General features: G+C 35.9%; 2 protein-coding genes and 1 long non-coding RNA gene across 5 annotated transcripts; 1 reads left to right on the top strand and 2 right to left on the bottom strand.

Annotated features, from left to right (window-relative positions):
- Window positions 1-2,124: 2,124 nt before the first annotated feature.
- On the bottom strand, window positions 2,125-28,604 carry LOC128240146 (interferon-induced protein 44-like). Of its 2 annotated transcripts, XM_052956667.1 has the most exons (8): window positions 28,514-28,604; window positions 26,624-27,173; window positions 25,690-25,775; window positions 24,017-24,205; window positions 23,757-23,900; window positions 17,010-17,102; window positions 3,914-4,085; window positions 2,125-3,543 (listed from the first exon to the last, which is right to left on the bottom strand). In XM_052956667.1, exons 2-8 carry the CDS (start codon window positions 27,156-27,158, stop codon window positions 3,218-3,220), a joined length of 1,545 nt encoding a protein of 514 aa, XP_052812627.1. In that variant the 5' UTR covers window positions 27,159-27,173; window positions 28,514-28,604; the 3' UTR covers window positions 2,125-3,217. The 2 variants fall into 2 exon arrangements, with proteins under 2 accessions (XP_052812627.1, XP_052812628.1); XM_052956668.1 differs by lacking the exon at window positions 17,010-17,102.
- Window positions 5,129-19,688, top strand: LOC128240150 (uncharacterized). Of its 2 annotated transcripts, XR_008262056.1 has the most exons (4): window positions 5,129-5,143; window positions 5,430-5,524; window positions 12,216-12,615; window positions 19,436-19,688. It is a non-coding gene; the product is annotated as an uncharacterized LOC128240150 (long non-coding RNA). The 2 variants fall into 2 exon arrangements; XR_008262055.1 differs by lacking the exon at window positions 5,129-5,143 and having other exon boundaries at window positions 5,367-5,524.
- On the bottom strand, window positions 13,608-14,744 carry LOC128240149 (uncharacterized). The gene has a single exon (XM_052956669.1). The coding sequence runs from the start codon at window positions 14,623-14,625 to the stop codon at window positions 13,897-13,899; it is 729 nt and encodes a 242-aa protein (XP_052812629.1). The 5' UTR covers window positions 14,626-14,744; the 3' UTR covers window positions 13,608-13,896.
- Window positions 28,605-60,948: the final 32,344 nt, after the last annotated feature.

Here is a 60,948-nt window from a genome sequence, read left to right as displayed (position 1 = left end):
AGTAATTTTTTTTTCTGAGAAATATTGACAAAACAAATAACCTTTAAGTTTACTTGCGGGCCAACTGGGGGGGGGACACAGGCCCTACAGCCCCCCCCCCCACTGTACGACCCGCCCATGGTCCACTTGCAAATAAAATACTAGTAAATGGACAATTTTTGCTTGCTTGGGTATATAAGTAAAAAAACAACTGACAGTGGCAGTATAAATCTGGGTCCGTGAGCCCAGCTCAGATACACCCAACTGCAATTGACTAAATAATATGGTGATTTATAACCCATTTAGGAACATTGATCGTCAAAATAAAATAAAAGATGAAGTTAATTTTAGTTTTTATTGTGAAATAAAGAGAGAGTACTCGGACTTACAACCGGAAATTTACAGGCGGTAGGCGAAGATGTTATCTCCCTTGCTTGATTCGACGGAAATAAACGAAAGAAAATCTGATTCGTTAGCTCCGCCCATTCACCTTCGTTTCTTCCGGTGACATTTACCATATAAGGTATAGGCGAAATCGTCTATCTTTGTAATTCTGAACTTGTCAATTGACTTTTGTAACCTGGGCTTGTTGGACTGCAAATGTTCATTTCACGAATGCGAGTGTCGACTGTAGGATTGCAGTTTTACATATGCATGATTCGGCTTTCTAAATTACATCATGATATTGTTAAAGGCAAGTTATACGATCTATGTTTTAGTGAGTTTATACAGGGTCGATCTAACAAATATACATTTTGACTACTATAATGACAAATCAATACGGAAAAACTGACGAATAGAAACAACAAATAGCACGTCTACATTGACAAATGTAAGAGATATTTAGTACGATTAAGAAGCACATTGTGGGGGAATTACACGTCTGGACTTTTGGCAACGAATAGCATCCCTAGGTGAAGGGGGTACGCCATGGGTAAACTAGTCAATGCAGGGAAATTTGTCACTGGAGTCAGAGATGATTAAAGCATCACTTTAAACTTTTGCCTAGGCTATTTAGCGGCAACCCTGTCGGAACCCCCAGTTGTACAAGTTTATTTTATTTATTTATTAAACTATGTACGCCTCTAACATTTACTTCTATATCGCATCTTGTGTTCATGCATTACATTTTATTAACAGATATGAAAACTTGCAGTCTCAAAATAATAACGATCTTAACAAACTGTTTACCTTATTTATCATTGTAAAACAATGAATATCATATATTATGTTTTGTGCTCGTGATTGTATTTATTTACTGTATAAATGCTATGTTTAAGTAGTGTCTTGTTTGCTTATTGAATCGTTCAATTTCAGACCATCACATCTCAAACCTGTTCATGTTGCAAATACAATATCAGAGTATTGACCTAACTCTAAATTGTACCTCTATCTAAGTTAGCGCTGCACTTTTCTAACTGAGGTGCTGGTCTCAACATAGAGGGGTCTAAATATAGAGGTGCACATGCAGTTATATAAATGAAATAAATGTGCGCCTCTAATATAGTGGCGGATCGTTGGTCTTGTGGTAACACTTTAAAGCCATGGGTCGCAGGTTCGATACCCTACTGCGCCACTAACACAAATACTCCTCGTCCGGGAGGGACGTTAAATGGGGGTCCTGTGTGACAGTGCTATACACTGATGCACGTAAAAGAACCAGGGTTACATTCTGTCTTTGCACCATGCTCAAAACAAAACTAAATTGACTAACAATCTCATCGGAGCACTCGCCGAATGGGACTTGCCCGAGTGCAAATATAAATAAGCTTTCACACCCTTGTGACACTAGAGTAGGATTAAGGTGACCGTTGGTCCAAATTGTACGTCATTATAGACATACGTTTGTGTTCTTGGTTGTCAGACACATCTTACACATCTAATACAAATAACCGTTTTAAAGCGTTGTTTCTAGACATCCAATTTTAACTTTATAAAGCGATTGAATATATAAGAGATAAAGTACACAATCAAAACATATGGTTCCAACTCTATGGCAATGTATTCAAGTTGTCGTTTTTCAATAAAATAATAATTTCTGGGGTTTTAAAACGGCAAAACTTCAGTTCCTCCTTACGAGGACATGTTACAAATTACGTGGACACACACTTTGAAACATATTATGTAGATACTCATTATATTTATTTGTATCATAAAATCATTAGAATTCTTACACGTACACATTAGAAACACAGTGTTACATGCGTCCGTTATTGAAAATTATAAACATATAACGCAAAGATTGAACAAACTTATAACCATTGTTAATGTCTTTTTCTGATCGTTTTTTTTTTGGTTTTGTAACAAGAAATATACAATTTAAAAAAAACTTATATATGTAATACAATAAATGAACTGTCAGCTGACAACTAAAACACTGAAACAAACTAGTATTAAGGCAAAGCCATACTTATAAAGTACAAGACAATACAAATTAAAACTAACATAAGCTGTCACAGTAACGTGACAAATACCCCTAATTGGGCCTTATCGGACAGAAGGCTATTATTTGAGCACAGAAGATGTTTGTAAAACATGTAAGCATCCATCAGGGCAGGCAATTAGTCATTCGCATTATATGTATGTTGGGCAATTTAAGGTTATGACCAACATCCTTACACGTTTAAGTATAGTAGTAATAGTAATTCACCAGTTAATTAATTCAATGGATAATATAAAGTTCAGAATATGGGCCAAACCATTTATAGAGTTATACAGATAGTTGCTTAAACGTTAATTTAAGTGGTTAAACATATTTTTCCAGTATGACTTTTGACCTAATGAGTACAAAATCAGAAGGGTACAGGTCACCGCCACCGCGACCATGTCATTTGACCTAATTTTCAATCGGGATCATCTGCTTGTCATGATCAAAATCCCTATCAAGATTGAAAACCGTAGGCCCGAACAGACACTAAGTATTATTCAGATAAAGTCTTTTGTGTTCAAGGTCACCGCGACACTGACGTTTGAAATTCAGACGGTAAATTCAATAGGGTTTATTTGCAAGTCATTATGCCCCTTCTAAGCTTGACGCCCGAGCACACTCTAGCTATCAATCGGACACCCTTTTTGTGCTAAAGGTCACCAAGACAATAAAGTGTCATACAAATGTATTCATTAAACTTTAACCATGAATTAGCAAAATGATAATAAAGAATCCGAATTAGTTCTAACACGTGAATACCCTGCAAGATTAACTCCATCTCACATTACTTAATAAAAACTGCTTTGTAATTTAAGCGGTATCTGACCCCACCGCTTCCGCGCTCTCCGCAACATCATTTCCGCCGTCTCGCAACTTCACGTTTTCCATGTGATCCATCGAAAGGTGTATGATTTGCCGCAACGCCAACAGTGACAGCACATTCAAATCTTCGTCGACCTCTACTTCTATCTCGTAATTCTTCACTGGATGCACGTTGTTTCTACTGATACCAATGACGGTCGCTGCTTTTTCCACGCACTCCTTGACCTTTGGATCTTTAAAGGTCGTCTTCCAGTTGTCCTCCAGTTCAGGAGCAATCTTGTCGATTTTGGTCAGCAGGGCAACACAAGGGATCCCTGAAAAAAGGAATCGGATACAATGCAATCCAAACTGATGTAAACCGAAGTAGGTATATCTTTATATTTTATATTCACGTTAAATTTAATTAACAAATCAAATAAACGTCATCGCTATAGTCATAGATTAGTGTTGTATGGTGGACGTGTACAACCGATACTCTTACCATATAGAAAATTCGTATAGAAACAATTACAATCAATTCTCTATGGCTCGATATCGCTTGGCTCGATATCCTCGATGGCTCGAATTTGACTAAAAGGACCAATTTTCTTTTCTAAGTTATACTAGTTTGTCTCGATTACGTTTAAACTATACATGCGCGTCAAGCAGTATTTCAGACCTAAATTTGAATTTATAATGACTTACCTTTTTCGTCCATCAAAGATTTTAGTGCTTTCAGTTTAGACGTGTTTTCATCTGTGAAAGCATCAACCGTCGTAGCACCAATGACGATCGCTCCACAATGAATACGATGGCTCATTGTTGGTTTCTGAACAAACTTCTCTGACTTCCATGTGATGTGGGTTGATGGGTGAAACTGAGTAAAATAGATTTGCTTATTTTTAATTATGTAAAGGTGGTTATTTGTAGGGTTTGGTCAGATTTTCTTCAATAGAACTGTACTTCTTTGCAGCAGATGACATAATTAAAACAGTATGTGTACAAGAAAAATGAAATAAAACAAATACATGTGCTTGCAAAGCGCATATTGTAGGGCATTTACGACGTACATACAATATGCTATATAGCCCTTATAGCGACCCCCTCGGGATTTTTTTCGTTATTGTTTTGCCAAAAACTAACTATATTTTTGTATTTTAATCAAAACGTTATTTTCGTGAAAATAACTATTATTTTGTATTTTAATCAAAATCGACCTCCAATTTGTGTTTGCAAATCCTAGATTTCGCAAACTCAAGTACCCTTTAAATACGGTGTAATCGAATACTGGCCTATACTTTAGTTAGAAGGCTTCATTAAGGTATGATTTTGGTGTATTTTGTTTGCGAAATGTTTTTGGAAGTTTGTCTAATTGACCCGCCAACTTCGGGCCCCAGCGGGGTTTTCGCAGAAAAACACGGGGTTTTTCACTATCACGCGGGATTTTTCTCCCGTTTTTCAAAAGCTGGGGAAAAATCCCGCGGGGTTTCAATAATACACGATTCAAGTTATTTTAGCTCAAAACAACATTTTCTATCAAAAGGAGCAATATGCTTCGACACCGGAAGTGAAATAACGCGAAACAAAAAAAACCCGCTTTTCAGTACGGGGTTTTTCTCCTGCGGGATAAAACTCCAAGATTTTACCGATAATGCAAAATCCGTAAAAACCCCACTTCTAAGCTAGTATATTATTGTTATGATGTTAATTATCACTTGTTTAAGGATTTTGAAATACTTGCTTTTTATTTAAAGAACAATAGAAATTTTATGAATGTTTTTTACGGGAGAAAAACCCAGCAAAACCTGGTTTGACTATTTATGATTTAAACGCGATTATTGCACTTTATTTAAAGCAAAAACAAATGTTACTACATATGTATCTTATATGTTTAATATAACAACCATGTTAGTTATGTAAATGATATTATTAAAGGTAATTTAACTAATTTCGAAACTTATGAAATAGTGTAATGTAACCTTTTTAAAAAAAAATCTTCCTTTTTTAACCGTCTTTAAAAATAATGCAGGAATGAAAATTATACGTGACGTTAAAGAGTTGTAACGTTAAAAAGATGATATTGCTTAAAATTGTTTAATTATTGGTACTTGAATCTGACTTTAAACCGGTTTAACACAAACATACAATTACAATAATCAATACCAGGGTATCATGCTGGAAAATTACGAATGTGTCAGACGAATTATTTTGTTTTTCATAGAAGATAAACAAAATCATCGAGCTTTGCAGAACGATGAATCAGAATGACTGAATGACACTAAGTTTTGCAAAATGGATATATCCCTAACTTCCATGGTAAGTCATATATATTTTATTCTATTGCATTTTTGTGTGGCTTGTTGAATATGTATCAGCTAAGAACACAGGTAGATCTACTTGACACAAACAATTTTAATAAGAATATCTTAATACACTTATCCCATATATAAGGCGATTATTGATTATGTGACTTGCACCTGTGGCTAAGAAGTAGGACAACTCTTGGTTATGCACCAGTCAGTTGTAACCGCACCCCCCCCCCCCCCCCCAGTCCAGGGAATGGCAGGGACTTTGACTTTCGGTCCAGCTAAGCCCGGGCAAAGGCCCATTTTCCCAGCTATCCCCGGTATACACCCAGTCTCGGGTAATCACGGCCTCCCCAGTTCCGGAGAATAGAGGGGACTTTGACTTTCTGTCCAGCCAAGCCCGGGTAAAATCCTTGTCCTACAGGGACGAATTGCTGGTAAAATCCCTGCCAAATGATCCCGTACCCCAAGGACCCTAGGTAAGGCCTCCGGTAATCACAGCCTTCCCAGGTCCGGAGAAAAGCGGGGACTTTGGCTTTCTGTCAAGCCAAGCCCAGGTTAAATCCTTGTCCTGCGGGGACAAACTGCCGATAAAATCCCTGCCAAATGATCCCGTACCCCAAGTAGTCCAAATAATTGTACGTTGACAGATTTTTTTATGATTTTTGATATGGCAAATCCTTAAAGTACAAATTGTTTTGTACCAAAAGTGGGTAGTTGTTCCGGGTTAAAGCATATTGCGTCCATTAAATATCATAAAAACAAGTAATATTACCAGATTATGTTATTTTATATTAGTTCCGTACACAAAAAATAAGTACCCAACGAATAATTATGAGTTTGACGGTCTATCTCGAAGCTTGTCGGATGTGGCCTACTTATTACGATTGTGTCGAGTTGTTCCGTTTGGCATAATTGTTGTCTGTGTCAGTCAACTTTCATTTTATTGGAAAGGTAAATGTGTTTTAATGCATTTAATGCTTGTTTTGTGCAAAATAACTTCTTTTACATGTATGGTAAATTATGAATATAAACCTTTATGATCAATTTCAACCATAAAATACTGCACTTAATACAATTTCAATATTTTTCAAACACCTCTGGTTTTTACACAAACCCGTTTAGACATTAGGGATTGGAAGAAACCCGTATAACACGTCTATTATTTTAGACTTGTACCCCAAGGACCCTAGGTAAGGCCTCTGGTATTCATGGTCTCCCCACTCTCCTAAAAAAACGGTGAGAAAAAACAACATTATTATTAAAAGTATTTATTCTTTTCATGAAAGTCTTTTGCCTGTAATTGCGCATTCAACATCCTAATGCAATATAAACTGTCATGATCTGCCCCCAGATTTCAGATTTAGTAAGCTTCTTATGACACAGACAAAAGTTTTGCCTATATATATGATCTGCAGGTTGGCGCATGATTATTATATATTTATGGCATATTTAGCTGACTGCAGTGGTCAAAATTGACACCAGCCCAAATTTTATTTAGCAGGGCTTGATAAAAAAATTAATGCCAAGCATTAGTGTTAGAAGTCGGGCTTGTACCTTCAAAAGTCTAATTGGATGACTGACTCAGTATGTGCATGTTTTGACATATTTTTGTTACTGTTTGGACTTTCTGGTAGCATAGTTGTGCTTGTTAGATGTAAATTCTTCCCTCAGAAAAAATGTATCCATGGTGTGTGTTTTTCCATGTAAATGTCATTATAACTATAACTATAGTATATGTCACTGTTATATTGGTCTAAATAACTGTTTAAAGATGTGATTACTTTTAATGTACCTGTCCTCAGAATTATTAATTTGTAAGTTGTATACATGAATGTAATGTCTGTTCGTGAATAGCTATTCCCATGGGGTGTATCTCTTCATTGTACTAAATGTCCTTATAACTCTTACTATAGTATATATATGTCAGTGTAATGTTCGTCCTTGAATAACTGACCCCATGGCACGTGTCTTTGTAATGTACCATACATTTTAGAATGACTATTATGATTATTACTATATATTGAAAGTCAAATGTAATGTCCGTCCCTGAATAAATGTCACTATAGTGTCATTTTTTGTTATAAAGTACATTTTAGAATAACTATTTATACTATATTGTATGTAATTGTAATGCTTGTCCCTGAATAACTGTCCCCATGGTGAGATTCTTTGTAGGTACATTTGAGAATACCAATTTCTGGAGTGTGTGTCAATGTTATGTCCGTCCCTGAATAACTGTCACCATTGGGTGTGTCATTACAATGTACATGTCAGAATTACTATTACTATAGTATAATGTCATTTAGTCAATGTATGTTTGTCCCTGAATAACTGTCCCAATGGTTCAATTCTATGTAAAGTAAATGTCAGGATAATTATTAGTATATGGTTATTGTCAAGTGTGATGTCTGTCCATAAATAAGTCTCCTCATGGTGTGTGTCTTTGCAATGTTCATGTAAGAATAACTATAACTATAGTGTATGTCAATTAAGTCTAGTCAATGTAACATCCGTCCCTGAATAACTCAGTCCTCATGGCGCTTGTCTTAAAATGTTAATATGTCAAAATAACTAGTACTTATAAAAGTGTATACATCAATGTAATGTCCGTCCCTGAATAACTGTCCCCATGGCATTTGTTATAACAATGATAATGGCAGAATAACTATTCCTATAATGTATGTCAATGAAATGTCTATCCCTGAAATCCCTGTCCCCATGGTGTGTTTCTTTACAATTTTCATATCAGAATAACTATTTTTATAGTGTATGTCAATGTAATGTCCGTCCCTTATTAACTGTCCCCATGGGGTATGTCTTTGCAATGTTCATAAATTTCAGAATAACTATTTCTATATAGTGTATGCCAATTTAGTGTGACAGGCCCTGATTAACTTTCCCCATAGTGTGTGTCTTTGCAATGTTCATTTCAGAATTACTATTTCTATAGTGGTGTTAATGTAATGTCCGTCCCTGATTAACTGTCTCCATGTAGGGATTCTATGTAAAGTACACATCAGGATAATTAATTACTGTATTGTATATCAGTGTTATGTCTGTCCCTAATTAAGTCACCCTAAGGGTGTCTGGTGTGTGTCTTTGCAATGTTCATGTCTGAAATACTATTAGTATAGTGTTTGTAAATGTAATGTCCGTCCCAGAGTAACTGTCACCATGTAGCGAATCTGTGTAAAGTACATGTCAGGATAACTAATTACTATATAATTGTATGCCAATGTTATATCCCTAAATAAGTCTCCCCATGGATGCACCAGTCAATTGTATCCACGCTCCCCCCCCCCACCCAGGTCTGGGGGTATACCGGGGATAGCCGGAGAAAAGGGCGGTGTTTTTACTTTCCAGGTGGCCCCGCAGGGCCGGGTGACCGCGGTGGTTTTGTCAAAGGGCCAAATTAAGCCAAGATTGGGCCTTATATAGAGTCTCTGGGGTGCGGGGGCGTTTGGCCGGGGTTTAACCATCAGTTCGTCCCCGCAGGGAGGGGATTTTACCCGGGGTCGGCTGGACCGAAAGTCAAAGTCCCGGCTATTCCCCGGACCTGGGGGGGCTGTGGTTACAATTGACTGGTGAATTATAATGTCAGTCCCTAAATAAGTCTTCCCATTGGCGTGACTGTCATGGTAATGTACATGTACCGGTAATTATTACTTTAGTATATTATTTTAAAACTAACAGTAGGATGTCAAAATGACTTAATTAATTACACCATGATAAATGATAATATATCATGAGTGGATGGTACTCTGAAATTGCAGAGCTTAATATTATTTTTTTTAGTTGAAAGATTTTACTATTGTTAAAGTGACTAGTCAATAAACAGAATTTATGATGAAATGGGTTTCATTTTCCTACATGCCTTGGCGAAACAAAATAATCCGCTGAGTTCTCTCCATTCCTTGAAGCTGTCAAATAAGTTCACATTTTGATTATATATATCTTAAATATATATGTCTAATGTCTACACTCATGCACAATATTTTGCTAAGAATTGGGCGCAAGTCCGCTAACGCGTTCACAGGGGGTACTTTGAATGACTGGGGAATAGCACAGTAGCGCCCCTAGTGTGCCTCCTTGTTTTCAGTTCCTACTGAAAGATTACTGTTGGTCAGCCTTAGAGTATTTGAGGTTGGCTGATGTAGTTTTTTCAACAGTCAGAGACTTCTGTTAAGGATTTCCACTCCTTTATTCTAAGAATAGTGTTCCTTTTAAATCAGCGATAACAAATATTGCAATTGCAAATCCAGTATGATTTAAGTCTATTTCATGTATAGTTATATGAATTTTTTATATGTGGCAGGTCTATTTTAGAAGTATTTTGTTTATAATTGTCTCTATGGCTGCATTTATGCCACTCTGATCCTGTTGTTGTTGAGATAATGAAGATAAAATTCTCTATTAACAAAAAGTCCACAATTAGAAAATAGTAGGAGAGAACATAATTAAACTTTTCCAAAAAAAAAAATCTTAATCAAGATATGGAAAGGGCCCTTATAATAACCTAATTAAACTTAAAATTAAAAACAAAAAGTAAGACTTTTTAATTACTCTAAAATCTAGGTGTAAGATGACATTAAAGCTGCACTCTCACAGATATATATACCATTTTGACAACTTTTTTTTTGTTTGTCTTGGAAAGAGCAAATTTCTGCCTAGATATCTGCAAATAAATTTATGATTGCTGACAAAATCAGATCGTATATTTTCACATTTTTCTGTTTGAAAAATTGATGTTTTTTAAGGAAAATGCATATTATATCATTTTTGGATTTTTTGTTAGTAGTTTTATTTATATAACTGGTTCCATGGATTTTTGCAAAAATTGGCTGGTTCCAAGGCAAACAATAAAAAGTTGTCAAAACGTTCAATCTGTGAGAGTGCAGCTTTAAGTGCACTGTACAAAGAAAGCTGGTAAAAATAATGAATAGACACTTAAAGCAAAATTATGTTAACTGGGACCAATAATATGTTATCTTACTCTCAGGTTTAAACAATTGCATATAATAACAATAATTATAGTTTTGTCTGGCTTTTCTTACACAAATAGAAACTAATTTTTTAATCAAACAAAAGACATTAAAACTGCATATCCAGAATATCCTTGAAATAATATCAAAATGCCAAAATAAAATGTACCAAAAAAAAACAAAAAACATCTGAATTAAATAACAATTAGCCACTTTAGCAAAATGGAGAATTATACATTTAAGATATTCACATAAAATTCACCTCAATTTTTCCTTTCCATATGATTATATATATTTCTTATTTTTTTCCCTCTTTGCTATTAGCCTATAAATCAACATGACCATAAGCAATTATTTTAATCAATTCTGTGAAATGCTATGAAATTGAAGTTCAATTCTAAATTGACAGTCATGTATCTCTTCCAATATTATAAGGATTTATATTTTAAGCATAATTAAGGAACATGTATTTTGATCAATTAAAGTGCATAACTGCAGATTATGTTTATTATCTTAAATAAATTATAAGCCTATTCATAATCATATTATATAGCACCATTTTCAGAATAATGATTGTCACATTAACCAGGCTTTCCCTGTATAAAACTGTCATTCATAAAGAACATTAAAAGGCAATTTTAACTCAGCCAATCAGATGTCAAAAACAGTGAAAGGGGCAATGTCAAGTCCAGTGAAAGGGGCGGAGCTAAGATAAATACTGACATGAAATGTAGATGGATCTTACCAACTGAGGAACTATTTTGATTTTCCTCATTTGCTTGTAATAAAAATTAAACTTTTACATTGATACAAATTTATCAATATATTATTAAATATAAAAGTGAATTATAAAAGCAAAATAATGACACCAAACATGACACATCTTGCATAAAGATTAGCATTTTGATAAACTTCCTAGAATTGTTATAATCAAAATACCTTGCACCAATATATCAAATCCTACTCCCACACAATGCAATGTAATAAAGTAAAAATATATACAGTAAGCAGCAAAACTGTCTTCAAATTAAATCCTTGATTAGGCGAAACAAATATTCTTAGTTTCTACTAACATCCCCCCAAAAAAGGGTAGATAGGTAGGCATTACTTTTTTTTGGACGACCATAATTCTTTAGCAAACTGACCTGTATCAGGGTATTATTTTAGGTCTCTGAAAAAATGCATTTTGATCAAAACGCCAAAAAAAAAATAGGAAGAAAAAAATAAATTCAGATCGGTGTAAACAAAGATTTGTATAGGCATTATTATGTCCATGTTATCATATCAGTGATCAAAATAATCACAAGCCCACAAGCCCTGCAAATGTAAAGTTCTTTCTTGGCTGTCAGGGGCCCAGGGCCCACTTCAACTCTTGATTTATGGTAGGTTCTGTTGAAAGTGTTTGAAGCAAAATACTAGTTTAAAAATATTGGCTTTGAAGGTCTCCATAGTAACACTTCTAAACCTAACAAATGGAGTGAATTAGGGGGTTAATTGGGGGTAATAAAACACATCTTGATAGTGACAATTTAAGTTTTAATCTTTCAAGTGGTGGTTCAACTAAGGAGGGATATATATATATATATATTCTGTAACATTCTAAACTTTAGCATAAAATGTTAACTTAAATTTAATAAGAAAAAATATAATTAAAATGTGAAACTTTTTTGTCATTTAAAAAACCTTGTCACAGCTTCACATTTTCTTATTTTTAAGGCCTTCGACATATTTGAGTGGGAATCTGAAACAACCTCTGACACAACAACTTAATTTACAAGAACAACCCTGCGTATAAGAACTACAATACTTCTGACAAAAACAAACAAAAGCAACTCCAGATTTATGAACAACTCTGATTACTAGAACATGAACACCAACCCCATCTTCAAGAACAACAACTTCAACCCCAGAACATCAACACTTCCTGCAGGGACAACTACAAAAACATCGGCTTCAAGAACAAATTCATCCTAAACACAAACATCAGCAACAACAGCTACCCGAATAAAACTACTCGAACTACAAGAACACCAGCAACACACTCTTTAAGAACACCAGCATCATCATCTTCTTCTAGACTTGCAAATGCAACAAACACCAAAGACAAAGTTGAATGGTATGTATATATGAATGCAAAGTTTTGACATACACATGTATAAGATATAGTTATTTGTCTTATTCCATAAATATGACCTACTCATTAGAACGTCATTGATTAAATTATGTAATTGAATAAAACTAAACAATCAATTTGCTATCATGGATTCTTTAAGTCAATGAGCATATGACTTTTTTTATTGTCTTTTTATTTTGTTAATGTCTCAAAAAACATTATTGAAGTATTCAACAATATATTTTGAATAGGTTTTTTTTATTAAAGATTATGTTCATGCAACATAACCTACTTTATTTGTGTGCAATGTAGCCATAAACTTAAAGGGACTAGACACCAGGTTGGCAAGTACAGTATTTCTTCAAAATAAGCCTAGAACTGTCGATGTGATCATTTAGAAGGCTGATAATACAAAAGGGTTATTAGTACTGTGTTTTGATCCGGGAGGTTGTATTTAACTTGAGTGGATTTTTGCAGATTCGGATTTCACAAGGCACAAGCCTCCCGGATCAAAACGCCATACTAATAACCCTTTTATTATATATACATTACTAATTTACTTGTTACATCACTTAAAAGCCACATGTTTTCATAATAAATGTCATTTTAAAGGGTCTGTCTCACAGATGATGAAATAGCGAAAAAACAAATTGTCGAAAAAGGACATAAACTTGGCATCGATGTGTACAATGCATTGAAACGTACTAATTGAAGTACCACATAGTTTACAATTTATTTAAGTTATTAGCAGTTACTTAGTATTTTTCCATTAAAAAAGATTACTGGGTATGTGTTCAAGGTAGAATTCATTCAATCATGCGTGATTGGCTAGAAGGTGCAGGGTTGTCATTAATATTCATTGTAGAAGGCTGAAATATTATTTGAGGCGGCTGAACGTCCGAGCGTCGAAGACGCGAGTTTGCTAGGGGGGTCCGGGGGCATGCCCCCCCGAAAATTTTTCAAAAAAACGGTGCCAAATCGTGGCATTTGAGCAGTTGTGGGCCCATTAATCGTCCGAATTTGGTCTCTAAATTTTACTACTTTTTACTTAGTTTTCTGGGTTTGTTATACTGAAGAAAAAAACCCAAGATGTCATGACTTTGCAGGGAGAAGCATGCCATCTCTTGGAAAATTTTGAAAATAATGATATGCACTTCTGGCACTAGAGCGATTTCGGGTACAAGTAACAACACTTAATAACTACTGTACCTGTGAACTTTACTTTAAAACTCAGTTTTTGATTATTATTTGTTTAAGAACTTGAAGTATTACCAAACTGCACAGTCACAAATTTTTGGAACAACAATCTTCGTCATCTGACCAGTCTGAATCTGAGTCGCCAGCATCATACTCGTCAAGGCTAAGCTTTTTTAAAGCAATGTCAACTGCTGTCCTGATGACATCTTCACTAACATCCATATATGGATCTGTCTGGACTCCAGCATCCTCAACATCTATGACACTTGTAGCACTAGCAGCTGTGACTGTTGCTGATCCAGACTGTTTTGGAAGTTTACGCCTGTTTCTGTTCTCTAACCATGCATTTACAGCTGCCTTCACTAGCTGCTGACCTTCCAGGGATGATGGCTTAGGAGCATTTATGCAAATGTGAAGCAAAGACTCTAACATGGATGTACTCAGTCTGTTACGCAGCCTTGTTTTCAAAGCCTTCAGTGTACTAGCACCTCTCTCAGGCCATGCATTAGAAACTGGGAGTGAGGCTATCACTTCTGCAATGTAGATTACATTGGGATACAGTTGCCTCACTGCAATATTCTTTAGCAGTTGTAGAAGACACCATTCAGTAGTAGTTTCTGTTTGTTCTTTGCCTGATTTAACAGAATCAGGCATGCTAGGTTTGATGACATCTCTCAAATGATATTTCATTCCTTCCCACTCTGCTTTCAGTCTGTCTGATTTATCAGGATTTTCCTTGAAGTAATGATTAGACAGCACTTCAATTTGACCGTGACCATAACTCCTCATCTCAACACCAGAATCAGGCACCAGCATTGGATCAAAAACATTGAATGCTTCCAAGACTGGTGAGCTATCTGTAAACCTGTTGTCAATGTTCTCAACCAAAGCACTGACATATTTTTCAAATAGAGTATGCAGTTCCTTTGCGTCATTTTGATTTCAGCACACATGTCAGTGAATGATTCAATGTCCCGACTAAGACTTTCCATTGGTTTGGCATCAGCAACGAGATTATGTAGCCTATCTTTTGTCATATTTATAGCGGGTACAATGGCTGCAAAACTCAAATATCCCTTTTGGAATCGACGGGACAGATCACCAAGGATGGGAAGAATGTCTCTAAGAATGTAGATGACGCCAATAAATTTGAGCTTTTTCATCTTCGTCAGCAAACCTGAGGCTATTGCATCACTCTCTTGGAAATGCGCAAGCGTTTGGAGAACTGCCTCGTAGTCTTCATGAACAGCTTTTACCGAAGCTTCAAAACTCAACCATCGTGTGTGGCATGCTTTTTTCAGGCGTTTGGTTACACCCTTTACAGCTTTGCCCTCAAGCCGTACAGATTTCAGCTGGGTTTGAATTTTCAAATATGCTGCCATTCTTTTTGGCGAGTTCTGAAAGTACTGCCATAACTGCCTAAGCAATAACTCTACATTGCTGATGTATTTCAAGGTATGATTGGTATCTGTGCATGCAAGGGCAAGACGGTGGCAAACACAATGTACATTTAACAGTAGAGGATTGACCTGTTTCAGTCTTGCAGCAACACCAGAGCGTTTGCCAACCATCACGGAAGCACCATCAGAGGTTAGCCCAGTAAAAGAAGACAAGTCCAACCCTCCACGCTCCTCAAGTTCTTCAAGAATCAGAGTAGTAATTGCATTTGAATCTGCAGACTCAAAAGATTCAAGAATGTTCTGGCAAGCCAAGAACTGAGTTTCAACATGACCAGTCTCTTTGCAAAAGTACTGTATGAAAGTTACAAGATTTTCAGCTACTGATACATCTGATACTTCATCAGTAAGTATACCAAATGCTGATGCTGCTCTCACCTTACGCAGTACTTCATTCTTCATAGTCTGACCTAGAGTTTCAAAGATTTCCTGTTGGGCTCCCCTGGATCTATGCCCAAAGTATTTCAAACTGTCTACATCATATACCTTTTCTATATGATTCAGCAATGGAACAAACTGTCTGTTTGCTATGAATGTACTCATCATAAAATAAGCACTACTGAATGCCTGTTCTAGAATTACATTTTGTGTGTCCGACCGTTTGTTTATTTCCGTTTGGAAGTAAGATGCCCTTTGAAGCATTTCACTTTCAAGTGCTGCTGCATGAAGAATGCTCTTGCTGTGGGATTTAATGGCATCTCCTTTCAAACGGACACTTGGGGCAGCTGCAAAAACCTCCTTAAGATTCTGTGGGTGTTTCATATCATGTTTACGACAAGCAAGGCAGAACATTCCTTCGCCTTCAATGTAGCAAAGCCACCAGTGTTCTTTATTCAGCCAACTGTGCTGAAATTTCTTTGGCTTAAGTCTCTGCTGCTCATGTAAATTTACACTAGTGCAGTCTATCTTACTGCACAGGAATACATTGTGTATTGTTTTGGAGGAGTCAAAAAGGTTTTCTATGGCTTCTCTACATTCATCACCAGTCCAATGTCCACATGAGGGTTTACAAGCTGGTTTGGCATCATTCTCTCTGACAGGACAAGAACCACCTGGTTCTGTGCTGCTGGCAACATCTGTCTGGGTGATAGGTGACTGCCTTTTGACATGCTTCAAAGGGTATCTTACTTCCAAAAGGAAATAAACATAATACAAATAATATATAGATATTGTAATTATCATTTGTGTTTCATGTTTTCTTCCATTTCCATCGTGTTATAAAATTAATTAAAAGTAGTGTTTATATCACTATTTAAACCGATACCATATGCAAAACAACCAACATAACTACAAAGAAATTTCATATTATTAAAAGCTTATTTTAAAAACAAAACAATCCAGCAGCTTTAGCCATTCTAGAACGCATTTATAAAGCACAGGTGGAAGGGACATATCTTTGTGTTTTTTTCTCTTAAAACTGATTTCATAATAAAATTAAAATAACAATATATTCTTAGCGGTTTACCATAGAATTTAATTTAGAGATCTATTAAGATATCAGTTTTAAGAGAAAAAAAAACACAAAGGTATGTTCCTTCCACCTGTGTTATAAAGTACAAATGCATTTCCGTTGCTTTACATACTTTATTATTAAAGAGATAGTTGTTTATTGGAGCACCTGATACCACACAAATAAACAACCCACTCGCCTTCCTAATCAGTTATGTCTTCCGTGCAGATTTTTTGATGAGGTATTGGAAAGAAGAAATAGTCTGCATGCAGATTAAAACATAAATTATGTACCCAATGATTCTTCAGTTGACTTGGAAGACTTTGTGGTCTCGGATGAGCATGTGGGTGTTGATCCGCCACTACCTGCATCATGACTGGATGCATCTGAAATACATCAGGGCAGGCATTATAAATAATGTATGGTTATTGCCAGATAAGCAAAAAGAAAATATATATCTAGTATATTATACGTCTTGGTTTGGTTGTCACCTGTTTTCAACAATGTTTCAGTCACAACAATGTATCTATTTAAACCTTATACTTAATAACCTGAACCCTAACAAAAGCCAATTCATTCTGAAAAAAATGGCACAAGTTCCCCTAGCCTAGGCAGTTTCATTAAAAATTCGAGCATAGGTTCCCCTAGCCTAGGCCGTTTGATTAAAAATTTGAGCATAGGTTCCCCTAGCCGAGGCATTTTTCTTATGGCTATATAACATTATACAATGACTATAAGTGGAGGGGGGATACAAGTTAAAAATCAGGAGAGTTTGGGGCTCCAGAGTTCCATTTATCCTAATGAAACTCTGACCCTCCTGTGCAGAGAAATGTTGCAAAAGAATTGTACTTACCTTGCTGACTTTCATAAAATATCATCGCAGGAACAACGAATAGTTAAAAAACCGAACGATATCAACTTCAACAGTTAACTGAAAATAATATGAACATCATGAACATGCAAAGTCAAAGCACGCTTTCAACATAAATAGTTAAAAAAACCACACGGATCCAAACTGAACATAGTGTAACACTGTAAAGTATGTTCTTACTGGACACACGGGCGAAAAAATCGTCAATCTTTCTCTTTTTCATGTTTGTATTTTTTTCATGTTTGTATCGTCGTCTGTTATCTGCCGCAGTTCCGTATTATGTTACCGAGTTCTCCATTGGGCAAGCGAAACTAGTCAACCAATCAGAAGATACTTTACATACCGGTTCTTAGGTTACATCCGGTACAGTCCTTACAAAAACGAATGAAAATATGAAAAATATCCTCGTCGTCACGATATTTAAAAAAAAAAAAAAAAAATCCCCCAAGATTTGAGCCGGCGCAAATCTTGATTGAAACGGTCAATTTGGCCGGCGGCCGGCTCTTAATGACAACCCTGACTGGTGTTATCACGTGAAGTTGGACTTCAATTTTTGCGACGCGGGACCCGTTCTCCGATACAATCTTTTTTTTTTTTACATTTTGGTACTTTTTTTACAATTATGACATCAAAGCGTAACACATTCTATTAGATAATTGTCCTGAGATTCGTTACAGAAAAAACTTTTTTGTGCAAATCTGTGACACAGTCCCTTTAAGGACACATTATTTTGTTTTATGACATCATTTTAACATCACGCAATGACACTTGTAAAGTTGTTATGACGTGACGTCACAAGAGTTGAAAACGGCTGTAGTGCACTAGAGTGGAATACAGACTACTGTATTTTGCGATATGTATTACTTGTGGATAAATGATGGGTATATAATAAATAATTTTACATGATTAAAATAAACAGAGCAATCATTTGACTATCTCATTTGGGTTTAATTGTGTAAAAATAGTGAATTAAGTTTTCCAAGTTTATATTATATTCATTTATGAATACAGATAAATATACTGATGCTTTTTTAAACTTACTGGGATATAATATGTGGTAAACACACCCCAGAAAGTTTCATATCGACAATATGTGCAAAAGCTGTGAAATTATGTGTCTTAAGCAATGTTATATAGCTATTAAAGTAAGATTAAAAGTTATACACTAGTATATCAATTGTATGTAAGTTTTTGACAGTTATCTATTTTTTTTGCAATTGTATCATCTGGTGTCTAGTCCCTTTAATAAACTCTGTTAAATTCATACATTATTGAAAAAAATGACAAGCAGCAATTGTCATCACTTGATCCTTGCCTTGGGGTTAAGTTTTGCGTTCAGGTCAGTTACATGAAAACTATCAAAGTTGTCACTTTGAAACTTGGGGAACTTGTACATCTTATACCCTTCTTCACATTATACCCTAAAGATATTGAGTCTCACCTGTTTTTAGGGTAAAAAACGTGAATTTTGGTTGATTTTGAGAAATGGACACTAAGCTTCTTCATAGAAAATGAAAGGATTATGCCTTCAATATATCAAACTCATTTAGAAGGGAATGGGGAGGATGGGGGATATTTTAGTATTTGTGGACTATAGTCTAATTATTTTAAGTTTAATAAAATAATGTGCTTAGAAGGCGGCTTACAAGCAAACTATCAGAGCTATCACTTTTAAACATTGGAATATTCACTTTCAAATGTACAATATGAAATAAATTTACAATAAAAGGATATAATCAGACGAGCGTTCAGAACCCGCAGGTGGTGCTCTTGTCATATGCCAAATGTGCTGGTATAAACAAGTGCCATTTTTGTGTGAAATTAAAATTTTCCTTTCTAAAATTGCAGGCTAACTTCAATGGAGAGGACAGAGTAATGGCAAAAAGACGATCATTTTAAAGAGAGGAGGAAGAGGGATATGTAAAGAGTGTTCTGAGGCCAGGATATCAGCAGTGCGTTCAGTCAGGCGAGCGTTTACAAAACGCTCGCAAACGTTTTGTTTTGTATCTCTGTTGCAACACAGCGCATATACGTTAAGCGGGAAACCAAACAGCAAACGTTCGCCGCAAACATCTTTCATCTTTACTGAACGCGTTGCAGATTCACGATGGGGGAGGGAGGGGGGGGGGGGGGCGGTGGAACAATTTTCGAGAATTATTGACATACATGTGTATAAATATATATATATCATGGTAGGAACTGTTTGCCTTGTCAACTGTGACTGAAATATTTAGTTCTTGTGTCAGCCTGTGCTTATCTCAAATATTTAATGACATTTTTTTGGTTTGTTTGATAGACATGATAATTATATAACTATTAAATATAAATGGCAACAATTATAGATAAAACATTGTAACTCAGGTTAACTTTATAATAGATAATTAATTGTTTATATGCAATATATATTAAAGGATGCATATTTCTTTTATTCTTGAATCTATTTTTTGTGTGTTTTTTTTTCATATATCGAAAATATTTTTCATGAATGTGGGTTTTTAATTCTATGTCAGTCTCAGAAGAATTAAACAACTTGTGTTGAATTTATTTGCTAGACTGAAACTAGGCTGTTAATATTGGTCAGACTAATTGAATCAGAGAATAATTAATGTACAGCTAATCGGATTACTGACCAATAGAGTGAATTTAGTCAATGATGTATGACCCTAAGATTAAGATTGACTTAAAGCTGCACTCTCACAGATTGAAGTGAACTTCTTTATTTTTTGGCTTGGAAAGAGCCAATTTATGCGAAAATGCATGAACAATAGTGTCATAAGACTGCATAGTTTACTTTCTTATTTAAGTTCAAGAAGTGATGTTGAATGCCATTACATTAATTTTCGAACAGAAATCTACAAATCTGCGATCTGATCTTTTGTCAGCAGTCTGATTGCAAAAAAGAATGTAGAAATTTGCTCATTTAAGACAAAAAAATAGAACAGCTGTCAAAACCGTAAATCTGTGAGTGTGCAGCTTATTTGCATATTTTGAACTTATGTTTCTTCATTCGTTTTTTTCATTTTTAAAGTTATTATTAATTTAGATCTTAGAATATTGTTTTTATATTGATTTATAAATATATAACAGTATTATACTAATATCAAAGTAAATTTGTACTGGCCAATTTTAAATGGACAGTTAAAGCTGTACACTCACAGATATACAATTTTTACAACTCTTATATTTTTGTCTTGGAAAAAGCACATTTTTGCGTAAATATCTGTAAACCAGTGATAAAAGATTGCTGCCAAAATATCAAATTGCGGACTTTCATATTTATGTTTGAAAATTAATGTTTTGTTGCATAAGACATCAATTTTTGAACTGAAATATGAAGATCTACAATCTAATTTTTCAGCAGTCTTATTTAACTGTTTTCTATGGATTTTCGAAAACTATGGCTCCAAGACAAAAAATAAAAAAATTGTCAAACGTTCAATTTGTGAGAGTGCAGCTTTAATAAATGGTTAAATGTTGTTGTTTTTTAATTCTGATTTTTATAATAAGTTGATGATCGCCATGTATCATTGATAAAACATGTAAAAAAAAATCTTGTTTATTTTCCAACGCTGTTTTGCATTTAAATTTGCTGACATAATGCTCTCCAAAAACTTCTGATATGTGGTTTTAAAATGTGTGTTCATCCTTTATTCAGCTAGTGGATGGAATTCATTAAACTACTGTATTCAGTACACCATGCAGCTCTTCCAATTGTTTGAATGCAATTATTTCACAGAATCTGATAATAGAGGGACCGGACTCAAGATTCTACATTGCAAGAAAAAGTGAAAATTGTCAAAATTTATCATCAAACTGTTATGTTTCAACAGTGTACAGTGCACTGAATCTTACTTATGTAATCATATAAGTCGAAATTAACTCACTTTGTCTACCATGTAAATCGAAGTAAATTTAGAAATAGAAATCATGTATTTATCTGTATATATGTTTATGTGACCTTTACATGCTTAAAGTAGATATGATAATACTAATAAACGGGAAAATCATTATGGGCTATTTTTTAAAGATTACTTGTCTCAGAGAGAGAGACAGTGATGAAATCTTTTAAACACATTAAATGATGTAATATCAGTCTCATAATAATTGGTATTGATTCGGCTAGGCTTGTTTTGAGGTAATATTGAATATCTTGTTTTTGGATCATCTGGTGTCCAAGTCCCTTTAATGTATGTCTGGGTGGGAATCAGCCACCGGGGTCAGCCACCGGGGCTGAGTAGGCGACAATGCTAGTGCATTGTCTATCATGGGTTTAATCCCCATATTGAACAGTCCCTTATCCATACTGTTTTACCAACCCTTTAACATTCAGTATAAAACATTGTGGACACAGGGTATAGATTACAAAAGTATTACATTAGTATTAAATGGGTTTTGTCACTTGTGTGTGTGTCTATGGGGGAAAGATCTTTGTTAAGCAAAAAAAAAATGTAGTCATTAATGGTATTTTTCCTAGACAATAAAATAATTATAGATAATTATTAAAGCTGCACTCACACACATTGAACGTTTTGACAACTTCTTTAATTTTTGTCATGGAACCTGAAAGTGCATTCAAGACTGCTGACAAAAAAATAGTCACAGATTTTTTCTTTATAAGTTAAAATTTTATGTTTCATGCATTTTTCTTGAACCGTAAGAAACGGTTTATAGAGATAAACGATAAGTTTTCTGACTGAAATTTAAAAATCTGCTATCATATATTTTGACAGCAGTCTTTAACCACTGGTTTCAAGATACCAATAATGGGTAATTCGAAGACAAAAAATAAAAAATCTGTTAAAACGGCAAAACTGTGAGAGTGCAGCTTTAAAATGTTAAGTGGCAGTGAAGGGGAGTGGGGTTTGGGGTTAGTTATCCATTATTTAAACGAAATTATATATCACTTGGTAGTTCTTAAATGAAATTTTAAAGTCTTAAATGAAAGTGATCATGTAGACAATAAATAAACTGGAAGATCACTGATGGCTATAACGGCTGTTTATCGACGATGCCGACGGTTACAAACAACTAATTATTAAAATCTGATTGTTTTTTTATTAAAAACACATGTTAACTTAATATTATTGACTCAATATAAATATGTAAAACAACTTCACTTCCTTAACAATATCCAACCGCTGGAAATTGAAATGGCTTTTGTCGGTGTGTTTTTTTTTTCGTTAAATAGCATTCCTGATTTTTGCTGGGTTTTTCTCCCGTAAAATATGCATTAAATTAATAGATTTCTCAAATGAAAGAAATGACTCTAGAATAGTCATTCAAATTAGTATTTACATTAAAGTAATGTATAAAATCTCAAAAACATAAAGCTTGAATTGATTTCTTTTTTTGCTAAAATGTAGGAATTTTATCCCGCAGGAGAAAAACCCCGTACTAAAAAGCGGGGTTTTTTTGTTTCGCGTTATTTCACTTCCGGTGTCGAAGCATAATGTTTCTTTTGATATAAGATGTTGTTTTGAGCTATTATTAATTTATTCTCATTTTCGCTCAAATAACTGATAACTGTTTTTATTAAAAAAATAAATAAATAAATGCTTAGTAACCATCGTCTAAATTAAATAATGTTTTAATATATACTTGAAGTTTTAATCACCAAAAACTCATTTCTAATCTAATTTTCGTGAATATAGCCCATTTAAGATTTAGACCGTATTTGAGATAAAAAAGATATAACATTACTACACAAACTTTACACTAAGATCCTTTTCTCCAAAGAAGGCTAGTTTCAAAAGAAAACACATTTACGAAACGTAACACAGATGACGGATAATTCATGCGTTTCGTTGCTTAACATAAAGTTATTACATAATGTAGCATTTAATCACCATTTCCAGCTTGAAATGAGACAGTATTATGATTCGTGAAATTCCCATTTCTATCTTAAAATTGATGGACGGGTAACGGACATTACAGCTGTTATTCCTGAAAGCCCAAAACGTGAAATGGCAGATTCAAACGTTAAAGATAACGTTCAATCGTACTTTATGAAAACCTTAACGTCGTATAAAATTAACACTGCGCTGTATTGTGGTATTAGTTGCCCACAGTCCAGATAAGTTGAGGTATATTTCCTCAAATAATATTTAGTAATTGAATTTATATAAACGAATAAATGAGTAGAGAAACTACAAGGATGTTATGCACTAACCATAAAGTGATCGCAAACATGCCCCTCTAATATGTGATAGAAATCTATCAGATCCAATCCAGAAGCTTCAGTAAATCCAGGAGTATCATAAACTCGAATGTTTGCCGATGACCCAGAACTGGACTTCAGTGGATATGGCGTGTACTTAAAAAAAAGGATGGTCTCGTGAATCTTGTTGAGCAACATAAAGACAATCGATTTTTGGCACTTTTACAATTAAAAGGTTCTAAAAAATGATAATGGCTAAGGGAATGACTTACCAATGTCGTCGTGCCTGTTCTGCCACACCCCGTAGACGCTCGCTGTGATATTCTACCAGCAAACGTTGACAACAGACTGTTGACGCAGCTGGACTTTCCCTCTCCCACCGGCCCAAACATTGCAATCCGGAAGTCATTTACGCCGAGCCCAGATACTGGCTTAAGAGAAGCTATGTCCTCCAGCATTTTCTAAAAAAATGGAACAACATTTAATTGTAAAACAACAATATTGTAGACGCCGACAACAGAGTGTTTATGCAACTTGAATTTCCCCACCCGAGGGACCAAACAGTGCGACCCAGAATGCATCAAGTCCATATGCCGATTAAAGGAAAAATGTGTCCTGTATAGTTCAGACAATATTTGAAAATGAGAATAGTTCAATTCAATTTAATTCAAGTAAGATGAGTCCTCGATAGGTTTTTTTTTCATATAGAGATGTAACACGTGTAGAATAAATAGTAAAAAAAACACGAAATATATTATTAATCGTTAGCTGTTCAAAATACAATTAGGAACATGTATTTCCGTTGTCTTTATAATATGGTGCTGATTGAACTAATTACCAGTTAATGCAATGTTATGTTTTCTTTATATTTCTGATCCCAAAACAATGAACATGAATATTAACACTCAAGCAAGAGATGTCACAAGAACGTGACAAATCCCCTCTCACCCCCCCCCCCCCCCGAAGTCTCCGTTGGACATGTAAGTTGTTGGACCAATACAAACAGATAACCTTTACTTTCTAACGTTTTTTCATCACTACCTTCCCATGCAATTGCTTACTTTTTTAATGAGCAAAGTAGGAACACGAAGATGATAAATCACTGCTTAATGGAGTGAATGTCAATTCCTGTCTGTTATACTCTTAAAAGATAGTGTTGGGCATTATTAAATATAAATATATGTGAACACTGTACATAGTATTAGATATAATTATTGCTAGTATTAATAAAAGTATGAAAAACAAACCAACTTTTATGTTAAAGAGAATTAAAAAAACGAACTAACACTGGATAACTTTTAAGTGAATGTAATAGGTAAAGGGCTTGACCAGGTTTAACATATAGATCTCTTGGTATCCATTATCAATAGGGGTCATCCGCTGGTAGTGTTCGAACAGCCTAGTATGAGGATCGTATGGCCATAGTTTTTATTAATTATTGACCTAAGCCTTTGAAACCAAAAGGGGTCATATGCTGCCATGACCAACCTCTCTACCACATTATAGGTCCTATGTCCAAGCGGTCTTTAGTTGTTGATCGAAAAACGTTTTTCAGATACATTTCACCACGACCTTGACCTTTGATCCAAAAATCGTATGAGTTCATCTTCCGGCCATGAAAAATCTGCATAGCACGTTTGAGACTCTAGGTCCAAACGTTCTACCGTTAATAATCGGAAACGTTTATCAGCTCAAGGTCACCACGACCTTGACCTTTGACCACAGAGCTCAAAATCGCTAGGGTCTGCTAGTCATGACTTTCTTGCCTAAGCGTGAGGTTCAACGGCCTCAACGTTCGCAAGTTATTGATAGGAAACCGTGGGGACGGACGAACGGATAGACCGAAGGACTGACGGACCATGGGGTATTTCATTACAAACAAAAAATAATGCATGCTAATAGCAGTAAAACTTAGAACTTCCAATCCGTAAATCAGTAACCTAACCTTCTGACTCCATTGGGTCGTTTTTCGCCATGGCTTTTCTTCTATAGGTTTCGGTACAACATGGCGAGCACAGTTCCCACTGCAATCTGCATGATATTAATGATAATAGTATTCACATATTGTTTATGCATTTAGGTAAATGTATATTATGTTATAATATTTACACCTCAACTTCCATTCCTTAAATGAACTGCCTTTCGGCAATTGCGTTCATCAATCGATGAACGTAACATCTTCGGATATGTTCGGATCGTAATCCATTGCATAACAATATACATGAAAGCTATTGATCTTGTTATTGGTTGTATTGTGTTTGCAGGTCCCGTAAAATATAGAACAACATTTTTAAAAGTCTTAGTTTATTATATTTTAAATATATTGGTACCAGAAGTGTTTCAATTTTACGTCTTAAAGTGATTTCAAGTGGTTGATCTTTTCCCGCGTTATTGTGACGTCATTTGAAAAAAAGTTTCCGGTTATAGTCGGGTCGTTCTATTTACAGAATGGGTAAGAACGGATTACTGAAAGGTTTTCTTAAATGAAATGAAGTACGTTTTTAACAATTCTTGAATGAAATAATGAACTATTGGTGTAAATATAAGGAATGAATTGCGGGGTTGATGTCATTATCGGGATATGAACGCAATTGGGTTGGTCAAAATACGCGTGGAGTCATTCGGACTCCACACACATTGACCAACCCAATTGCGTTCATACCCCGATAATGATATCAGCCCCGCAATTCATTCCTTAAATAAACTCGGTCATTAATCTTATAAGTAGTAAGAAGTAAACAAGATATAGCAATTATTCAAATAACAAATGTAAATTGCTTTTAGGTTATTTCTAAATAATTAATGCGCAATTAATCCGTAGTAATGTTACTATAATAATAGTTTTGTTTTAAGAAAGAACTTTGTGATTAATCACTAACCAACGACTTTATAAACCTCCAGTTCTTCAACGCTTTTTGTGTCATTGTTGACTTGTGTTGCTTTTGTACCGCTTACGTTGTAGTCGGTTCCAAAACCATTCCTACTACCAACCAATTTGTAAAAGCCTCCGATCTTTGTGGCACTGTTGAACGTCCACAAATCATGTCTACCGCGCCCGAAAATCGGTCCGCAACCAGCCACATCAATTAATGCCCGCGAATGATTGGATACTGGGAATTTATTACATTTAATATCTCCAGAAAACTGCAGCTGATAGAGAAATGCCTGCTGGTCGGTCACATTGTCATCGCATGATGTCCACGACTGGCTAGTGTATCCCCCATACACGGACTTGTGCTCATTGTGTATCACAGTGACTGTAGGACCTTGGTTGTTGCACTTGTTGTGGAAAGCACTTGCTGTTCCGCCGTCTATGGAAAAGCTGAACAGCAACACAAAGTCCTTGTGGCCCTGTCCAATCCATTGTTCTAGTTGGTTCTTCTGGTCATCTGACAATCTTCCCTTGCTTGCCATTGGATCCCCTTGTCTCTGGTAAAATGTAATTCTTAATATATTTGATTCTCAGGAACAGGTATATCAAGTTCCATCAAATATCGTTGTTTATAACAGAATTAAAAGCAAATCAAAACCAACCATGTAGGGGTATCCGAAGCAGCAGCGACTAACAAGAATAACACAAGGAAATCAACCATAGTTTTAAATACTTTGTTCAATTAAGCAGATCTTATTGTATGTTTCCTGTTACAGTTTTTTTTCAAATGAGGTCATTATTTGTGAAAGAATTGTCATTCGAACATAACTGTTTTTCCTGCACTGCCCGTCGTGTTTTCAACAGACATCAATTTGTGCAATGCTTGCCCGTCCTAACACTGAGCTTTTTTGTATTTTATTTATTGTTACTGAAATTGAAATCACGTTGTATTCTTTATTCTATAAATGTGCGTGACCAGCCCGGCATTGATTACGCCAGGAATATAACGATATAAAGTCCTAAATTTGCAAATATTAGGCGTAAAATGGAGTTTGAAAAATTAAATCCAATGATAAAAAACCCGTAAGGATTACAGTTGGTGATTCACATGACATTTTTACTAAGTTAATATTAGAATTAAAAGATTTATACCGGAACGACGTATATTTGCGTCGTCGTAAAATACCCCCCCCCCCCCCCTCCCCCAACCTTCCGCGAGTCTGAGACTGTAGTTCACGTAATAATGTCATTAATGAGGATTAAGAAAGAAGGGGACCATTCATGTATTTCAATGGTGTAGTGTAACAAGTCATCTTCAACTAAGTTTTAATATTATAAGTAGAACTATTGCTACTTTTGATTTCCTATAATTTATTGTAAGACTGTAGGAAATCAAAAGTTGTAAAATAAATTCGGCTGGAAATATTGAATATTTACATTATTGGAGATGACTCGTTATACTACACTAATTAAATACATATTTTAGTAACAAATATGATTATTACATTTTTAAGGAAGACATGTACACCATTTATATCATTATATCTCTTTCTAGGCTGTTAGATAATATAGCAAATCGAAAGTAGGAACGATCACAAGGTGGCTTGAGGATAGTAGCTAATCTCATTTAACGTAACAGTCCATACAGTTAAAATTCCCTCTGTTCATACCATAACACATAAATCACTTTTGACTAAATTAAAGAATATGGCATCCAGCCACTGGGAGTACGATAAGAAAAATACATTTATAAACTAGTGCTTAAGTGAAAGGAACTTAATCAACATACTATTTCTTCATTTACATGAATAACAATTATTCACGAACGAAACAACATAAAACGAACAAATACATTCAAATTGTATATTGCTAAAAAATAGTATAAATGGATACTCACAAACTGCCGAGTTTTATGTACCAATCGTCCCAGAGTTCATACTTGTTTTCCAGCCTGCCAAGAGGTCATGTTTGTATATATTTGCAGGGGAAGCTACTCTCTCAAACTTTTGATACGTTACAACTCTTGATTGCATAAACAATGATAATCTTTTATTAATAAAACATTTGACATGCGCAGTCCTTGATAATGTTTAAAAATGAAAGTAAAGTTTTAATTACGCAAGCTAACTTGTGTCTTTGAAAATGTGTAAGGTTGCACCCGATATATACTTCATGAACTCTGACGATAACAAAAGCCCACTTAGTATCGTAAGGCCACACACAATTGATGTTTGAGGATGTCACCCTCTCGCCATTTGAATCCGAAATATCACTTACTTTGTGTCAGGACTGGCATCCGGAACACCGCTTAATTTTGAACTGAAATGCGCTATACCATGTATTACAGATATTGAATAAAACATCTTAATTTGGTTGATTTTCGATTATTTTATTTCTACTTCAGTTTATACTTTATACTTATTTCTTTTAGCTTGATTGTGTCGATTGTGTCGAAAGCTTATAGAATCACGCTCGAGTCCGTTTTCTAGGTAGAAATAACACTGGCATCTTTTTTGAGGAGCCATGAGAATGTTTCCCTGGTTGGCTGGAGCCCATAACCTCTAGGTTGAGAGGCGGACAACTGTACAACTGAACCATTTTCTATCTTGGCTTCTCTGTTCATTCCCGACAACAAACAGTGATTTTTTTTAGATTTTTATATATGGCAAATCTTTCACGTACAAATTGTTTAGTATCAAAAGTGGGTAGTTGTACCGATCAGGATTCCGGGTTAAAGCATATAGCGTCTATAAAATATCATAAAAACAAGAAATATTACCAGATAATGTTATTTTATATATGTTCCGTACACAAAAAAATCCAACTTATAATTATGAGTTTGACGGCTTTTCTTCATTTCATTCTGTCAAAACATAACGATATATACATGAAGGGCACCTGCAAGTCTTCAGGGCACAGTTTTAAATCGCTCGGAATATTTCGGCCATGGCCGAGTTGTTACGATTGTATAACGAGGTCTATAACGATGCTTGTTTAGTGCAAAATAACATTTTACTTACATGGTAAAATATGAATATAACTCTTTATGATCAATTTCAACCATAAAATACTTCACTTTAACGAATTTCAATATTTTTAAAACACCCCCGTTTTTGCACATTCCCGTTTAGACGTTAGGGATTGGAAGAATCCCGTATAACACGTCTATTATTTTAGACTAGGGCCAAGATAAAACAAGTACCCGTATGAAATTCATTTTCAATTGTCATCACACAATTACCTCCCTTGTAGACGACTGTCGTCTGTAGCATAATGGAAACCTATTCTCGTGGCAATTTTAAAAATCAAAATAAATTATTTCTCGCTTCAAAAGGAACAATAGAAAAGTTTTCGCGCTTCATTCAATAAATAACGCTGTCCTCTTTTTAGAACTATATAATGAACGATTTAAATATTTAATCATAACATAAACATAATCTGAATCACTGCACGCATTTCCATAACAACCACGAATTATAACAAATCTATACGCGCATTATATTCACTACGCACAAAAGATTTCAGGTTTTTCCAGGATCATCGCCGCTCGTGTAAGATAGGTTCATCCCACCCCTCTCGCAGGGTGTTTTGCGGAAACTCGGTAAACCCCGCTGCCGCAATACACTCTATGTTCGGGTTGGGATGAACCTTGCACTCTCGGCCATGAAATATACTTATTATCTAAAATTTGATGTTTTATTTGGTGTGTTTAATAACTTTTGCTTGCACAATCTACTTCTATGCCGATAACATTTCCCACATTCAGCGCACTGGTAAGATTTCTCGCCAGTATGGCCGTCCATATGAGCCTTCATGTCTATTTCTCCTCCATTGAAATCCTACACATGTCGCACGTATAAGGAAGGTGTCGTGCCATCTTCTCCTCGCCAATGCCTGTTCAGGTCCGTATGTGTGGTGACCTCCGGCTTGCACTTCGGGCACAGAAACTGCTTATTGCATCCTTGTGTGGTGCACCTGTATAAATAGTTAAATACATATATGCCTTTAAAAGTATGCAATTAAAATACTTGTAATTGCAATATTTTGGTAACCTTTAATAAAAACGCCTAAGCTTGTGACTTTTTTTATAATAGAATACACTTACATATGGCGCGTCAAGCTCTCCGTGGTGTATAACTGTTTCTAACAGCATGTAAATGTTTTTATACCGTCATGGCGGCGCTCATGCAATTTCAGCCCCCATGTCGTTTTCAACGCATTCCCACAATCGTGGCAAACAAATGACATCACTGAAACAGACACTGTCATTTATTAATTAAGCGCCACTTGATTTACTTCGCAAGATATATTACACAAAGGCATTTTCATAAAAAATACATCTCGTGCAAACAAACGCTTATTAAAATCTTAAAAGATGTCTTATCTAGCTAAGTAAAACGACATAAAGCGCTTCACTTTCCCTTATGCATATGACCTTAAGCATTACACTTAAGGTGCCTGTTTCATCATTTTTTTTATTATTTAAGCAATGAGACACTTTTTTTTTCATCGTTTTATTGTTCATGATTGATCATTTGATAAACAAGTTAAATCCAAATAACATTTCAAAAATAAAGTTGTAATAATAAGTTGTCTAAAACATTTTTATACAAATTCATATTCATACTGTTAAAAAACATAATTTAATTATAATAATAAATCATCCAAAACATTTTGACACAAATTCATATTCATACTGTTGAAAAACATTACTTAGTTATCATAATAAATCATCCAAACATGTTCACACAGATGCATTTTCATACTATACAAAGACATAATATAGTTATGTACATTTATATTTTGACACAAATGCAATTTTATGTTTAAAGAAAAAAATACATAACATACCCCAATTTCTCGAAACTTCTTAAGTCCCTTAAAACAGGATTAAGCTAAACTCACTATTTTTGTTGTTCTACAGAATGTGTTATATTTACTTCTTTAAGAGTTCTTATCAATTAAATCAGAAAAATCTGGCTGCAAATTAGAAGAAACCATTTTTTATTTATCAAAATCCATTATTGGTATGTATTTTGGCTAATTAAAATAATCGACTTAAGGCTGTTAAGCTTATGAAGTTTCGAGAAATTGGGGCCTGAATCATTTAGAACATTTGACCCAAATGCAGCTATATATTCATAAAAAGACATAATATAGTAAATATAACAAATCAACTGCAACATTTTGACACAAATGAATATTCATCTAGTTAAAAGACATGTCCGTAAAATACAAACAGAATTTCTTCAAATCTGATACACTTCACTTCCGTACCATTTCAAATTTATTGGAATTTCAAAGAGAAGCATTTGAGAAACTGATAAGCATAAACAGTATGAATTTGCAAAATGAGCTTACAGACGTGGTCGACTCGCCGAGGAACAACTGAGATAAAACCCTCTTTTTTGGGAAAAACTCAGAAACCTCTGCCCGTTTGTCATCCAGAATTACAGGATTTTGTCTCGTACCACTAGATGTCGGGCCCCATCACCCGTAATATTCCTAACAACGATGTTTAGAATACAGTTCAATTTACATGATTCATGTATACGCGAGATATCGAGCTGTCCATGTATATGTTCTATCGTTGTGTTCTTTGAAGAAAGGTAAAAACGCTGTGATGGCATCTTTTTTCTTCCCTGAAAATAAATAAAAATAAGTATGATGATCATTATCATCATCATCATCATCATCATCATCATCATCATCATCATAATGAAACTAATCTTTTGCTAATGGGACTATTAACGTCAGATCGCACGAAGACTGTCCAAGTAGAGGTCATGTCGACGGAACATCACTTAAGGTGAACTAATTTATATGTAATTCTATTTCAATTTAAAGCTGATAATGTTTTATAGTGAAGGACACCTAATACCAAGTTATTTCAGGATGTCTTGAGAATGGCCCCTTAAAAGAATTAGATTAACCAGTCGTGAGTGAATCCCGATGAAAATTATATTTATTGCATATTAACAAAAACATTTTGATTATTAAACAGTTAATATTATTCTTGAAATGATGTCTTTTATGAAATTTCACTTTAAATTAGATAAATCGTCCTACTGTTAAGTATAAAATAAATCCCCTTTAAATGAAAAACCCATAGAAACGAAACCTCCTGTTATGTGCAATTTTTATAAAAATGAACATACGCTAAACGAAATAAAACGATTCTGCTACCCATGTTTGGTTAAAGAAATCTTGGGAAAGATGCTGGCACCTTTAGCATTTTCACTGTAAGATTTCGAAAACCAACAGAAATGCTCTTTTCGCTTTTCGTGTGTTTCGAAAAAGAATTAATTAAGTTATACGTTTTGCTGACCAACTACGACCCCCCCCCCCCCCCCCCCCCCCCCCCCCCCCGACAATTGAAATAAACAATATCACTGAACGTTTAAGAACTTCTACTATCTTGATGATTGAACTTATAAACAGATCATGAATGTTAAGAAAATCATATACAGATTTCCTTATTAAATAAATCGTTTTGAGCCGGACTGTTATTTATTACTGTTTTTCTTTAAATGAACCCTTTGTTTACTTTACTGTCTTCTGTTTGACGACTTTTGCCATATCTTTAAATGCGAAACAGACTGAATGCCTTCAAACAATTTCTTTAACACATAAGAGAGCACAATAAAACTAATCTTTTGCTAATGATACTATCAACGTCAGATGGCGCGAAAACTGTCCGAGTAGAGGTCACGTCGATGGAACATCACTTTAGGTGAACTAATTATTTAATTCTATTTTAATATAAAGTTTATAATATATTATAATGAAGCACACTTAATACCAAGCTATTTCGTGAATTCATGAGAATCGTCCCTTAAAAGAATTAGAGTAACCAACCGTGAGTGAATCCCAAGACAATTTTATTTTACGAACATAAGTAAAAAAACACATTTTAATTGAATAATTAATATCAAATTCTTGAAATAATGTCTATTATAGTTTTTCATTTCAAATAAGATAAATTGTCTTACTGTTAAGTATGAATACATTCCCTTAAAGATAAAAATATAATCCCATAGAAAAGAAACCCCCTACAGTTATATGCAATTTATATAAAAATGAACATACACGGACGTGAATTAAAGTGTTTTTGCTATCCATGTTCAGTTAATAAAAACATGTTAGACGATCTTTTTTGGTTTCAAACGATTTCTTAAAACATAAGTGAGCACTACAATTAAACTCATCTTTTGTTAATGTTGCTATCAACGGCCGCTGGCGTGAACACTATCCGAGAACGGGTCCTATCGATGGAACATCACTTCAGGTTGCAAGGGACATCACTTCCGGTTGCAATGGATGTCACTTCCGGTTGCATGAGGGAACTAAAACATGAAAACAAATAATGTTATTCGATTTCAATATAAAGCTGATATAAAAGAAAGAAAGAAACTTTTTACACGACGATTCGCGACCCGTGTTACGAACAAATACGTATTTAACACATGAGGGTGGCCCCTGAAATACAGATAAGAGTAACCATGAGTGGGTCAATAAATTAATATTGAAACCACTTGCTGGGTCCATCCCTAAGTTTTGGGGTCCTCACAATAAATATTTTGCATTTGATATCAGGCACTGGACCGTGAAATAAATACATAGATGAGTTGCATCTTTATAGCAATATGGTCAATACGCCATAGGCCCAACCATAGGTAAACACGAAGATACTGCATCAATAACTGAAAGCGTGAAATAGTTTTGTAGGTTTCAAACAATTTCAAATACATAGAAGTGGGGTAAAAGAAACTCATCTTTACCTGCTTTTGTTACCCAAGTCAGCTGGTGCGAAGGGAGAGGGTGTAGGAGTGCGTCAATGGAACGGGAGGATGACTCGTTGATGGAACATCACTTCAGGTGGCAAGGGCATCACTTCCGGTTGCATGATGGGTCACTTCCGGTACAGTAGAAGCTAAAACATTGAAGACATTCATGTAATTCTTCTTTGATATAAAGCTGATAATATATGTAAGAAAGAAACAAACTAAATAACACATCGATTCGGGACTGGTCTTACGAATAAATACGTATTTAATACATGAGGGTGGCCCCTGCAATACAGATAAGAGTAACCATTTGTGAGCCATAAATTATTATTGAAAACACTCGCTGGGTCCATCCCTAAGTATTGGGGTCCTCACAATAAATATTTTGTATTTGATATCAGACGTTGACCCTTGAAGTGAATACATAGATACGTCTTGAGCTGCACCCATACCTTAGTATGGACAATCTCCTCTTCGTCCTTCCATAAGTTAACACGAAGATATGGATTCCTTAACTAAAAACGTAAAGTTTTTTAGGTTTTAAACAATTTCAATAGCACAAAAATGGATTTTTTTTACTGGTTTTGTCATCCAAGTCAGCTTGCGCGAAGATGAAGCGTGGTGTAGGTTTGTGCCGATAGGTCGGGCGCAGCTTTCGTTGATGGAACATCACTTCAGGTGGCAAGGGACATCACTTCCGGTTGCGGAAATGGACACTTCCGGTTGCGAAAATGGATACTTCCAGTTGCGAAAATGGACACTTCCGGTAGAGCGGATACTGAAACATCGAACCGTTTTATGAGTTTTAGTTTAAAAGAATATCGTATAACATAGTGATAGAAACAAAATAAGAACATATTCATAAATATCTGAATAAAAAAATACATTAAAAAAAATTCATTTGACAATCTTTTTATTTTTTTTTCAATAATTTCTTGTATATACCTTATCACTTTATATTTGGTAAACCGTCCTACTATAAAGTATAGAATTGACCCATGCATTGCAGATTATAACAATCTCACACAAATTTAGCCTCCTATTGGTTTTGTACAATACATATAAATATGAACATACACGAAAACGAAATAATGTGTTTCTGCTACCCATGTTCAGTTGAAGAAACCTTGGGAATGATGCTGGCATCTTTTAGCATTTTCACTACGAGATTACCAAAAAAAACCAGCAATGCCTTCCGGTTTTTCGTGTTTTCTACCAAGATTGTTTTGCTTATACTTTTTGATGAGAAAATGAACATAATTTAAATAATGGTTGCTGAAGCTAATTTTAGCGTTGGAATTATATCCACTGTATTCAGAGATAAATGTAAAACCAATCCACCTTAAAGCTACTTATTTTGTGAAAACTATGTTCATTGTATTTCTAAACTTATAATTGTTAAACTTTATCCTCAAAATGCAACATTGATTTTTTTCTACATAAAATCGAGCCAATTCAACTTACTTTTCGCTGTAGTGGATCTCACCAGCAGCTGGTTCAGATGGGGGGGGGGGGCGTTTCAATGAGACGGGGATGAGACGTTACTTCGTATGAATCATCGCAGTGGCTCCGTGGTGAGGATGAGGCCTTCAATGAGACGGGGATGAGACGTAACTTGGTATGAAACTTCACAGTGCCTCCGTGGTGAGGATGAGGCCTTCAATGAGACGGGGATGAGACGTAACTTCGTATGAATCATCGCAGTGGCTCCGTGGTGAGGATGAGGCCTTCAATGAGACGGGGATGAGACGTTACTTCGTATGAATCATCGTAGTGCCTCCGTGGTGAGGATGAGGCCTTCAATGAGACGGGGATGAGACGTAACTTCGTATGAAACTTCGCAGTGGCTCCGTGGTGATGATGGGGCCATCAATGAGACGGGGATAAGACGTAACTTCGTATGAATGAGACTGGGATAGGACGTAACTTCGTATGAATCTTCGCAGTGGTTCCATGGTGAGGATGGGGCCTTCAATGAGACAGGGATGAGATGTAACTTCGTATGAATCATCGCAGTGATTCCGTAGTGAGGATGGGGCCATCAATATTGACGCCATGAAGGTACAGGGTGGTCGCGGTGACGGAATGGATGTTCATCAGTTCCACTTCGGACAACAATTCATCAACTTAAAAATCTGGTTAACAAGGATTCCAGACGGATCACACTCATACTAGAACTGTTTGCACCCAAATCAATATAAACTGATTATTCTTACAATAAGTTAACTTAAGAATTATGATTTGAAAAATTTAGATCACGATAAAACTGCCACACTGCTTTTGAACTGTTTAGCAAGTCATTTTAGAATTATCAGATCATCTGAACGATGTGTTTACCGACAAGAATCGCATGAAAATCACAAAATGAACAGAAATATTTCATTAAAGTATTAGCTATTATGACAAATAACAAAACAGCGAGCAAAATATGCAAGGTACCTGCAACCTGGAAATATTTCTCGGTGGCCGCCAGAATGAAGACTGATCAATGTGTTGGCAAGGTGGACTAAATATCACACAGTGTACTCAAACTTATGTCAACATGTCCACGGGCTAAAAGGCATTGTAAAACTTGTACAAAAGAATCTTTATACCTGTTACATTCTTGTTATGATACTTGAATTTATAGTTTGTGCTGTCCTTGCGGGGTGGAGTTGTAGTGTTTATATGTTTTATATAAGCTGCAATATTGTTCTTATTTTGTTATTTACCAAACTCCACCTCAGCTGTCCTGTGGTCATTTCAATTGAATCTTTCCTATTAGCCCATTTAATACGAACAATTCGCGCACGACTGGTTTTCACGTGGGAAGTGTAAATATCTTTACATTTGCTTTATGCTTGTACATCTTGTTATAAATAATATTCTCAATGATTATGTATTGTATTTATGAATGTATTGTATTTATGAAGGCAGGACAGTGCATTTTGCAATATTGTTTCAAAAATGGTATTTCAAATGAGATCTAGTCTTATTTGCAATATACATCATTTCTCTTTATATACTAACTTAATATTTGAGTTTATCATATCAAATGTAAAATTGTAACATAAAACATGAAAAGCTATTTGTATTACCATATATATAATATGTATTAAGTGCAATATTCATTGCATTTGCCATACGCACCTAGATGACCAGTAGAAGTTATTTATGTCTTTGATGTTTATGACTGCAGTTATCTCTCGGTTGTAATAATATAAACTGCCACTGTAGGACCTTATTATTCCCAGATCATATTCCTCACAGGTCTGGGAAAAATAGGATCCTATTCTTCATAGTTTCAAACGGTGACATATATGATTTACCAAAATGGTGGTAAGCAAGAGAATCATATTCTTCACAGATTTAGTCGATGACTTTGCTGTTTGATAAATTTAATATTAAAAATGTAATAATAAAAAAAAAATAAAAAAATAAAAGTAATAATAATAATAATAATAGCATTATAATAATGATAATAATACTAATGATAATAACAACAACAACAACAAAAACAACCATGATAATAAGATATGGTGGTAGTAGTAGTAAAAGGAGGTTCAGCAGTAGATGGTGGTGGTGCTGGTGGCGGCGGCGGTTTTGGCAGCAGCAGCAGCTGCAGAAGTTGCAGTCGTAATAGAAGAAGTCGTATATCGGGCTGGTTCGAGAAAAGTTTGCGGGTGCATATTGAAGAGACATCATCACTACAGTTAAAGTGCTAGTTGAAAATAACATATTTTAATATATATTGTAATACAATCTTTCTCTCTGTTCCGAACATGAACAAATTAAATTTGAAAGTTAAACCCTTAGCCTGCTGAGTACAAAATGTTCTTTTGTGCATACTTAACTTCTCATAAAGCTTATTTGTTATACGTTATATACGCTCTGAAGTTTAAATAATATGTCCCCCAACGTCGAACACCTACAATAACCACTTCTACGCCATTAAAACAAACAAACAACAACAACACATATTCTTAAAACTACTCCTTATACAAAAAACAATAAAAACATATTTTTACAACAACAATAACAACAACACCACCGCCAATTCTTAAAACTAAAATGTTCACTATATTTATCTTGGTCGGATTATGTCCCCGAGGGTGAATTGTTACACTATCGTAATTGCTCGACCATATCAGGCAAGCTTGAAACAGAACTGTCTTTAAACCAAAGCTCTTCTAGCGCTGCGGTATTCACTGCTTGCCCGAAATTTAGCCGTTGAAGCGCTGGAAAACCTTTTCCAGTAAACCTTTCTATGCCAACACAACTTACAACAACAAAAGCAATTCCATCTACATTATCTAGGCATACATCAACTATTACGGTGCCAACAAGAACCAAACCTATTCCAACTTACACCACTTATACCCGTACAGCAACAACATAAAAAATAAATAAAACAACTTTCTCTACAACAACCGCCACTGCGCCTACACCTGCAGCCAACTAACAGCAACAGCAACAACAGAAACGACAACAACATGATCAAAGACGCTTAATGACTAGAATATCGGACAAAAATCGCCATACTTTACGTGGTAGCATTTGAGACCAAATGAACTTTGTTCTGGGCAGCTGCTGTTTCTTGAATTCGAACAGATAATCAAACTCGGACATAATATCGAAAGTTTGCACCCGACCTATATCATTAGCCCCGCCATGTACTAGAAGGGGGAACCCGTTCGTTTAGCAAAAAAGACAATACATTTTTGCCTTGATTAAGGGACGATTTCAACGTTTTTGGGGCCGAGATAAGACCCGCCTGCCCGCAAACTTGCCCTTGGTATAAGTGTTTATATGATCGATAAACCGATACACCAGACTGAAATGAAGAGTATTAGGGAAGCCCATTCAATTAATGCTATAACTGATTATTTGACAATTTGCAATACACAAGATTTTAAATATTAAACGTTTATGCTGACTATGTAAAAATGGGTATATCTGCGGACGGCCTGTGAGCGCCATCGACCGGCCCTCTGTATCTGCTCAGCAGACATGCCCTTAATAGCGGCTGTGGTGGCCGCACCAATCCTAAACATAAGAGAACTGAACCGCGTAGTCAAGACCTGCCACACCCGATGCCTTTTTGAGTACCGATGTGAACTGATACCTAGTGACAGGGGATCCATCGAAATGGCAGAATAGGGGTCCCGCAACTTTGGGCACAATCGCAGATACTGCACGAGAGAGCTTACGGGACAAACCATGTCGTTAGAACTTTTTATGCTTATGGTTTCCGGAGCACCAAGCTGGTTTGTTTTTGAATGACGTAATGTAATGTTAAGTGTACCTTCCCAAACGCGATGTAATATATATAAATTTAATATTATGTTGACGATCCCCTATCCAGAACAATCCAACAAATATAATGATATAGTCTGTAGAAAAAGGATGATTCGTATCTATTGGTGCAACCAATGAGTAACTTTGATCGTGCAATTCTTAAAATAGGTGGTGTGATGGGCAGGCATGTGTCTTTTCCCGCTCGTTGACAGTGCTAGCCTTAAAGGAGTTTTATCACTATAAACTGAGTTGACGGATCTGGTTCCCCCATCTTTTGCACTTATAGCCGATTGCTGTAACATATAATCGTAGAGTGGCCGGAGCGCTTGATTGAAGTGACATAAATGAGATGAAGAGTACTATGTTCGAAACTCGGAAAACTTGGCCAGACCCTGTGCATACTATGACATGGTGTTTTGGGCTATAGCCGAGTTTAAGAGTCTTTGAGCTTCGGCCAGTAAATGAAGGTGAGGAATTCAGCAAGTAAATATTCCGGAATAGGGCCCGCCGTTGTGGCCAACTGGCGGAACACCTGCCACACCTTTCGTGTTATCAAATTATATTTCTTGGGTTGGTATGTAACGCTCTCTAAAAACAATGTTATGGGACATGATTCACAGAATTAAGGGGCGGATTAGGTGCACCAGGGGCTTTGATTTGGTGACTGTTAAGTATTTTCACTAGGCCCATATTGTCAGACCACAAGATCAACTTTTTAGCGGAGAAACGAGGGATCCAAATGTATAAGGCTATCAAACTGGAACTAGCTCTAAAAACAACAAAACAATTTGACCCTGCAGTGCGCTGACGATCAATCACGGCGTTGACGTTTAGCCCAGGTGGGTAAGAGCGATGTGGGGTTTAACGAAAACCACCAGTTGAATTTGGAACCACTCCGATAAGGAAAGTTCAAAAATTGACATTAGGGGTATTTTAAAAGGGCATCCATGCGTAACATAGAAATTTCTGTTTCAATTATGACCGCGAGTACTTTGGGGTGTAACCCGGCAGACTTTTAGTTTCTAGGCACGCACGTGACAAATAGCAACTGGCTATATAGCATCTCAACTGCTTGTCATAGTTTAACAATCCAGTTCTGCAGCGCTTAACAGCTGTTCTTATGGTATTCATGTATTTTAATAAATCTTGTGGTTTTTTTTAGCATGTGCTGATAAAAAAGTTGTAGAATAGATAAAATAGGTCAAAAGTGCTCGATAATTCGGCAAAGAAATTATACACCAGATTGGCACCAAAAAAAGTTTTTTCAGTATCGAATCTCAGGACAATTATTTAATGAAATGTTGCACTCTTTGATATCATAATTGTAAAAAAATAATAACCAAAATGTTAAAAAAAAATCGAGTCGGAGACTGGGTTCGAACCGGGGTCGCCAAAATTGCAGTCCAGTGTTGTATCCACTGTGCTACGAATGTTTACGCTATATGTTTTGAATATTTAAGACCTAACTTGATAATATCACGTGATAACATAGAAGAGCCAATCACGCATAAGAGAGGAATTCTACTAGGTAGACATACCTAATAAACTTTTTTAATGGAAAAATACGAAAAAACTGTTAGTTTCAATGCATTGTACACATCAATACCAAGTTTAAGTCAGTTTTCGACAATTTTCTTTTTATTTCGCTATTTCATCATACAGTGTATAGCCCTTTTAAAAACATACTTCTAAACTTCAGATCAGATGGGTGGTTGAGCCTGCCAACGCACGGCTCAAGAGATGGAAATACTTAGACAGAGTATTACCTAACAGCCAGGTTCCATTTATTGGCGACTTTGTGCAAATAATTTGTGCCGTTTGCAACAAATATCTTCCGCCACTTTCATCTTCATGCTCTGATGATGACAGACTCGCACAACATATGCTGCAGTTAGCAACTCAAGAGAACTCTCTGAAAACTGAGATTGAGGAGAGCAATCTCGACAAAAGTCGAGCCGTGTGGGTTCCAGTTTCTGACACTGATCTTGAAGACTTCCCTCGTCTCACTGAGGACATACTACGGACCCTCACATGTGGTGTCTATCAGTTGAAGCTTTGCCCTGGATACATCCAAGAACACCTTGAGGGCGATGAAGACATTCGTGTACACAAAGAAAGAAGTGGGCTAATTCGTGTGCGTTTACAAAGTCGTCATGTCTCGGCGAAACAATACAATCTTTGGATTAAATTCAACAATTATGAAATTCTTGGTTGGTATTGCAAATGTAGATCTGGTTCAAGGATAGTTGGAATGTGTGCACACTGTGCAGCAGTGATTTGGTACTTGGGTTATGGAAAGCACATATTTTTGGGTGCTCTTGGTGTTCGTGACTGGAGTGAATATGTTGATGATGCTAGTGTTGTTCCACCAACAGTTGATAGTTCAGACTCGGACAGCGATTAAATGGCGCAGCATTTAAACAGCCAACAAACATATGCTAATGTTCTTTTGAAGGATAAACTTTATGACTTAGTGTTCATGTTTCAACAGTTGTTATTTTGCATCAGAAATGCTTAATGGTAATTTATATGAATAGACTATACAAAGTCCATATTGGGAATTGTTAAGTTGTTTTTATGTCCAGTTAGCTTGTCATTTTTAATGAATTAGAACTTTAAAATATGTTTTCTCTAAAAGGTACTCTAAATATTCATTACCAATATAATTCAAATGCTTTAATTTGTTGTTTATATAATTATATTTACACAGAGTAAAATGAAAACTATGAAACAAATTTTTAAAACATGTATTACAACAGCTTTTGTCATACTCACAAAAATCCATATATGAACTGTAAATTCATATTGTTCCATTGTTACCATAGCAACCATCATACAGCTATGTTGTAAATGACATGAAATATTATCACTTTATCTGAAGTAACAATTTATAATATATCAATGCAAAATATCAATATAAAATTACATATTTGATTAATTTAACATATATAAAGAATGATTTTACTGCAATTGTATCCATGGTAACATCCTAATTCTTAATTGAATTAAGTACAGAAATCAGGTATATAACATTTTATTTATATATATGTTGCAATAATGCTTTAGAAGTAAAATATATCATCATTCATGTTCAGGGTATTGTCATTTATATATTTTAACTGGAAAATACCCCTTGATTGATATGTTGCCATGGCAACCGAAATGTTGATAGAATCATCATATTACATTTCATTCTTTAACTGCCATTGGTTGTTCTACCAAAATTCACGGGAATCAAGCACATTACAGATGGTGCCATTTTTTACCTTTCGTGAACCAAGCCCTTTGCCTGGAGACACGGGTTTTAGAGGAAGGACACCCTGGAAGAAAGTGTTACCAGACAGGGGCATAGCTAGGCCTTAAAAGTTTGTATGCCCGATGGATCTATGTGAGTTTGGGGATAAGTCCCCCTTTCCACCCCAAAGTTTCCTTAAAAATAAGAAGCAAAATGGTGAAATTTAGAAGCATTTCAGGAGAAAAACCAAAAGCACAAGTGCATCCATTTTATATGCAAATTACCAACACTTTATTAAATATGAAATGATTAAAATAAAATCAGCTTGTGCATAGTTTAAATTAGCACCGAACTTGCATTGGTCATAATTAAACAAACGTTTGAGTTATTCTATGTGTTTGAGTAGCTATTAGTTTTTATTGCTTTATCGGGTTATTTAATTTTGTCATTCTCCAAAACAGTTGTAGGCCCAGACCGACAAGGCCTATATGTAGCTAAGCCACTGCCAGAAATTGCTGGAAGTGGCTGAAAATCTAGCAACTCGTTTCGTTACCTGTTATTGTGAAATCCTTGTCCCGGCTTAGGACCTTCGATTAGGGCCTTACAACCGGCAAACCTATGTGAAGACCCTTGACCTTGAACCTCCGTGCTGACCGTAGCTGATGACGCTGTGAACAATGGCGGGGGAGCTGTCGGCGTTGCCCTCACGATTGGTGTCTCGGGAGCCGTCTGCGAAGCCTTTCCGCGTGATTTGACCCCCAAACAACTCGACCTCGTGGTCTTGGGTGCGGCTGCATTAGACGGGTCTCTGGGCTTTTCATTCGTAGCGTGGCATAGCCGGCATCTTTGTTCTTGTATGTTTCTCAATGAGAAAGAAGAAGAATCAGCAGGAATTTGAAAAATGATTTAGTGTAAACTTTAATTGTATTCTCTTTATTTATGACCCTCACTTCATTAACCTTTTAAATTAAACCTGTAACTGTTCATGAAGTTTGATATTCCAACGAGGCTTTGTGTGCATATATTCAAAGGATTACCTAAGCCGAAAATAAAATGATAACTATCGATTATTGCTTGAAATATACAGATAATGTTTCTTTTAACGTTTTCATTTACCAAAAACAGAAGTTCTTGAAGGGGGAATAAAATGCGTTACTGTTTGAAAAAAATTCAGACAGGAAAAGGAAGTTACGTCATAATTTCTTTCGGTACATTATGCGAAGGTCACACACAACTGATAGTTGACGTGTGGTTAGTAAATGAGGCATCGATAAAACAGGTTACTGAGAGCAGTAACCCTAATTATTAAAAAGCAAGATTTAAACCAAAGATGTCTAATCTTTGCTATAATTGTAATCCTTGATTAATAGCATCATGAAGTTCGTAAAACTGTAGGATAGAATCAGTTTATTAGAGAGAAAATAATAATATTCCATTCTAATGATCCATAGTCTGATTATCAATTCAACGAAATCTGACCCTAAAGTGGTTGAAACAAAATCTATTTCAATAAAACAGTTTAAAGATATACGAAGTTTATCTTTATTCAGTGGATTTCTTGTGGTAATAATACGTTAAGAACAGACAAGTGATATATACAAAACAAATTAATAACGACAGAATTGAGACGGAAGCTTTGTAGCGCTAATTGGGTTTAATTTAGTTAAATTTGTTTATTGGTCCGCGCCACAGCGCGGGCCATATTCATAAGGGCTTATTGGGAAGGCAATGGTGTCGGAAATGAGATTTGTATCCTTTCGAATTGAGTATGTTCAGTTTAAGTTTAAAAGGCCGTAATGATGTTGTGATATTGGTTTATTTTAGGTAAATTTCACGTTCATTTGTACTGCGCATTAAATGAAGAAAAAATAATGTTTTCGGATATCAGTATACGTGCCTTTTGGACTACTAATTTATTACGCGCGTTGTTTTCTCACGTGATCTGAAATACCGAATCTGATTGGACGCCGCATGGTAGATGACCTAGATGAGGTTTCCGGTTGTTTTGTTTTGATTTCAACAGACGCAAATAGAACCAGCATTGTGAGGTAAATATTGTTTATTGATTTGTAACTGTTATCATGGTGAATCAAGGTGTCGTGAAAGGCCATATCCACCAAGATATACTTGGGATGCATGGACTTAGTACATCTTTTGGTACGCAATGTACGATAATAGCGTTTATTGCGATAGTGTTTGCAGGCTTCCATTCAGATCCGCAGCAATGGCTCCCACACGATTTAGATACATTTGTATTTGAAGGCGATTCTCTTTATCAACATATTGTTCAGGAAGAATTTGGTGGTAATGCACAAATGCATTTGAACCACGAGGATGTGCCTGGGAGAATTACAGCCTTTTCCAGGCATTACAGACAAAATCGTGGTTCTTCTTTATTTGGTGCAGTGAATCACGAGCCGCCTGTAAGTGAAGCTGGTGCTTTTTCGTTGAGTGCCGCATTGGATGTAGGATTTGCACAGTCTGATTGGTTGTTGGCAACATTTGGTGGAACAACAGTATCATTGTTTCATAGACATGGGCGTTATTATGTTTTCGATTCTCATGCAAGAAATACAATTGGCCATGTTGATCCAAATGGTTCTTGTGTTTTATTGATGATTTCCACGGAATGTATGCAAATCAAGTGTTCAACTTAACTCCATTTCAAGTGGTTTTAGAAAGTGAAAGTAATGGAACGAACGATTTAATGCATAGTGAACAGTTAGAAAAAGCATCTGATCATTCTGATTCTTGTTTTAATGTTGAAGATAAAATTAATTTCACTGTACAAAATAATCCTGCATTCAAGGATTGTGTGGAAGATAGTTTAAATGTGCAGTCTGAAGCGCAAGATACTGTTAATTTTCCAAAGGTATGTATATCCCCTTTTCGTGAACACTCATATTCTGGGGGAAAAGGCCAGAGTTGGAAGAAGCGGAAAGACAGCCGTGCTCCAGAGCAGAATTTGAAGTTAAATATTGATATTAGTGATAAGAATTTAGAGAGTTCTATATGCCCAGATTCATTCTCTTCTTCTGTGTTTCCTTTTGGTGTTGGGTCGTTTTGCACTGTTGTAACAGAAAGCAATTCAAGCAGTAATTCTGGTTCCTTTAGGGCACATATGTTGGGTACAGTGTTTGAATACGAGCAATTTATTCAATGTAGGCCTAATAAATGGTGTCTCTGTTGTGATCGTTTTTTATTTGATAGTCAGGTACACCATATCAGTGGTAACACGAACAATCCTCTGACTACACAGCTGAGTTTTGATAGCAGCACAAATCTTTGCAAAACATGCTGTGAATCTTTGCGTCAATCAAAAATGCCATCACTCTGTTCAAAGTTGAATTTCCTCGAAGTTGACCAAATGTTCTATCGTGTTTGAGCCGCTTGGAGAAAAAGCTGTTGGGTTTAATCCAGATTTGCATGACAATGGTAATCTTGCCAGGTGGCCAATATGCAGAAAAAGGTTTGGTAGTTGATTTGCCTCAAAATGTTTCTACTGTCTTAGGTCAGTTACATGGTTTAGAAAATGTTTGTACGGTTCGTTTTGAATATGGAACCCCAATTGGCTCTAATTCTGGTTATTTGATAGACCCAATAAAGATAAAATCTGCTGCTGCTTGGTTAAACAAATATAATCCATTGTACTCTGTTACTAATTTTTCAGTACCAAACATTGACACTTGTACTCCACATTTAGGACATGATTTTGATGAACGTGCATCAATGCAAACTAGTGTTGAATCATTAGAAGAAGTAGCGTTTGCTCCTGTCAATTATACAGTTCCAAATGTTAATGAAGAAGCTATTTCAGGCATGAGACAAGCTGAGACAGTTGTCATTCCTTCAAACCCTAATACTCCTGTGTGTGTATATGAAATTCCGTATGGTGAAGAAAAAGCATTTCCTTGGTTGTTTCCATACGGCCAGTTTGGTTATACTTTTTCACGACCAAAGAAAGTGAAACCAAGCATGTACTTTCGATATAGGCTGTACAATCACAATGCATATTGGCGTAAAGACATCACATATTTACTTCATGCTGCTGTATCTTATGATAAACTTTGTTTGAAACAGCAAATTGGGATTTGTATGAAAATTTTGAAACCATCTGGGCATTATTGTGCTTTCCGTCAAACAACAGCTGAGGATGTACGTGCACGGTCTAATAATGATGAAAATACCTTGAATTCATATATGTTTATGAAAAACATACGAGGGACGGTTGCTTACTTTCGTAACGCTCTGTATGATTTATTTGCAATGTTTCGTTGTTTGGGCCCACCTACTTTATTTATGACATTGTCTGCTGATGACCTTCACTGGCCTGAGTTGGGTATGTCGTATGAAGATTTGTATTACGATGAAGCTATTAATTGCCAGTCGTTTTATACTAGCATGAGATCAGATCCACTATTAACTGCTGTGCATTTTGATCGCAGGTTTACAGCATTAATGCGGTTTGTTATTCATGGTGAACAGAAACCTTTGGGTAATGTGAATGACTATTTTGCTAGAGTAGAGTTTCAGAACAGAGGATCACCACATTATCACATGTTTTTTTGGGTGGAAAATGTTCCAAATGGAGTTTCAAATGATACACGGGCATATTTACTGCGCTACATTGATAAGACAGTCCACACTCGCATTCCTGGTGATGATGACCCACATTTAAAACGTTTAGTTTTAAAGTTACAAACACATTCACATACCAGTTATTGCATGCCTTCTTCACGGCCTCCATGCAGATTTGGCTTCCCTAAAAAACAGTGTTCCAAAACCTGTATATTAACACACTTTCATGCTACCAAGAACAAGGGACAGTTTTATCAGACTTATAGACCAGCAGATTCTTGCAATATTAATGCATACAATCCCTCAATTTTACTTCACTGGAGAGCTAACATGGACATACAGATCATAAATGATGCAAATGGTGCTGCATATTATGTTTGTCATTATTTGTGCAAATCTGAACCAGATGAACTTAAATTGGCACTGGCTAACTTGATAAATACTGTTTTCAAACAGAATCCAAACTTGACCAGTTTCCAACGCCTTTGGAACATAGGTATATGTGTATTGAAAAATAGGCGAGTATCTGCACAAGAAGCAGCTTTTAGATTAAGTGCTTTGAAATTGCTGCAAAGCTCAAGGACAGTTGTTTATCTGAATACCAGGCCTGTTGAGAATAGATATCGTATGTTACGACCTATTTCAGAAATAAATGAACTGGAAAATGATGAAACAAATGTTTTTGTCTACAACCTTATAGATTACTACTGTTCACGACCCGACAACATGGAAATGATGTCATTGATGTACTTTGCTTCATGGTACACGAAATGCCCTGCTTCCATATCCACTCGGCAAAAATCGGAAAGAGTTTATATACAAAGATATGATGTTTGGGTAAAAAGAAGAACAAAATTTGCTGTTGTTCGTTTTCCAACATTCTCTGTTTCATCAGATGCTTATTACTTTGCTCTCTTGATGTTGCTTTTGCCTTTTCGCATTGAATCTGATTTGTTGAGTGGCTATGATTGTGCTAAAGATGCATTTGTTGCGAAGCATGCTTTGCTTGATCACTCCATGGGAATGCATAATTCATTTCTGCAACAAGTAGAGGCTAGTATGCGAAGAATTCAACTTGCAGAGGCTGAGTTAAACCATGAGAGCCAAGATGATTGTGATGTAGACATTGATTTTAGACCATGTGATGTGCAGAGATATTTTGACCCCCATCAATACAGCTCTAATACTATTGACACTGAATCTACACATTACCACCAACTTTCAGCTTGTTCTATGAATGTGTCAACATTTGAGACATCTGTACAGACTCTTACTACATGCCAAAAGCGTGCAATTAACATTGTGCAACATCACTTCTCGCATAGCATTCAAGAGCCGCTTCGGCTTTTTATAACAGGGGGTGCTGGTGTTGGTAAATCATTCCTTTTGAAAATGATTGTTGCTTTCCTACAATTGTTTACTAGCCAACAGTGTGGAATGTCTCCTGTCAGGTGTTGTTCTCCCACAGGAACTGCAGCTAAACACATTTCTGGTCAAACTATTCATTCATTGTTTAACATTCCAGTTGACAAATACTTAAACTATGCATCTGTGACTGCTTTCCAGTTGAGAAAGTTGCAAAAGAGATTTGCAGGCGTACATACTAACACGTTAAAAACTTCACAACAAAAGTGTTTTTCTCATTGCAACTGCTGTTCGGGAATTTTCAGTTAAAACAGCACCCGGAAACTGGACTGTGAGATTCATCTCTTCAACAAGATGCAATACCTTTCAAGGTGAGGGCACATTGATTTATTGATTAACTGATTCTTTGATTTGATTGAATGACTGATTGATTTAATTGATTGATTGATTGATTGATTGATTTCATTGATTAATTGATTGATTTAATTGATTGATTGATTGATTTGATTGATTAATTGATTGATTGATTGATTGATTGATTGATTGATTGATTGATTGATTGAATAAGTGTGAGTGTGTGTAAGTGAATAACTGTGAAACCCTAACTAAATGAGTGTGAGGGTGTAAAAGTGTGTACATGCATCTTTACATATTATTCTCCTTTCAACTTTACATATTCTCCATGCAACTTTACATATTCTCCATGCAACTTTACATATTCTCCATACGTCTTTACATATTCTCCTTGCAACTTTACATATTCTCCATACAACTTTACATATTCTCCTTGCAACTTTACATATTCTCCATACAACTTTACATATTCTCCATGCAACTTTAAATGTTCTCCTTGCAACTTTACATATTCTCCTTGCAACTTTACATATCCGCCATACAATTTTACATATTCTCCATACAACTTTACATATTCTCCATGCAACTTTACATATTCTCCATGCAACTTTACATATTCTCCTTGCAACTTTACATATTCTCCTTGCAACTTGACATATTCTCCATGCATTCTCCATGCTACTTTACATATTATCCTTGCAACTTTACATATTCTCCATGCAACTTTACATATTCTCCATGCAACTTTACATATTCTCAATGCAACTTTACATATTCTTGCAACTTTACATATTCTCCTTGCAACTTTACATATTCTCCATGCAACTTTACATATTCTCCTTGCAACTTTACATATTCTCCATGCAACTTTACATATTCTCCATTTTGGTTGGCGTATCAGACCATCATCACAATTTCTGCCATAAATGTGAAGGAGTTAAGGCCATTTTATATTTTCTTCTGTTACCTTGATGATGTTTGATTAAATTTACTCCGCCGACTTACTGAATTGCACTTTAAAATTTGATAGACCTGTTTGGGGCTACTGTCAAGTAATTTCATGTCGTGGAGGGTGCCAATAACTGCCGAATAATGCACAAGTTAATTGCATCCCCCCAGGTCCGAAAGTATACCGGGGATAGCCGGGATGGGCCGTGTTTTTACCCTCCCCCCCCCGGTGGCCCCGAAGTGCCGGGTTTTGTCTTCGCGCCAAATATAGCGGGGAAGGTGCCTTACCTAGGGTCCCTGGGATGCGGGGCATTTGGCAAAGAGTTTACCATAAGTTCGTCCCCGCGGGGCGGAGATTTTCCCGGGGTTTGCTGGACCGAAAGTCAACGTTCCCGCTTTTCCATGGACCCTGGGGCCGTGGTTTCAATTGACTTGTGCATACTAGATGTCTGAAAACCCCATTTCTAATGAGATGTTCAGAGAGCCAGCAAAGTCTTCTTTTTATATAATATAAGCTCTACATGTACACTTCTAATATTGGATCAGAACTTTCTCAAATTGACTTTGCGATTTCTAGATTTACACACCGTCAACGGTGAAGTTCCAGTACACCAGGCCAGTTTCCAGCCGAACTAGTGCAAGGAATAATATCATAAGCCTTAGCCACTTTGGCTTGTTTAATATCCCTGCTTGTTAACACCGCCAGACTTCCTGTGTTTGAGCTTTCCTTTCGTCATTTTTACAAAAAGTACTCAGAATTTGCAATGAAACCTCAAATATGATAGCATTGGAGACTTGATGATGTATAGAAATTATTGTTTGATTCTGCAATATCAAATAAGTAAACATGATGATCATGGGTTCAGTCTTTATTGGGTTTATGAAAGAGCAAATGAATTAAGTAAGAAGGGGATGAGAAAGCTCTAACACCATCTTGTGATTTGAAGGGACAGTTTATTGATTCTGGAAAAACCATGATATATACACAGAATACATATATATATATATATATATACCAATAAATAAAACAAAGAATAACATCAAATCAAAGAGCAACGACTGCAAAATGATCAGTACGTTTTATCATTGTGATTTTAGAAATAGCATAGTATTATTAGTTCAGACTAGTTTATTGGCAATATCAGTATATACCAAAGCGTATATATTACTTCTTTTCTCCGATGTTAACATAGAAAGAAAACTTGGACGATTTGAGGGGGAGGGGGAGCGCCGGGTGCCCTCCCCCCCCCGCAACCCCTCCCTGGATCCGCTAGTGAATACACAAACACCATACTATATACACAGAATACATATATATGTATAAAAAATAAAGCAATGTATAACAACAAATCATGAAGCAACGTCAGCAAGATGATCAGAACGTTTTGTCATAGCATTAAAACAATGTTCAAAAGATTCCATACACTCCGAGCGTTAGTACCAGACATAAAGGATACAAATGTGTTAATATTGTTGAAAGATCGATTCAGATTTACCTAGATCTAATGTCAGTATACAGAAGATAAATGTACACGAATTGATATTCTGATTCATATTCGGTGGGCGTTTCCTTAAATGCTCGTTCTGTTTCTTATCTTTTTTAATTACATATTAAAACAGCATTATCGAACCAAGCAGACGTGTTCACCTCTCTGGAGCTTCTAACAGAGTATGCGCTTGAAACTGTTGTACCATTTAGAGCGAATGATCTATAAAAAAAATCTATATTACGGTGTCACCAAGTTTGACAGAATATCACCAAACATTTCTTTAAATTTGAAATCAATAACAACTCTTCCAGGATCTTTTAACATTTTGCATTATCACATTTCATACTGTAGAGTTAAGCGCAAATTTCAAATGGTCAGAAATAACAGTTAAGTGAAGTTGTGAATGTGGAGCCTGCTTATTGTACCTCATATAATTGGCCCCGTCATATCAATAAAGATACAAACTATCAATTCGCTTTTTCTGATCGACATTTCTATGTAGTTAAAATAGCTATTTTGAAATGTATAGTTGTGCTTGTCAGTTCACACAATCTTTATTTACTTTGAACCTTTTTCAAGCTAAGCTTACAGTTTACCGACAATGCAAAAACATCCTAACCTATAAGCTCAGTTTCTAGTACAATGCATATGGTTAAACCGAGGGTGTTTAACTGAGGGAGTTTAGATTCACCAACATGGACGTTGAACTATCTATGCAGAACCCACACGAGAAAATGGTTTCAAGAAGTACCTTGAACATTTCTTCAATTTGCATGACCGTACGAAATGTCCAGCATCATTTAAGTAATATTGAAAGTCTTGTTCACCTCTTCTTCTCCTTGCCCTCTCTATTACCTGCTCTGGGCTGTACGTTTCAAACTCGGGTCGGTCATACCGTAGAACAGAATAACTACCGTCGAAAAGAATGGTTTTCTCTTCTTCTTGAACTGTGTGTCTTGGGAAGTATCCTAATTGATAATGCGAGATTTGGCACTCCATCGAATACTTTTCTGTGTGTTTTATTTCCAAAATAATGGCTTCATGAAAACAGTTTTTGAAATCAAATCGTATTATGTCACCTGCTTTTACATCTTCTTTGGAGGTGATTGGTTTTGTAGGAACTCCAAGAAGTTTTTTGTTGCTTTCATAACAGTCCTTGCAAATGTATCCGCGCGCAAACAATACTGAGTTAAACGTTAAATCATTGCTCATTCCTTCAAATCCTTAGAATAAAAACAGGCCTGTGATTGTTGCAAACTGTAAAACTCGATTCTGGTTGCGTTTGCCAGTAATACAGTTCGAATGACAATAATCCAAATCGCGAGACAACTCCTCGCAAGGTGATGTCATCAAGTGGTCTGGTGATGAAGATGTTGTTGATGATGATGATGATGATGATGATGATGATGATGATGATGATTCTTTTCCATTTTTCCCCGCAAGTATTTCTTTAGCGTCTTCCCATCTAAGTTTGTCTACTGAATTCTCCGGAACAGCTGTCTCACAACCAACACCATCCTCTAATTCCTTTTTTCCCATCGTTTACAAATCAAAAACGGTTTACAGTCTCTTAATTATGATTAGTAAATGTTTGTGTGTTAAGTTTCGTATAATAGCTGATGTAATTCACATTTCATTCGGTGTACTATACTTTGAATGAACTCTTTCTGATTTAACCAAATACAAGTATGGAGAAAAATCAATAGCGTAATCAATATTGGAAGGCACATGATATTTACCTATAAACGCATTTTAAAAGTACGTAGTCTCAGCATTAAAGGGGCTGTCTCACGTATAGTAAAATCGCGAAAAAAAAAAAGAAAATTGTCGAAAACTGACAATCAAATTTAAATCATTTACGAAATATAAAAAATACATTTACAACCATAAAAGTAAATTAAATAATACTAATTTTAGAAAAACAAAGAAAATATAGGTATCAAACTAAAGATCGAAATCAAAATTCGACCGCGTAACAGATGGACCACTGAAGCATCAAGTACTCAGAACTTACTCGAGCACTGATCACAAGTACTCGACCCAATCCTGTAAGTGGGCTAATAACACTGATGTTGCTGTTAACGGATTTTACTGATTAAATTGTTCTGCAAAGTGCATGGAAAGTTACTTTAATCACCTTGTTTTTATATTTCTCTACGTGAAATAGTTTAAAGACATATTTTAGTATCGATTAAGTTATTCAGTTCAAAGCGAAGGGGGTCCCTAGCGGGTATCATTTATCAGAGAACGCGTTTGAAAAGATGTAATAATTTCAATCATGTCATGCTGTTCTGTGGAAATAACTGTTTGAGAAAGCTATTGGGAAATGACTTAAGTAGTTTCGATATGATCTAGGCTATGGTGGCATACTTCTGCCACCAAATAACCATATAACTAACTAGTTAATTAAGTGGTTAACTAGTTACGTTACAAGTTAACCACTTAATTAACTCGTTATTTATGTGGTTAACTAGTTACGTAACTAGTTATTTTTTTTCAATAAATAAAAGATCATAACGGGAAATAAATGCATGTTAGTGCCTACAACTGCCATTCTTGTATTATATTACCAGCTTAATGTTAAATGGTTAACTAGTTACGTAACTAGTTAACCAGTTATCACTTATCTATAAATAGCATTGTTTTGCTCCATTGCAATATTGAAGATTAAACACGGGTTTCGCAATACCTTTATATTCAAACATTTTCGTCATATGTTCATGGAAATGTAGGCTATATTTTTTATACTATTAGTAAAACACATTCAATTTCATGGGCAAAATAAAGGATGATAAAGTGACAATAAATTAATTGCTAGATTTTCACCCCCGCCTGCCCCCTTTTTTTTTGTATCGGTCCGGTACTGTCTTGGAACATGTTCGTTGTTCCTCTAGAAACACATGTATATGGTCCCTTATGCAATAAGAAAGAACATTAACACATATTCAGCAGTGAAACAGTCATCTAAGAAAAAATAGTAAATTTATTATATCGTATATATCGGTGACTAAACTCATCAAGCCGCATCTGCAACAGAACTTGTCAAGCCGCACCGGCGACTGAACTTGTCAAACAACACCGGCGACTGAACTTTTCAAGCCAAACCGGCGACTGAGCTCGCCAAGCCGCACCGTCGACTGAACCCGTCGAGCCACACCGGCGACTGAACTTGTCAAGCCACACCGGCGACTGAACTAGTCAAGCCGCACCGGCGACTGAACTCGTCAAGCTACACCGGTGACTGAACTCGTCAAGTCGCACCGGCGACTGAACTTGTCAAGCCACACCGGCGACTGAACTAGTCAAGCCACACCGGCGAGTGAACTCATCAAGCCTGAACGAGTCCATCCGCACCTGCGAATGGACTTGGCAAATCCGCACCGGCGACTGAACTCGTCAAGCCGCCCCGGCGACTGAACCCGTCAAACCGCACCGGCAGCTGAACTTGTCAGACCGCACCGGCGACTGAACTCTTTAAGCCGTACCGGCGACTGAACTTGTCAAGCCGCACCGGAGACTGAACTCGTCAAACCTCTACGGCGACAGAACTCGTCAAGCCACACCGGCGATTTAACTCGTCTAACCTGAACTAGTCAATCTGCACCAGCGACTGAACTTGACAATCCGCACCGGCGACTGAACTCGTCAAGCCACACCGGCGACTGAACTAGTCTATCGGCACCGGCGACTGAACTTGTCAAGCCGCACCGGCGAATGAACTCGTCAAGCGCACCGGCGACTGAACTTATCATGCCGCACCGGCAATTGAACTCGTCAAGCCGCATCGGCGACTGAACTTGTCAAGCCGCATCGGTGACTGAACTTGTCGAGCCGCATCGGCGAATGAACTTGTCAAGCCAAACCGGCGACTGAACTCGTCAAGCCGCACCGGCGACTTAACTCGTCAAGCCGCATCGGCGACTGAACTTGTCAAGCCGCACCGGCGACTTAACTCGTCAAGCCGCACCGGCGACTTAACTCGTCATGCCACACCGGCGATTGAAATTGTCAAGCCAGAACTAGTCAATCCGCATCAGCGACTGAACTTGTCAATCCGCACCGGCGACTGAACTAGTCAAGCCACACCTGCGACTGAACTAGTCAATCGGCAATTACTTAAACCACTGTCAACCGAGCTACAAACATTGTTTGCAAAATATTTTTTGAAGTTAAAATATTCGAAAAAAGAAGTATAGAATTATTTTTTTAAGAAATATGCACCTGCTAATGTCTATATATGCCCACACTGGTTCTTTTCGCTACACGGGTCACTTTGTTAGCTCTTTTTCAGTCAAATTACCTTGCACACTATCGTAATAAAGTAAAACATGATTTTAAAAGGCAAAGCAAATACAACGTCATATAATAAACTATCGAAGTTTATATACAACCTAATAATTGCATAAACTATATAGACGTATATTTTAAACGTAAATAATCTATATAACCATTTAAAACTAATACCCATTTAAATGTAATAAATGTAATCAATGTAGTTTAAGGATAAATACATGATAAATAAAAGTCCCGTGTAACATATCATTATCCTGCAATGAAAACAAAACCAAACAATTTAACTCTTCTTTAAGATAAGTTACTCGCATGTCTCTACAATGACACATGAATACGTTTGATTAATATTGAAACCAATTTAAAATCGAAGTTATGACTTCGTACAAAAAGTACATATTAAATAAGTATGATACAAAGCACAAAGATTTGTTAGTTAGAGATATACAAAATCATAAATATAATTCAATACATAGCTTAAATTCCGAAATCAGCGGGGATGGGGATGTAGAAAACGAAATTTTCTACGTGAACACGGGAATAAATACTACCAAAAATCATCTCAAAAACACACTGTCTGTTTCCAGGATGGGCATAATAAACAGGAGTGGATTGATGATGCTTGTATTCCGATCCGTAAAATTAAGGAGGGATCACCCCTACAAGCTGTTTGCAAAATTATTTACCATCATAGTGTTTGAAAAAACTTGAGAAATTTGTTTTTTCATCAGATGTTCAGTCTGTATTCAAAAATAAAGACAGCACCGTTGATCCTTTTCCTATGATGCATTCATTAATTCAAAAACAGTCTGAAAGCAATGATGAAATATATTGGTTTTGTATTGCTAACAAAAAAGCTTATGAGTGTATTGATAGATGCAAACTTTGGTATACAATTTTGAAATTAAGAATCGACGGTAAGTTGTTATCCCTCATGAGATGTATATTCTGTAAGGTGAAGCTTTGTGTAAAGCAAATATGAATTATGAGTTCGTTAAATGAGTGAGTGAAATAAACATAAGGATCACAAAGAAGTCTGGAGGTAAATAAATATGCATTGAAAACTTCCTATTTTATTGGATTACTTAAATTGATTTTAATTCATATATTTTGCAATTACTGCCATTCATAATCACAACTATGCGTAGGTCTTACAAGGACTACTTTGTAAACGTGCAATGCGTTGGTCGGTACACTCAGTATATCGATATAACGTTTATGTATTTACTTAAGTTGTTTGCTTTTTTCAATGCACGGTCTCTTTTGGCATATCGACCGCCCAAAAGATCTTTTTGGGGGCGTTCTGGAATTCCGTTATGGTCATTGGTAAACCATTTCGGTTGTTGATCCCCTCATACGGCAGTTTTAAATGTGCCAAAATATTTAAAATTAGGTAACCGCCTTATGCCGTCCGGTAACGCTGGTTACCAGGATCCGCTACGGACGGTGATTCAAAGTTCAAATATGTTTTCGACTTTGTGATCGGTTGTGTATTTTGTGAACATTCGTGATAGGGATGACATGTATGGTCAAGTTATGACCCGTCTCCCGCTGTCCCCTTCTACCAACACTTAAGATTAAATAACACTTATATTACGTTATTAATTTCTGTAGAGAATTAATATGTGAACACTTTATATTTTAACCCGTCGAATATTTTGATGAGTGAAGCTTATATAATAAATACATACTGGGGTGGTCTAACGTGAATTCCTACAGTGTTGGAAGTTTAGCCTCTAGAAATCTAATTTGAACCCGCTTGTATAACTTTATAACAGTTACCTGTGATAGTAGATACAAGATGTCCGTTTATTATCTGAACTTGCATGATGTCTGTCAATAATTAGGGTTACGGCTATCCGTAACCGGTTTTATCGCTATATCATCTTAATATACCGAAAGAAATAATGACGTCACTTCTTTTTTCTTCCTGAAATTCTATCAAAGAGTAAAACAGGTTTTCTTTTTTCAAAAGTCAATATCTATCTACTGAGTTCTCAAATTGACGTCAGTGGAATATTTTGTAGACATGGTGCATAAAATGTAATATTGAAACAATTATAACAGTTACAAATAAGGCGTATTTCTTATTTGAATATTTTTTGTACATAAATTAGAAAACTATTTTATGTACAAATTCTTCATTAATCGTGTAGAAAGAAAAATATACATGGCGCTTCATAGATTTACGGAGGAACTTGGTTACGTAAAGGGGCTCATGTGAACCATTATTATTTTTGTCACAGTTTATCCTGCCGTATTGTTAATTCTAGGATTTGTTTATGTAGTCATGGCGTTGTTATGACGGGAACGCTACTTTGTAGACAGTTGTGGGAACGTTTTAAGTTCTAACTTCGAGCAGGCGAATTAAATGCTGATTACTTCTCGCTGTATACCAATTTCAAACAGCAGTAGTGTCCCTTTGTATTCTTGGTTTTGTGCATTATAATTTGATATATTTTCTCACTCCAAAATCAAACGTCAGCGCGCAAGTGGCTGGGACACAACTTGAACGACGTCATTACCGAAATGACGTTACTTCTGCATATAATTTTGAGCGTTGTTCTAATGCATGCTTCATTCTAGGCGTCAAAATGGACAAGAGATGGCCATACGAATATGGAATTTTGAATTTCGAGCGGATATAGTACCGTACTTGGGCAACAGCCAATCAACAACTGAAACAAGTACTATGCCTGCAGAAGGTCCCACGGTGGCACCCGAACCACACACATAGGCAATACTACGTGGGCGAGGGTCAAGGAACGTGTTACAGACAATATTGCGAATACACTACGAGTGTTCTTGTAAGTGGCGCTTCGATTACAACTCAATCTCATTTCGAGAATTACTTCGTAGAAATGTTGTCCCACTATATCAAATTTTGCGGTGATTGTTTTAGTGAAAAGCGCAGCGATGCACCGAAACGATTATGGACGCTAGGCCCCGAAAGCAAAGAGGAGGTTGAGACATACACACATCTCGGGCTTATTTGCGATAACCACATGTCATCTGGATCGCTCATCACGGAGCGGTCACGAAGTTGAGGTGGACATTTTAGTTCAATTATTCAGAGTGGTTTTTACACAAATGAACTCAATCTCCTCTTTCTCTAAGGACAATTTATGAAAATGGTGTAATGTCAAAGGCGTTATATGGTTCTCCGCCTTGGTCCAACTATTCGAGAATGGACATGCTCTTATTGGAAATTGCACACAAACACAGACTTTGCTTTGGTCTGCTTATATTTTGAGTTTGTTGAAGAAATTATGGACTTAAATTAATAACAATTATTTTGGAAATTGTACAGGCTGCTAGATAAGTTTTTTGCCAAGAAAATATTTGTTCAAAGATTTTTTGCGCTTTGGTGAAAACGCGCAATTGCTTGGCTTTTTTCCGGATATATTAAGGCTTCTGCAAAAATACAACCTTGCATATGTTTTGAATGAGTATCGGAGAAGTGGTATATTTCCCGGAAACAGTCTTGGAAGAAAGATTATGACAATTACAGTCAAGAGACTACACAAACACACTCTTGCTAACCGGGTGCAGGAGCAAATGGTCGTAACAAGACCGACTAGAGTTGTGTCTGACAAACCTTGCCCTACATGGGAGGTCGCCTGAACCTCGCCCTTATTGTTGCCGATCTGTCATAAGGTTTTGGGATTATAAAGGTATATCATTTCAAGGCAGTTTGTCAGTAAATGAAATACGTGCAAAACAGTGGACCGATTGTTTAACAAATCATGTTCTCTGCTATTATAATATATCGAAGAAAGCACGGATAATGGTCATTCGGAGCTCCTCGGCCATTTTTATCGAAAACAATGTCGTTACATCAGTAGTAGTTCGTAATGTTTTGAACTATATCATTAATTAAATGTAGTGCTTAAGCTTGTATTTATTGATCTAAGTTTAAATTGATTGCCAGTGAAGTGTATTACTGCAAACATAATTAAGATTCCCAGTAGTTCAATCATTAACTGCCAAATTAAACTACTACGAGATCTACTTGCCGACTTAAACATACCAATTTCTAAGTATGTAAACCGTCCATATACATTCGAGGTTGATTTCGATAAAAAATGGCCGAGGAGCTCCGAATGGGATAAAGGTCATTGGAGGTCATTGGTTTTGACGAGTTCAAATATTTTGTCAGTTTACCTATTATAGAACAGAGTAAAAGTCTTGCACTTGTAGTTACGGAACATAGTACATTCTGCAATTATTATCTGCAATTAAACTATATATATGTTTTAGTATTTTAAGGGTCGTGTTATAAAATGCATATTTCTAAGTTGTTTAGTGACGTATGTCTATGGTACTTGTACATTTAACTTATAGGAATGTAAACTTGCCAGTAGTTCTTAATTTTCAACAATGGTGATACAGTTAATATATCAAAACGCAATTGAATTTCCTTGTATTCCGCCACATATCTGTCTTGTGTTCTCGTTTTCGCGCATTAGGTCGATTTCATGTTAGCTAAAGATTTGAAATTAAAATAGAGTATTTATTTCATCTATAACGAAGAAACAATCACTACGTGATATATATATCTTTGCCATATAAGTTCAGTCTTTGCATGGCATTCTTTATCAGTATATTTTAACCTAGACAATATTATTTCATGAGCTTTTGTAAGACATGCAGCTAACCTGTCACCCCTAAATGTAGATGAGATATCCATAAATGAATATCATGCATGAGTGATACCATGTGTCTAAAAACATTGGGCCAGAACACCAAATTGAATTTTGTGTCAATGGCTGGGAAAAATTTACTATAATTATATGAAATTGCTGAAACATGATCCATTATTTACAACATATTAAGCAGCAAAGCAAATATTCATCTGATTTTTTTTCCAATTTTCAAGATTAGCATACTTCACAGGAATATTGGTTCGGACACATTCCTTAATGTGATAATTAACTTACATGTATTTAATGGTTTAGTCTTTCTTCATTAATATTATGTGAATACACGTTTTCACAAATCTTAAATT

This window comes from Mya arenaria, chromosome 7 (assembly GCF_026914265.1).
Source record: "Mya arenaria isolate MELC-2E11 chromosome 7, ASM2691426v1".
Taxonomy (NCBI): domain Eukaryota; kingdom Metazoa; phylum Mollusca; class Bivalvia; order Myida; family Myidae; genus Mya; species Mya arenaria.
Note: the sequence above shows the minus strand (reverse complement) of the source record. Positions and strands in the feature narration are given on the sequence as shown.

What these genes read in the sequence shown, in the direction of transcription:
- LOC128240149 (XM_052956669.1), bottom strand. Translation starts at nt 14,625, where the DNA reads ATGCTGGTGCCTGATTCTGGTGTTGAGATGAGGAGTTATGGTCACGGT.
- LOC128240146 (XM_052956667.1), bottom strand. Translation starts at nt 27,158, where the DNA reads ATGGCAAGCAAGGGAAGATTGTCAGATGACCAGAAGAACCAACTAGAA. An exon ending in GAACAGGCACGACGACATTG is followed by an intron (nt 23,901 to 24,016) that starts GTAAGTCATTCC and finishes CTTTTTTTTAAG; the next exon opens with TACACGCCATATCCACTGAA. An exon ending in ATGTTTGCGATCACTTTATG is followed by an intron (nt 17,103 to 23,756) that starts GTTAGTGCATAA and finishes GATGTATTTCAG; the next exon opens with ATGCATCCAGTCATGATGCA.